The sequence below is a fragment of the Malaclemys terrapin genome, chromosome 5 (genome assembly GCF_027887155.1).
Source record: "Malaclemys terrapin pileata isolate rMalTer1 chromosome 5, rMalTer1.hap1, whole genome shotgun sequence".
Classification (NCBI taxonomy): domain Eukaryota; kingdom Metazoa; phylum Chordata; order Testudines; family Emydidae; genus Malaclemys; species Malaclemys terrapin.
Window position 1 is genome coordinate 142,609,694 of NC_071509.1, and position 72,089 is coordinate 142,681,782.

At 47.1% G+C, this 72,089-nt stretch overlaps 1 protein-coding gene and 1 long non-coding RNA gene across 3 annotated transcripts; one reads left to right on the top strand and one right to left on the bottom strand.

Annotated features, from left to right (window-relative positions):
* Positions 1 to 2,498: 2,498 nt before the first annotated feature.
* LOC128838276 (uncharacterized) lies at positions 2,499 to 9,427 on the bottom strand. 2 transcript variants are annotated; one of them, XR_008445145.1, is made up of 3 exons: positions 8,945 to 9,427; positions 5,308 to 5,434; positions 2,499 to 3,037 (listed from the first exon to the last, which is right to left on the bottom strand). It is a non-coding gene; the product is annotated as an uncharacterized LOC128838276 (long non-coding RNA). The 2 variants fall into 2 exon arrangements; XR_008445144.1 differs by having other exon boundaries at positions 8,935 to 8,983.
* Positions 9,428 to 9,580: 153 nt separating this feature from the next.
* On the top strand, positions 9,581 to 36,282 carry ERI1 (exoribonuclease 1). The gene is made up of 7 exons (XM_054030665.1): positions 9,581 to 9,694; positions 15,078 to 15,253; positions 25,301 to 25,511; positions 28,123 to 28,206; positions 29,747 to 29,856; positions 33,208 to 33,322; positions 35,328 to 36,282. The coding sequence occupies exons 1-7, from the start codon at positions 9,614 to 9,616 to the stop codon at positions 35,568 to 35,570; spliced, it is 1,020 nt and encodes a 339-aa protein (XP_053886640.1). The 5' UTR covers positions 9,581 to 9,613; the 3' UTR covers positions 35,571 to 36,282.
* The last annotated feature ends 35,807 nt before the right edge of the window (positions 36,283 to 72,089 follow it).

Here is a 72,089-nt window from a genome sequence, read left to right on the forward strand (position 1 = left end):
TTCTAGTGTCTGACATTTCCTTCAGACTCCTTTTACCAAAGAACTTCAGCTCTTTGAGGAGTGGAATTGATTGGTGTGATTCCTTGGTTTGTGTACATTGGATGAATGATTGTAGAAAGTTGAAATTTGTTTTCTATGTTTCTTTTTCATGATTAATATATATCACTATTTTGATTTGAGGACTGTGTCCTGGCACTGCATTAGTCAATGTGGACCTTCCCCCGATTCTTACAACAGGGATCTCTCTTATGGTGCTTTTCCTGATGCATTGCAACCCCGTTGATCATACTGACATTAATGAGTTACAGCTATTTGCTTCTCTTTGATCTCACAGTCCCTTTATTCAGGAGAAGGTTGAGGAGAATGTAGCCGGATTACATTAGCCTAACGCTGCTGCTGATAATTCGAGTCTCTCATCTTCCCATTAATTTCAAGAATGTTATTTTCTTGACAAAACTTCTAAAGTAAAATCTGAGGATGCATGTGGATTTTAGAACCCTTTGAAATATCAGTGCTTAAACCAGAAGTTTGTTCACAGGGCAAAACTCCCAGAAGACCTCCTGCAAAACATGGGAAAGAGCACCTACTGTGCACAAGACACACACTCTGAAAGTTACCAAGGACAGACTTGGACTCACAGCACACAGCTGCTACAGCGTGTCACCTTGAGCCTCCAGTTACTCTAGTATCAGGCTGCCTGCAAACACTCTGGGTATGTCTACACTACGGGATTACTCTGAATTTACAGAATTTGATTTTTGGCAACCGATTGTATAAAGTCGAGTGCATGTGGCCACACTAAGCACATTAATTCGGCGGTGTGTGTCCATGTACCGAGGCTAGCGTTGACTTCCGGAGTGTTGCACTGTGGGTACCTATCCCATAGTTCCCGCAGTCTCCCCCGCCCATTGGAATTCTGGGTTGAGATCACAATGCCTGATGGGGCAAAAAACATTGTCGCTGGTGGTTCTGGGTACATCCATCCCCTCCCTCCGTGAAAGCAATGGCAAACAACCGTTTTGCGCCTTTTTTCCTGGGTGAACTTTGCAGACACCATACCATGGCAAGCATGGAGCTCGCTCAGCTCAAGACAGCAGTCATGAACATTGTCAACACCTCACGCATTATCGTGCAGTTTATGCTGAACCAGGACCTGAAAAAACAGGCAAGGAGGAGGCGGCTACGGCAGCGCAGCGACGAGAGTGATGAGGACTTGGACACAGAATTCTATCAAACCACGGGCCCCAGCGCTTTCGAGATCATGCTGTTAATGGGGCAGGTTATAGCCGTGGAACGCTGATTCTCGGCCTGGGAAACAAGCACAGACTGGTGGGACCGCATAGTGTTGCACGTGTGGGACAATTCCCAGTGGCTGTGAAACTTTCGCATGCGTAAGGGCACTTTCATGGAACTTTGTGACTTGTTTTACCCTGTCCTGAAGCGCCAGAATACCAAGATGAGAGCAGCCCTCACAGTTGAGGAGTGGCGATAGCCCTGTGGAAGCTTGCAACGCCAGACAGCTACTGGTCAGTCGGGAATCAATTTGGAGTGGGCAAATCTACTGTAGGGGCTGCTGTGATGCAAGTAGCCAACACCATCACTGAGCTGCTGCTACCAAAGGTAGTGACTCTGGGAAACGTGCAGGTCATAGTGGATGGCTTTGCTGCAATGGGATTCCCTAACTGTGGTGGGGCGTTAGATGGAACCCATATCCCTATCTTGGCACCAGGGCAGCCAGTACATAAACCGCAAGGGGTACTTTTCAATGGTGCTGCAAGTACTGGTGGATCAAAAGAGACGTTTCACCAACATCAACGTGGGATGGCCAGAAAGGGTTCATGACGCTCGCGTCTTCAGGAACACTACTCTGTTTAAATGGCTGCAGCAAGGGATTTACTTCCCAGACCAGAAAATAACCGTTAGGGATGTTGAAATGCCAATAGTTATCCTTGGGGATGCAGCCTACCCCTTAATGCCATGGCTCATGAAGCCATACACAGGCAGCCTGGACAGTAGTCAAGAGCTGTTAAACTACAGGCTGAGCAAGTGCAGAATGGTGGTAGAATGTGCATTTGGACGTTTAAAGGGTCACTGCCGCACTTTACTGATTTGCTCAGACCTCAGCCAAACCAATATTTCCATTGTTATTGCTGTTTGCTGTGTGCTCCACAATCTCTGTGAGAGTAAGGGGGAGACCTTTATGGCGGGGTGGGAGATTGAGGCAAATCGCCTGGCCACTGATTACACACAGCCAGACACCAGGGCGATTAGAAGAGCACACCAGGAAGTGCTGCACATCAGAGAAGCTTTGAAAACCAGTTTCATGACTGGCCAGGCTACCGTGTAAAAGTTCTGTTTGTTTCTCCTTGATGAAAACCCGCCCCCTTGATTGACTCATTCCCTGCAAGCAACCCACCCTCCCCGCTTCGATCACAGCTTGCTTTCAAAGGAAATAAAGTCACTATCGTTTAAAAATCATGTATTCTTTATTAATTGATTATAAACATAGGGAGAGAACTGACAAGGTAGCCCAGGTGGAGTTTGGGAGGAGGGGAGGAGGGAAGGAAAAGGCCACTTCAAAAGTTCAAAATAATGACAGCCTTTTGCTTGGGCTGTCCATTGGGGTGGAGTGGCAGGGTGCCCAGAGCCTCCCCCCACCCGCTTTCTTATACATCGGGGTGAGGAGGCTATGGAACTTGGGGATGGGGGAGGGCAGTTATACAGGGGCTGCAGCGGTACTCTGTGATCCTGCTGCCATTCCTGAAGCTCCACCAGATGCCGGAGCATGTCCATTTGATCCCGCAGCAGCCCCAGCATTGCATCCCGCCACCTCTCCTCATGCTCGTCCCTCCTCTCCTCACGTTCACTGGCAGCTTTCCTGTACTGTGACACCGTGTCCTTCTACTCATTCAGGGGAGCTCTTTCATTGCAGCTCGATTCCATGATCTCAGAGAACATTTTGTCTCGCGTCCGTTTTTTTTGCCGCCTTATCTGAGATAGCCTTCGGGACGGAGGAGGGAGGCTTGAAAAATTTGCACTGCGGGAGGGAAAAAAGGGAGAGAAGTATTTAAAAAGATACATTTTACAGAACAATGCTTATACTCTATCACAGTGAACAACACTATTCACATTACATAGCACATGTGCTTTCGGTACAAGGTCGCATTTTGCATCTTAATATTGAGTGCCTGTGGCTTTGGTATCAGAGATCACAGACACAAGTCCAGGCAACAGAATTCGGCTTGCATGCGGCCATGGTAAGCCATTGTCTTTCAGCTTCTGCAACCTTCATAAAAGCAGCGCCTTCTTTTCCCACATACCAAGCAAAGCCCGTTGAGTGCTGCAGTTTACCACTAGCATGGTGTGGTAAAGTGTCCTACCATGGAGGACAGAATAAGGCTGCACTGCCCAGAAACCTTCTGCCCCATCCAACCACCCCTTCTCCCTGACTGCCCCCCCCCGCCCCATCCAACCCCGCTCTCCTTCCTGACTGCCCCCTGGGACCCTTGCACCCCCCCGTTCCCCGCCCTCTGACCACCCCTATCCACACCCCTGCCCACCACCCCGAACTCCCCTGCCCGCTATCCAACCCTCCCTGCTCCCTTACCACGCTGCCTGGAGCACTGATGGCTGGCAGCGCTATAGCTGTGCCGCCCACCTGGAGCCAGCCACGCCACCCTGCAGCACAGAGACTGGGTCAGGCTGGGCTCTGCAGCTGCCCTTTCCGGTTGCCCAGAGCATTGTGCCGGCGGCACGACGCACTGCTGTGGGGAAGGGGGAACAGCGTGGAAGGGGCCAGGGGCGAGCCTCCCAGGGCAGGAGCTCAGGGGCTGGGCAGGAGGGTCCCACAGGCCAGATGTGGCCTGCGAGCCATAGTTTGCCCACCTCTGGTCTAGAGAACATGGCTGCATTAGCACAGCCTGCCCTCTCCTTGGCCACAGCAACGGAAGATGACAGCGAGGTGCAACGTCTCCCCCAGCAGGGAGAGATTCTGAGGGGACATGGGATTGTTCTGCAGGCTCCCCTCTTGTGCTGAAAAGAGGGGGTATGTCTAACTGCAATGTAAGCCCAGGGTTAGTGGAATGAGAGTCTGCAAATCCTGGGTTTAAGACCCCAGGGTTTGAGCATCTAGACTGACTGGCAACCCTACGTTAAGGATTTTCTAAACCAGGGCTCCAGCGTTCACATTGGACTTGAAAATCTTGATGGTGTCTCCCCCCCTCCCCCATTACAGGAAGTTTGAGCAGCCTGCCAACACAGCTTGCTGAGCAGTCATTTTTGGCTATGCGTGCCCAGTAATCAGAGCCAGCAATATGGAGGAGGTGTCATTTGAAGAACTTCTCTTGCTTGAGCTTTCACTCCTGGTTCAGGAAACGGGCAGAGATTCCAGGAGATGCTGGTGGACATTCCAGCAGCATTTTCTGACCACCAAAGGCACCTGGCAGAGCAGCAGGAGAACACAGACATAGACTCAAACTGGCTGACGCTGTTCATGACACTCAGTACAGCCTCTGAGGCCCCCGAAGTAGGCTGCATCTGCCCTATGGGGCTACACCTAGCTATACAGGTATAGTCTCTGTACTATAGACATACCCTTCCTTGCAACCTCACTGCTGGAGAAACACAGGCACAACACACATTCTTAGCAGGCACTGCGAGACCTGACAAACTTGTACCTGCATTGTGTAAGGTTCTGCATTTAGCTGCCTCTCTTATCATGGGTTCACAGCAGTGTTGCAAAAGATGTTGCATATGAGGGGATGAGAGCAGGAACTCAAATCCCACATTCCAGGTGCAGTTCAGGAGCTACCTGAAGCTGGTAGAGATGTCAATGTCATCAGTTCCCTCTCTGGGCCAGGCTGACCTGGACACCTTTCAGGATCAGGATGACACAGGCCTAATGATATCATGGTGGCTTGCAGGCTCCCAAGCAGTAGTGCAAGTAGGTTGGTACCCTACAGTATGCAGTACCAAGAGATTTTTAGTGGGTACGGCGTACTGGAAAGACTTGGGGCTAGCACCCCTCTCCGAGGGGCGGGGCGGGGCTGCGCTCTGCTCCTTAAAGGAGCAGAATGCAGCGAGAGGTGGCATTCATTCTTTATATGGCCTTTGTTTAAGTTTGTTAGCATATGTATTGTGTTGTTGAGTTGGTCAGGAGCCCTCAAGAAGGGAGGGGTGTGGGGGGACAGAAGGTATTTAAACTGTGTTTTTTATTCTGTTTCTCCCCATTGGTCTGAATTATCCATGACATTCATACTGCATCACATCAAGTCCAAATCATTAGAGAAATCCTCTGCTTCCACTGACCAGAGGATATTTGGATTCCGATGTCAGGCCAGTTCTGCAGCCTTACAGGAACCAGGTGTTGTCCACAGTGTACACAGAATTCATCTTTGAAGCGAAACTAGTCTAACATGCATTTTGTTAACTGGAACTGGAGCAGCAAAACAAAGAAAACAAATGCCTCATTTTCCAGCTTTATGGATGAGAGAACTATAAGTGAAGATTATAATGCCGGACACTGACGGCCTTAAACCAGCTGCCTCAGGAATCTGCCAAGAACTTTGCTGAAAATATGTTCATCTTAGCAACAGAGCTAAGACTTATCACACATCTGCCCACCTTTATTTGAATGAAGCTCCTTCTGATCTAACAGCTCAGGCATCTCAGTGTAATCCAGAATAATTTACAAACTTGGAATCTAATCCTGTAAAACCTTAATCATTTGGTCAATCCCATTGAAGACAATGGTCCTGCTAGTGAAGGCAGGGGGCTGGACTCAATGACCTTTCGGGGTCCCTTCCAGCTCTAGGAGATAGGTATATCTCCATATATATATTAATGTTTGGGTACAATACCATAATGCAGTTTAGGATACAGTTCTACTTAAAATTTGTCTTTTAATAAGTCATACATATGCTGAAATGGCTCCTCACCCAACTCCCATATTCCACATAAACAGACAAATACTACATATTTGGGGGGAAACTGAGTAGTTAAGCATGTTGATGTTTGTATACACAAACACCCATTTATTTCATCACTGTACTGGAAAATATAGCTGAACTTAATTTTCTATGGAATCTGAAGAAAGTTTAACAGCCCCAATTGTTTTCAGTGTTAATCAGTGTGTGCCTGAAAAAATTACAGGCCTTCTAAGAGAAAAGAATCAGTTCACACTTACTGGAAAAAAAAAATACTTCCAACTGGTGTTCAAAAGAGTGCTACAAGACACATACATACCATGAGCAGGGGGTGGAGAGGAGACCCTCCCACACTATGACCAGCAAAAAATAACAACAACAACAAAATCTCAAAGAGGCAGAGGTTCACAGATTTGCAAACCTAAAAACCTGTGTTATGCTTTAAACCACCTCAGAACATAGCCGGTTTATGAATATTAAAAAGTTAACTGCAAAGGAACACTGAAGCCCATTTACCTGAATGTGTGCCAGCCAGTGCCCTCACTGACGAAAGGTGCAGACACACCTGAACAGCTATAAATTAACCTTGCCCTTTTAGGCTAAACAGAGTCATGTCACTGGCTCCATCTCTGTTGTTACATAACAGAGAACAAAACTCCAGTGGGGCACGGTGCTGGCACATAGGGTCTCAGGTACGTGGTGTGATTTTTCAGAATCTCTTTTGGGAATAGTCATGTATGTGAAATAGCTGGTCCTTATGATTATGGTATTTCTATGCATGTATATTCATCTTGGTATCTGAAGTTATAAATATTAGCTATGTGTACTACTACGTGTTTGCTCCTCTGGTAATGCCCACAAGGTATTCAGCCAGCACATGAAGGGACAAGTCAAGTTGAATGGCCCATTAAGGAACACTTAGTTCATAATGGACCCTGGAAAATGCCTGTCTACAACTGACTTTTTGTGAACGTTCTAACTCGAATATGGGTGGGGGGTGATGGACATGTAACTCCAAACACCATCTTTCACAGTGAGAACAGATTTCCCTTTACTTGGCACTTTTGGCAGAAGATAAAAGGCCCTGGCCTTGAAACATCCCCATTTTGCCTCTTTCCCCAGCCTCTGGACTATGAACATATACTAATGGGAGCATTCTAACCAAGGGACTGAGGACTGTAAGGTAATCTGGAGCCTTCATATTTCCTTGATCCTTTGTAGATGGATTTATGAGTTGGATATGGTACAGAGACTGTTCTAGCCTCATTGATTGCTGATTTCTACCTTGCCTTGCGATGGACAAAGATCAGATGTCTGCTGACTTTCTCACAAGTCAGCAGCCTTTGATACTCTTGCTTGGGTGTTTTTTTCTTTCCTCTTCAAATGTCAAAGCCTGTTCTTATTGAACTCAATAGCAAAACTCCTTTTGATTTCAATGGGAACAGGAGCTGGCCCCAAGAGATCAGAGAATGTGATTTTGATCAATTGCTTATCTGTCCAGAGACAGTTCTCATGCACATTCTGCCAGGCTGATTTTGATTGCCCCTCCTGTATGTCATGCTGAGGAAAATAAAACAATTTGGGCTGTAGTTCTATCAAGATGTACATGGCACACACAGTTCTATGCCTCTTTTCCATCAAACCCAAATGGTGCAGCATCTTTGCTTTCCTAGTGCCTTGTGGAGAACAATACGTAGATAAAGGTAAGCTGGCAGAAGCTTAGTTTGGACATAAGGGAGGCACTGATAGTGTGTTAAGGGAAAGTGGGGTGATTGTCCTTCCTATCCTTTCATTTAAGTAGTTTTCAATTTGGGGTGCTGCTGGATTCTCAATGACACCAGGGGCCCAAAGCATCATTTTACAACTGCAGCTGTTTAACATTTTAGACAGGTAAGGGGGGTGTTGGAGGGGATGGGGAGAGCATGGGGGCTCCAGGCTGGGGGCAGGGAAGAGAGGAGTCACATGGAGGGTCACGTGCCCCCCATCACTCCCATGAGTGCAGTACCAGCAAGAAATGATTTCTACTTGCACCACTGCTCCCAAGAGATGGTGAGGGTGGCAGCTATAATAGTAAAGGGCTCTTCTTCCAGTCTCCCTCTGTCCACCTGAGTGACTCCCAAATAATGTCCAAGAAGTGTGGGGGCACCCTCATTCATTAACACAAACCAAACAAACACATTTCAGTTATACACATTCCCTCCCATGTCTAAAATCATTCAGTTGATTGTCATGCCAAACCTGGACTCTACCAGGAGCTCAGAAGCGCAGCACTGTTCTTGTAACCTAAACAATTCGATATGCATCCGAAGAAGTGGGTTGTAGTCCACGAAAGCTTATGCTCTAATAAATTTGTTAGTCTCTAAGGTGCCACAAGTACTCCTGTTCTTTTTGCGGATACAGACTAACATGGCTTCTACTCTGAAAACTAAACAATTCAGTTTGTACCCATCTGTTTGTCTCCACCTTTTCCTATCTTTCATAAACAATTATTTGTAATAGACCAAGTTGGACTTTTAATAGGCAGAACAACAGTTATTCCCCCTCTTTATGAACCAAATCTGATGAGATGTTGGTTCATAAATTCCAAAGCCTTATTTTATTCTCTGTATTTAACAACAAAAAGGTAGTTATATTTTAAGGTTTACAAATATTGTGTCTCAAAATTGGGATTTCCCTTCTTTTTGTAGATATACAGAACTTAGTTCCTTCAGATGTGAAAAAAACCTAAGAATTTATAACTCACAAACCCCTCTTATTTATACTTAAGCTGTTTAGGCCTGGTCTTCTCTAGAAAATTAAGTTGGTTTAACTACATCTATCAGGGGTGTGAAAGTTTCACATCTCTGAGCAGTGACCTAACCCCTGGTGTGGACAGAATGGAAGAATTCTTCCACCAACCTACCTATCGCCTTTTGGGGGTGGATTACCTCTGCTGCCAGGAGACCCCCCATCAGGATAGGTACACTGCCGCTATGGCCTTGTAAGTGTAGACAGGCCCTTAGAAACATACCAGCTCCTACCATTTCTTTGGGTCAGTGCCAGAATGGGTAAAGATTGGGGGGGGGGGGGGGGGAACAACCCTGCCCCGCTTTTGGTGCTTTCAGGTGTCTCCAGCTTCACTCGGACACGAGCTGTGGCACTTGCTTAGTTCGGGGCCAGCTCGACCCGCGAGGCTCCCAGCTGTCAGTACAAGGCTGTTGCTCGGGGCTGTGACCCCCCCCGGCAATGCCGTTAACCCCGGCGGTGGGGTACCAATGCCCGCGGGAGCGGCTCCCCCTGGGCCGCGGGTGTCTGACAGGTCACTCTCGCTCCGCCGCCTGCCGACCCAGCGGCCCCGGGCTGATCGACCCGCCACGCGCGGCCCCGGCTGGCCCGGCCTGGCCCTAGCCTGGCTGCGGCCAGGGCCGCGGGGCGCCGGAGAAAGCCCGGGGGCGGCGGTGACAGGGCAGAGCCCCCAGCGCCCACTGCTGCCCAGGGTCCGGCGGGCCCCGGCCGGGGCGCGACCCGCGGGTGGGGGCAGTGCCCAGGGGCTCGCCAGGAACTGCCCCGCCCACCCCCCGGAGAGGCGGGGCTGCGTGGCGACGTCACCGCCGGGCTCCCCCGCCTGCCCGGGGCCGCGCGGGAGCGGTTGCTCCGCCTCTTCCTGGCGCCGAGAGAGGCGGGCCGCCGGCGTCGGGCGAGCGGAGGCGATGGAGGAGCAGAAGGAGAACCGGCCGCAGGGAGCCCACAATGAGGCGGTGGCGCGCGCGGAGCGACCCGCCCACACCCCGGTCAGTGCCTGCCCCTCCCCCGCCCGGGGAGAATGGCCCACGCGCGGGGAGCCCTCGTGACCGCCTGACCCAACGGTCCTAACCGCCGTCACGTGTGACTGGCCGCAGCAGCCATGGCTCCCGTTCAGTGTGTGGGGGGGGTCTCCCCGGTTCACACCGTGGGAGCCCTGCGGCGTCACGCCGTGTGTGTGTGTGTGTGTGTGTGTGTGGGTGTGTGTACGTACACACTTTTCTGCTCTCACGCTGTATGTGCTGTGGGTGTGCCCACGCGCCTGCCTGGGACATAAGGTCTCCTCCCGTGATGCACTGCGTGTGTCTGCTCGGGGAAAGCCCCATGGTCTTCCCGTCCTGCCAAACAGCTCTGGGGTCCGGGGCTGACTGCCTGGGGTTCCATCCAACAGCTCCTGGCAGCCGGGATCCCGGCCGCCGGCCCCGCTCAGCCTGCCGCCGGCCCCGCTCAGCCTGCCGCCGGCCTGGGGTTCCGTTCACCCAGGGTCCCGTCCACCGGCCTGGGGTTCCGTTCACCCAGGCCGGCAGGAGGCTGAACGGGGCCAGCGGCCGAGACCCCAGCTGGCAAGGGGCCAGCCGCCGGAACCCCAGACAGCAGGCTGAATGGAGCCAGCGGCCAGGACTCCTGCCAGCCGGGGTCCCAGCCGCCAGCTCCGCTCACCCTCCTTCCGGCCTGGGTGAACGGAACCCCGGGACGGCGGACGGGACCCTGGGTGAACGGAACCCCAGACCGTTCACTCAGGCCGGCAGGAAGCTGAGCGGGGCTGGGGGCCGGGACCCCGTCTGGGATTCCGTTCTCCGGCTCCTACCAGACGGGGTCCCGGCCGCCGGCCCGCTGCCAGCTGAGTGAACAGAACCCCAGGCCGGCAGCGGGCTCAGCGGCAGCTGGGACCCGCAGCCTGTCATTAAAAAAAAAAAAAAGGGCTCGTGTGCCACCGTTGGCACGTGTGCCGTAGGTTGAGGACCCTTGTTCTAGTGTATACTGTGTACTGTACTTTATGGTAATTTTCACTATACACAATTTTCCTCTTACGTGCTGACCTTAGAACCTAACCCCTGCGTAAGATGTGATTCCATTGTATCCATTTTTGAAAATTTATAATAAGCGATGCTCCAAGGGGGAGCAGAGGGGAGGGGGGGGCGCAAGGTGGAAGTTTCGCCTAGGGCGCAAATTATCCTTGCACATGCCCTGTTCTAGTTAAGTGATAATGCCAAGCTTTTGCTATGTTTTTGTGGAGCAGTTAACTATGATAATGAGCTTAGTTTAGACAATGATTACAGTGATGTAGCTATAGTGCCAGAGCTATGCCAACATAACCCTGTAGTGTGGATGCAGACTCCAGTAATGGAAGGGGTTTTTCTATCGCTGTAGAAACACCATCTCCCCAGGTGATGGTCACTACGGTAATAGAAGTGTTCTTCCATTAACCTAGCTGTGTCTGCATGGGGCTTAGGTCAGAATAGTTACGATGCTCAGGAGGCTGTGGATTTTTCATACCCCTGAGTGGTGTAGCTATGTCAACCTAAGTTTTTAAGTGTAGACTAGGCCTTAAAACCTTTCCAAAGCTAACATGGGAAAGGGCACTTATACCAGAATAAGTCAAAAGAATGAGGAGTACTTGTGACGCTCTAGAGACTAACAAATTTAGTTGGGCATAAGCTTTTGTGGGCTAAAACCCACTTCATCAGATGCATGCAGTAGAAAATACAGTAGGAAGACACACACACACACCATGAAAAAATGGGGGTTGCCATACCAACGCTAACAAGAGTAATCAATTAAAGTGGGCTATTATCAGCAGGAGAAAAAAAACTTTTGTAGTGATAATCAGGATGGCCCATTTCAAACAGTTGACAAGAAGGTGTGAGTAACAGGAGAGGGAAAATTAGCATGGGGAAATAGTTTTTAGTTTGTGTAATGACCCACCCACTCCCAAACTGGACAGTCTCTATGCAAAAGAATAAATGGACACAAATCAGTCGTCAAGAATTATAAGATTCAAAAACCAGTCGGAGAACACTTCAACCTCCCTGGACACTCAATTACAGACCTAAAAGTCGCAATTCTTCAACAAAAAAACCTTCAAAAACAGACCCCAACGAGAAACTGCAGAACTGGAATTAATTTGCAAACTGACACCATTAAATTAGGCTTGAATAAAGACTGGGAGTGGATGCAATATGCCGCTTTATAGCTGGAAAGAGGGACCTCTCAGCCTCTGGTCTGGTGGGAGGGCTGCTCTGTTAAATGGTGTTGGTGGGGGTGGGAGGGAGTGTCAGCAGGCTGTGAGCTGACAAGCAAAGCTGTAACTTGGTGCCCAGAGAGAATGAGGAGGGGCCACTGAGGCTAAATCATGTCTACCTAGGGGCTTATGGGGAAAGCCATAAGTAATACAATGTCCTTGTAGGTATGGTAGGTTAAAAATAACAAATTATCTAAGCTCTGTGTACTGTTTGAGCAAAATGTATCATATTTTGTTTTGCAGAAAATGCTCCTGTGTCACTGCATTTTGTTACTGACTACAGGCCCCTGAAGGAGAACTTTTGTCAGGGTCCAAGTATAGTTGGACCTGCTATGTGACACGGTTGGCAATATGGGAGGTTTATCCCAAGAGACCTATTGCAGAGTGGTTGGATTAAGGGGTGTACTTGGGGAACTGGAAAAGTGTCTCAGAAGGCACAGTCTGCACATAGATCAACGTCCATTCTCTCTGATACTTGTTAAATTAGGCTAGTCTTGCTTTTTGAAGGAACTTGATGACAAGGGAATGTATTTAAATTAAAAAAAAATTCTGTACATAAGTGCCGTGTTATTAGCGACAGTCTTGGCTAAGGCAGAGACCTGCATGTATATTAAAAAAAACGCAAGAAAATATGTCAAGTATCAGAGGGGTAGCCGTGTTAGTCTGAATCTGTAAAAAGCAACAGAGGGTCCTGTGGCACCTTTGAGACTAACAGAAGTACTGGGAGCATAAGCTTTCGTGGGTCAGAACCTCACTTCTTCAGATGCAAGAGGCAAGAAAATATGGATATTGTTCCACAACAGTGGTCCCAAATCCTGCAGTTTACCTGATAGAGTTGTTATTAATGTGTTTTGGGCTGAGTCTTCTGCAGTAAATATTTTTATTTTTTTATCCAACCCCCCTGTTTTTTCAACAGGCCCTAAGCCTGGCACATTCTTTCAGCTAAAACGTTTTATGCTTTCATTTCTGTATACGATTGATTTACCTTTTGTATAATGCAACAGAGAGTCCTGTGGCACCTTCAAGACTAATAAATGTATTGGAGCATAAGCTTTCGTGGGTGAATGCACCAACGAAGTGGGCATTCACCCACGAAAGCTTATGCTCCAATACATCTGTTAGTCTTAAAGGTGACACAGGACTCTCTGTTGCTTTTTACAGATCCAGACTAACACGGCTACCCCTCTGATACTTTTCTATAATGTATTCAAACTTTGGTTCTATGGTTGTTTAAAATGTCTTCTCTGTTAATCCCAATACTTGGCAGGCCACTGGCTTTCATTGAAGAGCAGTCACCTTGCTATTTAGAAACAATTTCATATTTTACATAAAGAAATCAATCAGTGAATGTCATTTTTATAATTGTGTATTTTTTAAGTGCTATCCATACTGTCCCAGGGCTTTGGGTTGTGAACGGACCTAAGTGAATTCCCCAGCCTATTCCTGAAGTGTCTGTTATCCAAGGAGATGATGGAGTTGGAGTGAAGTGGATGCCTTTGAAAACATGTTCTGTTTTAGACAATGTCTCAATAGGAAAGCACAGCTGCAGGGTATATGGAGATGCAATTGAGATGGGGCTGATGAACTGTTCTTGGCCAAGTTTGCAGTGATCTTAGCCATTTTTTACTAGAGCAGTAATATTATATGCATGAATGCTAACCGTCCAAAGTAAAATCAGAGAGTTGTCTCATGGTTTTACCTGAAACTCAAGGATAGTTTTGAGCATGGTCTGGAATCTGCCCTTTGGGAGATAGCTTTAGAAGATTTGTAATCCAGGACTGCTCCATAAACTCCACTGCTTACGCAGTGATGAAAGTGAACTTTTCAAGTTTGTCTTATGCCCAATGATGGGAAAGTCCTGATGCTGTCCTGAAAGCATATTGCATCTTTTGGGATGAATAATCTCTGATTAACTCTGTATATCCAGATATGGATATACACACACAAATAAATACCAGGTTTTCTCAGGTGGGCTGACACTACTGCCAGACGCTTGGTGAACACTTTGGAGTGCGGTGAGTTCAAATGGTAGAATCCATTGCTGTTGGTGTTAGTCTCTTGCACAATGTGATGTATTTCTGATAAGATGGGTGGATTATAATATGGAAGGACACATCCTTCACATCAAAACTCTGCAAAGCCTCAAAGAGAAATGTGATCTGAGATAATGCACCAAGGTGTATACTTCACCTGCAGAGGGAATCAAAACATTCAGTTACATGAATTAAGTGCCAATGGAAGATGCTGGTCTTTCTGACAGCTCTGATGACTGATATCCTCTCTAGAATAGCATCGAAAATAGAATGGCAAGCTTACATATTACTCTGTCCTTGTGCTTGAGCTGGAAGAACCCTTTGTAGAAATGAGGAGTGATGACCACCTAGATACAGTGATTTAAAGTGAGATGTGGTAGAATTAAATGTGAATTTGCAGCTCCTTTCCTGAAGAACCAAGGACTATAAAGCTTAGTTGTCATATTGACTTTATACACTATTACATATTTGCCATCAAAAATCTTGGTCAAAATTGGTATAGAAACTCTTATATTTTCCCTTATCCAGCTAAGCCTTTGACAGCTCATGTTTCTAGGAAGAGTGGCACTTTCATTCCGCTTAAGTGTGACAAATGTCTGCTCCCACTTTCTTTCCTCATTGGTATGTCGTACTAGGGATGTAAATATTGTTTAAAAAGTTAACCGTTTAAACGATTAACATTATATTGTTTAACTGGTTAATTAAAGGGAGAGGGGCTGGGGCTGCTCCGGCCCGCCCGCCCGCCTGGGGCTGAAGGTTAATGGTTAGGGTGGGTTAATGGTAAGACTAATGCTTACTGTTTAATGTTTACTATTTTACATCCCTGTGTCATACCAAAAACAATTTAAAATCCCAGTCTCTTCTTTTTTCTACCATCTATGTATTGTAAAGATATATGATGGAAAGGAGACAGAATGGCCTTTCAAAACGGATAGTTGGCATATTGATGTATTTTTAGCTATATAAACCAATACATACTATGCGTGACGAAAATTGTATGATGCTACATTGAGGTTTGGTGATGGAGGTATGTGTCAGTTGTAATTCCTTAACTTCCATTTTAGCTTTTTTAAACTAATTGCAGACTTTTTCTTCTAGGGCAAGCAACGTTGTAGACTTGATGGCGAAGAAAATAATGGACAACATTGCACTTCCAGTTCAAGTGATTACAGTGACCCAGTTTACAAAGAAATTGCTGTGACCAATGGTTACATTAATAGAATGAGTAGAGATGAGCTCAGAGCTAAACTTGCAGAATTCAAACTTGAAACCAGGTAAGATTTAGTTATAAGTCTGTTAATCATTTCTGAGGACTGCCATGGCATTTTTTTGGTTCTTGTAAAGAGGAGGCTGTTATATGATTGCCTTTAAAATTGCTGTAGTAAAGTAGGGGAAGTCTTCAGTAATCTGAATATTAATTTTAAAAATATTTATCTTAAGGTTTTCTATAATCCCATCTCCATAGTGGTAAATTTAGCCTCTATTATCAGACAACATTTAAAAAAAATAGACTCTTGGTGAGACCTACACATAGTTGTGTATAGCACAATTTACCTAATAACCCTTGTTCCCATAACACTGCTGTCCTAATCAGTGATGTTTATTCATAAACTAGGTAGAAAGATCATGTAAATTATACGGTTCTTAAGAAATGTTTTCTGTCATCTTTTCAAAGAAAAAGAACTGTACGAATTTTAAGGGTTTTAAAATAGTCTTTCAAAACATTCATTAGTTCTCCAGCCGCTGTAGAGTCTTCTGGCTAAGATAAGATCTGAATTCCTAACTTGAAAAGAAAAAAGCAGGGGGAATAAACCCTTTATATTTTTTACATACATTGTAAACAATCAAAAAAAAAGGGGGGGGGGGAGAAAACACAAGCCTAATTATTTTCTTTTGCACGTTATCTTTAAATCTCTGTTTAAATAGTGGTGGCTTATGTTATGTGGAACCAGTGATGCATGTCTGACATAACTGGCAGCAGGGTGTGTCAGCATTTCCAATATATACTTTCAATTTCAGGAGTCTTTTAAATTGGCTGCAAAATTTTTGACACTTTAAGATCTGTATTGAAGTAACTACACTGAAAAGTGATTTTCTGAAAATGGTGTCATTGGGTCTCAGTGGCTTCTAGCACAAAACTGTAGTCTTTTATTTCTTTCCTAACTGCCGGCCCTGCAAAACTAACGTGAAATTTAAAAGTCAAGCTGGGTTTTTTTCTATCTTATGCATCACCAACAAAGATTCTACAGTCAGAACAATCTGATGATGGTACACCAGCCCTTTCTGTTAGCTGGGTTGGCTCTACAGTGTGAGCAGGACTAATGCGAAGTAAATACCTAAGTGTAATAATGTGGGAACACAGGTGACCCTACATACTGTTGTGGTTCAGGGAGTGGAAGGAAACTTAGTGAATCTGAAGAGAAAATATTCCCTTCATGCCCCCCTCAAAGAAGGCTATACCGCAGTAATCTGGAAAAGCATTAGGCTACGACACCCGAAATGTTACTGTGGCTCCACCACTGTAGTATAGACACTTACTACAACAACGAAAGGAGTTCTTCCCTCACTGTAGTAAATCCACCTCTCTAAGAGGTGATAGGTCAGCGGAAATCTAGATGTGTTTACACTAGGGGTTAGACTGGCTTAACTATGTGTTTCAGGGGTGTGCATTTTTCACACCCCTGAGCGGCATAGCTAGGTTGGCCTCAGTTTTAGGTGTAGACCAGCCCTGAGTCTTGCTACATTTCTTACACTTAGAAATTTTAATATGATATTTAATTACAATGTATATGCTTTGCATACAGTTTTGAACGGTTGACTATGTAATGGTTATATGTGCCACGTGACCAAGTAGCATAAACTTTTAAGTAACACAGACAAGATAACTGAAATGTTAAAAGGGGAAAAAGTTGGAAAGTTAGGAGTAGGGAGTCTTACCAAAAGGGAAGACAATGTTAAACTTTAAGGAACGTTTTAAAACCAAACAAATGAAAAACCACAACTGCATACTAAATACAAAGAATAGTTGAATTGAGCAGAAAGGACACCTGAAGAGGTATATGGGAAATACTCAAAATTAAGTTTTGGGAACAAAACAATTTTTTTTTTTTTTTAATTTTGAGAAATACACTGGAGGTATTTGTCAGTGACAGTGGCTTCCCTTACCCCCTCAGTGTGGATGACCAGGGAAATACACAGAACAATAAACAGAAAAATATATACAACTTTAAAAATCAATAAGGTCTTTGGTATAAAGAGAAGGACATATGAGTCTAAAGTAAAAAGACTGGCTAACCTAGGGAGCAGGGCTTTAAACTAGGTTAGAAGGGGACAGGTGACTGAAGCCCACAGGTAAGTCAAGACCTGGGAGAAGGTTTGGAATTTGCAGGGGGAGCACGGGCTGTTACAGCAGGGATAAAGGAGAGACAAGACAGAACTAGGGGGGAATCAAATCAGTATCTTAGATGTCTGTACACTAATGCTAGAAATATGGGGAATAAGCAGGAAGAACTCAAAATGCTAGTAAATAAGCACAGCTATGACATAGTTGGCATCACAGAGACTGGTGGGATAATATGCATGACTGGAATATTGGTATAGAAGGGTTCAGTTTGGTCAGGAAGGACAGGCAGGGAAGAAAAGGGAGGAGGTGTTGCCTTATATACTTAGACCGAGGTTGAGATGGAAATAGGAGACAGACTTGTTGAAAGGCTCTGGGTAAGGATAAAAGGGGTAAATAAACAAGGGTGATGTCATGGTAAGGATCTACTATAGACGGCCTAACCACCTACGACACTTGTTTCGCCCTTACCAGGAAAGCCGACAGGGACAACAGCACATATCACATGCTGAGCCTCATCCAATCACTGATTTTTACTGTTCAAGCTTTCTGATTGGCTCCCGGCCCTAGGCTCAGCCAATCAAAAACAAGTGGCAAGGCTACCCAGCAACAAACTACCCTGGCCATGGAAGCCAATCAGACAAGAGACTGCAAGAGACCCCCTTCCAGCTCCATTAATTATAATGCAATCACAAAGTTATTTACAAGCAACTCGGTAAAAAGCAAGCCCAATTCTGCGTAGTATGTTGCTGGCATTCTGAGCAGTTGCCTGCCTCCCTGGCTGTCTGCCCAGCCTGTCTCCCAACATTGAACGCATTGCATCTGTGAATAGGGGCATATCCAACACATAAAGCTGCTACAGAGAAATTTACAAGAAGAAGAGGAGACCATCTGTCCAAACTTCCTTGGACACTTTTTTTAAGACTGCAAGAAGACTCCAGAAAAACCTGCAGCCCAGGCTTCAGAGAAGCCCCCAGCCAAAGAGTTCTGGAATGTCAAAGCATATGTGATTAGTCATCTATAATTCATTTAGTACAAAAATCTGGGTTATTGTGGTGAAAATAGTGTATCAAGCCTTGATTCAGGACCCAATCCCCCCTTTATACCGTTGATTCCTATGGGAAAAGCAGTTTTGACTTAAGTTTCGACATACAACGCAATTCTGAGGAACGAATTGTGTCGTAAGTCCGAGATTCCCTATACTACATCCCCACCAGAGGGGTAGACTTCCTCTTCTCCCACCTGCCTCCTAATTCCTTGGTGGTCGACGCCACTAATCATCGCGGAAAAGAACAACAGTTTAGATCAGTGGTCTCCAACCTTTTTATGCCCAAGATCACTTTTTGAATCTAAGGGCAACCCAGGATCTAACCCTCCCCTTCCCCAAAACCCCACCCCCTCCATTCCCCCCTCTTGGTCGCTCACTCTCCCCCACCCTCACTCACTTTCACTGGGCTGGGGCAGGGGGTTGGAGTTCAGGAGGAGGTGCAGGCTCTTGGCTGGGGCCAAGGGGTTCACAGTGTGGGAGGGGGCTCTGGGCTGAGCTTGGGACAGGGGGTTGGGGTGCAAATGGGGGTGAGGAGTGCAAGCTCTAGGAGGGAGTTTGGGTGCAGGAAGGTGCTCCAGGCTGGGGCATAGTGTTGGGGTGCAGGAGGGGGTACAGGGTGCTGGCTCTGGGAAGAGGGGCAGGGTGTTGGTGCAGGAGCGGGTATGGGGTGCTGGCTCTGGAAGGGGGCTGGGGCAGGGTGTTGGGGTGCAGGAGGGGGTACAGGGTGCTGGCTTTGGGAGGGGCTTCAAGGCAGGGGCTTGGGGTTCAAGAGGGGGTTTAGGGTGCAGTAGGGGGGTTGGGATGCTGATTCTGGGAGGGGCTTGGGGTGCAGGAGGGGGTTCGGGGTGAAGAAGGGGGTATGAGGTGCTGGCTCCGGGAGAAGGCTCAGGGATGGAGATTGGGGTGTGGCCTCCTGCTGGGCAGCACTTGCCTCTGGCAGCTCCTGGTCGGCGGCGGACACAGTGAGGCCAAGGCAGGCTCCCTGCCTACCCCGGCCCCACACCACTCCCGGAAGGGGTCAACACGCCCTGATGGGGAAGGGTGGAGGGAGGGCACGTGGCTCCGTGCGCTGCCCCTCTCTGCAAGCACAATGGGAGCTGCGGGGGCGGTGCTTGCAGGCAGGAGCAGGCCACTTTTGGGAGCAGCGTGTGGCCGGGGTAGGCAGGGAGTCTGCCTTAGCAGCAGCCACACTACACCGCCGGAGATCACAATCAGCTGGGAGATCCTTTAGGACGGGGTTGGCAACCTTTCAGAAGTGATGTGCCGAGTCTTCATTTATTCACTCTGATTTAAGGTTTTGAGTGCCAGTCATACATTTTAACATTTTTAGAAGGTCTCTTTCTATAAGTCTATAATATATAACTAAACTATTGTTGTATGTAAAGTAAATAAGGTTTTTAAAATATTTAAGAAGCTTCATTTAAAATTAAATTAAAATGCAGAACTCCCCGGACCGGTGGCTAGGACCCAGGCAGTGAGAGTGCCACTGAAAATCAGCTCACGTGCTGCCTTCGACACACGTGCCATAGATTGCCTACCCCTGCTCTAGGATCTACCAGTCGATCGTGATCGACTGGTTGGTGATCACGGGTTTAGATCGACCCCACAAGACAAGGAACGCAAAACGCTCAACCTTTTTGGACGAAGTTTACTCCTTGGTGATGCTACAATTCAGAGTTGCCAACTATTCTGCTTTATTAGCTAAATATGGTTATGATAATTATGGTGAGCTCTTTCACTGAGGAGCTTCCAGAGGAGAAACAAACACATTTCAAGGCTATTCTAAATGAGGGGCAGCTCGTCACTTGAACAGCCCTCCAAGTGTCCTTGGACATAACGGACACGACAGCAATGACCATGGCCAAAGCCTTGGTATTGCATCGAGCATCCTGCTTACAATCCTTTGGCATACCTGAAGAATTCCAAACCAAAGCCGAGGACCTACTTTTCGACCGAGAGAAACTATTTTCAACCAAGACAGATGAGGTGCTCCACTCGATGAAAGATTCTAGAGCCACTCTTCACACTTTGAGGATCTACACTTCACCTGCGAAGAGAAGACAATACCAGCCTTATGAGAGGAACAGAGATTCCTCATCCAGCCGAAAGCAACAGAGGCAGTACGAGAGCCAAAGATGATAACGTTTGCAGCGATGGAGAGCACCTCAATCTCAACCCTTGACATCTCAAACAGCTGCACCCAAACAACAGTTTTGAAGTTTTAGTCGAGGGTCTGAACCAAGGGTCTCAAACTCAAATGACCACGAGGGCCACATGAGGACTAGTGCATTGACCCGAGAGCCGCATCACTGACAGCCCCCCTCACTGCCTCTGGCCCCGCCCCACTCCACCCCTTCCATTAGGCCCCGCCCCATCTCTTCCCACCCCTTCCCTGCCCCATTTGAACCCCTTCCCCGAAGTCCTCACCCCAATGCTGCCCCCAGGGGGTGTAGAAAGGGTACAGGTTGCAGCAGGGGCTCAGGGCAGAGAGTTGGGGTGTGGGATGTGGCAGGGGACTCAGGGCAGGGAGTTGGGGTGCAGAAGGGGTTCAGGGTGCGAGCTCCAGCCCGGTGCCGCTTACCTAGAGCGGCTCTGAGGTGGCAGCGGCACGCACCGGGGCTGGGGCAGGCTCCCTGCCTGCCTTGGCCCCTGGCCCCGCGCCGCTCCATTCCAGGAAGCAGCTGGAACCGTGTCCCTGCAGCCCCTGGGGGAGGGGGAAAGGCTCAGGATTCCCTGCATGTGTTGCTCTTGCCGCTCCTCTAGGTACCTCCCACGAAGCTCCCATTGGCTGCGGTTCCCTGTTCCCGGCCAATGGGAGCGGCGGGGGGCGGTGCCTGGAAGGAGGCAATGCAGGAGCCCTCTGCCTCCTTCCCCCTCCCCCCCGGCCCGAAGGGGCGTGCTGCCAGCTGCTCCAGAGAGCGGCGCGGGGCCCGCAGCGCCACAGGGGGCAATCCCGTGGGTAGGAGGGGGCGGGGAGCTTGGCAGGCCACATGCAAGAGCCCTGCGGGCCGCGTGTGTGAGACCCCTGGTCTGAACAATCTCCTTCACCCAATCTGTCCCCATGCTTTGTCAAGGGTGTTAGAGATTGTATGATCGGGCTATGCCAACCCTGTTACCTCCCACCCACCTAACCTACCCCCATCCCTGTCCCTCTTCAGGGACCCTTCTTACAAGCACCTGTTACGACAAGAAGTCGATCATCTTCTACTACTAGGTGCCGTAGAACGGGTGCCTTCGCAATACAGGGGGAAGGGGTTTTATTCCCACTACTTCTTGACCCAGAAGAAGAATGGGGAATGGAGACCTATCTTGGACCTCAGGAAACTCAACAAGTTTGTACGAACTCAAAAGTTCAAGATAGACATACTGGGTACGATACATCCAGCACTGCAAAAGGGGGACTGGTTTTCAGCCCTCGACCTCCAATATGCTTATTTTCAAATTCTATACACCTCTCTCACAGAGAATACCTGCAGTTCACAGTACGACAAGAACACTTCCAGTACAGAGTACTACCATTCAGCCTATCCACTGCACCAAGAGTTTTCTCCAAAACCTTAGTGGTAGTAGCAGCACATCTACGCAAACAAGGGATATTGATCTTCCCATACCTGGATGATTGACTTCTCAAAGGCCCAACTCGGCAAAGAACTGGACACAGTCCAGACGACGATCACGCTATTCAGGGATCTAAGGCTACAGCTAAATAAAAGAAAATTTACCCTAATCCCTGTTCAACAACTGGACTTCATTGGGGCACATCTCAACGCCATAGAGGCCAAAGCATCCCTATCACGGAACAGATTCACAACACTGACAAACCTTATCTCAGAGGTCAGAGTCAGCCCCCAAATACTGGCCCGTATAGGTCTGCAACTGCTAGGACACATAGCAGCCACAGCGTTTGTGGTACAACACGCAAGACTACTACATATGCATTGCCTAGAGGGCTGGTTGAGCTCGATATACATACCCAGCAAGCACAGCCTACACAAATGATTTACAGTCCAACCTTCGGTCTTGGACTCTCTACACTGGTGGACAAGACCAGAAAATGTATGCATGGGCATCCCATTCCAACAAAAACTCCCCAAAATAGTCATCACCACAGACGCCTCGCTGATAGGCTGGGGCGCCCACATGCATCAGCACACAGTTCAAGGCAAATGGGCTCCTGCGGAGGCCCACTTACACATTAACCTACTAGAGTTACACATGGTACTCAGTGCCTGCAGATATTTCCTGTCACACATAAGGAACGAATCAATTCGCATAATAACCAACAACAGGTTTACATCAATCACCAAGGGGAGCGGAGGCTCGATCTCTCTCACTATGCACCAAAGCCATGAAACTCTGGAATTGGTGCATACACCACCTCATAAACATTTGGCCTCCTACCTTTCCGGCTGTCAGAACTCAACGGTGGACACGCTAAGCAGATACTTCTCTTGAGACCACGAATGGGAAGTGAACGAGGGAGTCCTGCAATCTATTTTCCACTGTTGGGGCTCTCCCCTCATCGACTTATTTGCATTCCCAATGAACCACAAATGCCCAATGTTCTGCTTGACAGTGGGGATGGGACCGCGATCACTGGGGGCACCTCCCTCATCACATGGGGGACACATCTCATGTACGTGTTCCCACAGATCCCCTTGATATCTTGAGTAATACACAAGATACGAATAGACAAGGTCATCCTGAGAGTCCCGATGTGACCCAGGCAAGCCTGGTACCCTTACTGATGCGCATGGCGATATGTGCTCCTCGAGCTCTCCCTCACTATCTGGACCTGTTGTCAGAGAACAACAATTGCACTCTTCACCCAAATCCGGATAAACTCCACCTACGAGTGTGGCTCCTGCATGGTTCCATCATGACGATCTAACCTGTTCAGAACAAGGCTAAACAGCAGGAAATTGACATGCATAATACATAATTTAAAAAGTGGAAAAGATTCTCCTCATGGTGTCAAGAGAAATAATTGACGGCCTCCACAATGCCACTACCGATAGACTGGAATACCTGTTGGAGCTAAAATGCTCGGGTTTAGCAACGAGCTCGATCAAAGTACATCTTGCATTCCATCATGATATCAGAGGGACCTCTATCTTTGCGCACTCTATTACTAAACACTCCCACACAGGCCTCCAGAACATTTACCCAGAGGTTCGCCAACCTACTCCCGCCTGATATCTCAATCTGGTATTGAAATGCCTCACTAGACCACCATTTGAACCCTTAGCCATTTGTTCCCTACTGCATTTGTCCATGAAAGTGGCATTTCTGGTTGTTATTATTTCCGCCGGATGTGTGAATGAGATATGGGCCTCATGGCCGATCCTCCCTACACAGTATTCTTCAAAGACAAGGTCACACTACAACCACACCCAGAATTTCTACCGAAGATAGCATCATCATTTCATATAAACCAACCAATTCATCTTCCCACATTCCATCCAGAACCACAGGGGACTCCCAACAGAAACCGTCTTGCATACATTTAGATGTTAGATGTGCATTAGCTTTCTATTTGAAAAGGATTGAGCCTTTCCGAAAGTCCCCTAGACTTTTCATGTCTACTACTGAGCGTTTGAAAGGATGCACAGTATCCATTCAGTGATTATCTAAATGGATCTCCACATGCATTCAACAATGCTATCGAATTCAGAACATGGACCCTCCTACACACATCAGAGTAGGGTGACCAGATGTCCTGATTTTATAGGGATAGTCCTGATTTTTGGATCTTTTTCTTATACAGGCTCCTATTACTCCCCACCCCCGTCCCGATTTTTCCCACTTGCTGTCTGGTCACGCTACATCAGAGCTTATTCCACATGCTCATTATTGATCTCGATAGCGTTCCTGAACAATTCACCTATAATTGAAATTTGTAGAGCATCCATTTGGGCCTCTGTCCACACATTCACTGATCAGTATGCAATCACTCAAGGCTCTGGATCCGATGCCATGGTTGGTCTAACCGTACTTACCTCTACAACACAAATGAACCTGAAGTCCCTCCGCCCTCTATGGGGCACTGCTCTTCAGTCACCTGAAGTGGAGCACTCACATGGACAGCACTCAAAGAAGAAGAGAAGGTTACTCACCTTGTACAGTAACTGAGGTTCTTCAAGATGTGTGTCCCTTGGGTGCTCCGCTACCTACCTCCTTCCCTCTACTTCGGAGTTTGCAGTAAGGACTCCATGATAGAGAAGGAACTGGAGGGATCGAGTCGTGCGTGTGCTAGATGCAGCACCAATGGCACCGCGAGATACCTTTGGCACACATGTGGCCCGCGCGGACACTGCTACCGTAAATCTCCGATTGGTTCTGGGACGCACCGACATCTGAAGTGGAGCACCCACAGGGGGACACATCTCGAACTTCAACCATTCCATCATGTTGACTGTGATAACACAATCTGATATGGATGACTTTTTACCCTAAGTTGATTGTAATCATGGCCAAATGCCTTAATTGTACAGTTCATTTCCGCTCAAAGCAGTTTTTCCTTATATCTAGGAATCATTCATCTACCTCTTGATTTGTAACATGGCAGTTCTCAGCTAGCAACTCTCTGCACAATGGTTTTAAAAATAATTTTATTAGAAAATAAAATCTCTCTCCAGTTTTTAACCTTCTGCCATTGTAATCATTATCCAAATTGCCACCGACTTCAAGGGTGCAGGATCACAGCGTTAAGGTTTTTCAAAATACTGAAAAGTAAATCGTTCTACTTTAGGATCATTTAGCTGTTTTGAAGATAAAACTAGATTGCATAGTGACTTTGTGCATCATTTATGACTCTGTTTTAAATAAGCTGAAGCAGTAGATTTGGATTCCTTTCTGGAGTGATGAAGCAGTTAATATGAACAGAATTGGATTGGAATATGAGTTCTAATACCTTGTCTCGTTCCTATACAGGGGAGTGAAAGATGTACTGAAAAAGAGGTTGAAGAACTACTATAAGAAGCAGAAACTGATGCAGAAGGAGCCCACTAATGGAGACAGTTACTATGATTACATCTGTGTTATTGACTTTGAAGCAACCTGTGAAGAGGACAATCGGCCTGAATTTACACATGAAATAATTGAATTTCCTATTGTTTTATTAAATACTCATACCCTAGAAATAGTAAGTGACCTACTTGCTTTGCCTCTTGTGCTCTTTGCTTCAAAAAGTAGGGACTGATCAGTTTTTAAATAGTTACAGAACTTGGAGTTTAAAGGGACACAGCTAACATACAGCCAGTTTTTCTTTATTTAAAAGAGAGTGCAGCAGGAATGATATTTGCTTCTGCATTTTTTTTATTTTTATTTTTGTTTTTAAAGACCAGATTTGAAGTTCACCATGTCCCTTAAACAATTTTACTTTGCATTTTTATATCTGGGTAATATACTCACTCCTGGGTTCTTCTGCCCTTGTTTGGTTTCCCATTTTTTAAATGTCTGTTTTTCTCCAAGAGCCACGGAAACAGGAGAAACAAGTGCTCTCAAATGCATAAAATAATTTTTTCCCTTAATCTTTTTTTTTTTTTTTCTTCAGTTATGGTAATCTTAGAGCTAGTCTATATTAGAAAACTTGCACTATTGTAATTAAGTCAATTTAATATCAATCTAGTTGCACCAGTGCACAATTTCTAAAATGGATAAGGTCTTAATTGTATATTGTAAATAATCAGGTAGAAATGTGACTTAAGTAGATGTTGCTGTATCTTTGTGTATACCTCTGTCCAGTTCAACCAACAGTCATTTAGAGTAGAGTCCTCAAAATCTTCCCTATGTTGACAACATCCCTTAAGATCCTCTCCATTTTCAGAGAGACAAAACTAGAATAATACCTGGTGGTATCAGGGCCGGCTCCAGGGTTTTGGCCGCCCCAAGCAGCCAAAACCAAAAAAAAAAAAAAAAAAGCCGCGGCCGCGATCACAATATGCGGCGGCAATTCAGCGGGAGGTCCTTCACCCCGAGCCGGAATGAGGGACCGTCCGCCGAATTGCCGCCGAATACCTGGACCTGCCGCCCCTCTCTCAAGCGGCCGCCCCAAGCACCTGCTTGAGAAGCTGGTGCCTGGAGCCAGCCCTGAGTGGTATACATGGTGGTCTAGATCCTCAGAGTGATGTTCACTTGGCTACCGGATAGGATTGTTTGTGGTTTAGTTAATAGTTCCTCATGTATAAAATGGGGATACTTAAAACAGATTAAGGGACTTGCTGAAGGCCTCACTGCCAATCAGAGCTAGGTTTAGGAGCCAGGAATTCTTGGCTTCCAGCTCTGAGCTCAGTTCATTACAGCAACTCCAGGATAAGGCAGCATGTTCCTAAACATGGAGTTTTCTCCAGTTTGGCTTTCTTATAGTGCTGGTCGGAGATTAATCAGTAGTGTTATGTCTTCACTGCAGAGTTAACTCAGATAATCAGCACCCAGGTTAGCTTAGCCTGAGTATGAGCAGCAACACTGCAAAGCCACACTTTCATTCAAAGTTGTACCTTCATTAGTGCTGCACTAACTGGGGTCCCATTTTTCTTTATGCTGTAGTAAATTGAGCTGCTCCGATTCTTTCCCAGTGAATTATGGGAGAATTTTTTTCCTTCTGGACACACAAGTGGGCTTTGGGGAAGGCATTGGAGTATTAACCGCATTTTAGTGGGTTAGCCTGCATTCTCACTGCAAAGTGGGTGGGTTATGAGCCCAAGTGAAAGCCTCACTCCATCTTTAGCATGTTGAGCCAACCAGTTCAGGTTGAAAACGCCGTTAATCTTGGGTCAGAGGTCTTTGTGTGTGGATGGAAGCTGGATGAGGAGCAACACCTGAATAAGAGCCCCGGGTTCACTCTGCAGCGAAGGCAAATGTTCGTTACCCTGTTGGGACCTCAGTGCATAATCTCTAAAGCCTGGTCTGCACTTAAAACCTTTGCTGCTGTAGCTACCTTGGTTACAGGTATGATTTTATTTATTTATACAACATAGCTACCAGTAAAACTAATATATATTCAATTGTACTGGTATGAGCTCTCTTATGCTGAGAGAATTATATCCACACTGGAGAGTATTTTGGTATAGCTAACTGGTATAACTACAGTAGCAAAACTGTCTAGGCTTGGTAAGGTCTACTTCATATGGCCCTACAGAAGTTAGTAGTAGCCAAAGATTAACTCTTGGGCTTTCCATTTGATGGAGTGCAAAAGAGAGAGAGGATCATGCAGTTAGCAACATGATGAAACCCAGCATATATAAGCACCTCAGCTGATAGATATATCAGGAAGCTTTAGGAACAGATTTGTTAGTCTCTAAGGTGCCACAAGTACTCCTGTTCTTTTTTCTTTAGGAACAGAGGTCATCCAACAATCAAATCATATCACATCAGAGTGCAGCCCATGGCTTCCCTGTAACTTCAGCTGATGAGGGAAAACAAGCAATTCCTAGTCATCTATCAAAGATGACCCATGGAAGCAAATATATTTATGTAGATTTCATTTTTGGTAAATGATTTTTACCTTGGAACCGTATATCACAAAATTTTTGTAGTCATTTATTAATTACATTATTGCAGTCCCGTTTATTTGGTAAACTTCAAATGATGGACAATGGCTAATAAAGAGGGCTCAAATGTGAATATTATCTGGCTGTTTGATAGTTAACCATTCTTTTCACACACAATGCTAAAAATCCTATGAAACCTGACTTGTGATTGTACGTTTCGCCATGTCGCTGTAAAATATTTGACTTTTTTATCCTCTCTTGTAGGAGGATACCTTTCAACAGTATGTGAAACCAGAGATTAATCCCCAGCTTTCAAACTTCTGCATCAATCTGACAGGAATCACTCAGGTAACATCTTCCATATCTGAGAGTCCAGACACAAGTATGAATGAAAAGGTTACGTTTTGTCAAGGTTTTTAGATTTAAGTTTCAGTGTATGGTTTTAGGGCTTACTTTCCTGATTTTATCCCTCCCTTCTCCTTCTCACCACTTAATTTGTTTCTGAATCAGTCCTTCAAGCAGCAAAGTTGGGAGCTCAGAGGAGAAGCACAGATTTATTCCAAGTCCAAATATATGCAAACCTGTGCAGATAGCCCAAGGATTACATGACTGTTAAGAATTAAATCTTTGCTCTTTTTGCTTGAAGATGGGTTTTTAAAAGAGTTATATTTAGGGGAATTGGAAATGTAGACTTATAACAATAATACATCTTTTAAAGTAAGTACAGTTTAAGGCCTAAAACCCTTGAAGTCCTTATTAGTTTTCTTAGGCCTTGTCTACACTGCCACTTTACAGCGCTGAAACTTTCTCGCTCAATGGTGTGAAAAAACGCCCCCCTGAGCGATGCAAGTTTCAGCACTGTAAAGTGGTAGTGTAGACAGTGTACCGGCTGTTCCCCTTGTGGGGGTGGTTTTTTTTTTACAGTGCTGGGAGAGCTCTCTCATATTGTATGCAGGGCAGGGGGTTGGGGTGCGGGAGGGAGTGCGGTGTGCAGGAAGGGGCTCAGGGCAAGGGATTGGGGCAGAGGAGGGGTTTGCCCACCCTTAGTGTAGATGTTCAATCTGTCTTTGGTGCATAGGCTGAGGTATTGTTTCTGATTTCTGTGTTCAGACCTCATGTGTGTACAGTAAATGTCTGATAAACATCAAAACTTGCTGCTTTCGTGGTTGTGTTTTGGTTTTTGAGAGAAGGGAGTTTTCTGGTTTCTGTTTTTACTTCCACCAACAATAAAGATTGTGCATTAGTGATAATTCCTCTTTAATGGCTGGACATGGATCCTCTATAGCTGCCAGTTTCCTGCCTGCCCAAAGAATCTTAAATGGTTGCAAGATGACTGGTAGTGGTTTTAGTTTAGTTCTGGATTTTAATCTAAGTTCTGTCACTAGCTGACTACTTGATTTACTGCAGGTCACTTAGATCCTGATTTTTAGAAGTATTGAGATGTTGTTTTCAGTGTTGCAGTGCCTAACTGATTTAGGAGCCTAAATTGACTGTCAGTGGGATTTAGGCTCCTACATGTCTAAATCCTTTTAAAAAGATTTAGGCTGCTAAATCAACTAGCCATTTTAACAGTGAGTGCAGCAGTGCCTCAGTATCTTTAAAAATCTGGGCTCTTAAGGTCTGATTTTCATTCCCACCCTCCCATAGGTTGTGTTAATTGGATCTTTGAATACTTCCCACCTATGAAAATCAGGCTCTTAAGCTCTCTTTGTCTCTGAAACTGGGATAATGCGTAGCCACCTCAGAGGGGTTTTGTGATTCCCCTCTTGTTTAAATGTTTTTAGTTCATTGGAAGTATGTAGTGTTAGTTCCTGTTTAACTGTAATGTCTTACACTGCACATTTTCTTTTAGAAAAAGTACCTGACTTTTGTTTTTATGTATTCTCAGGACCACGTAGACAAAGCTGATGCATTTCCTCAGGTTCTACAAAATGTTGTAGAGTGGATGAGACAGAGAGAGCTGGGAACCAAATATAGCTATACCATATTGACTGATGGGTATGTCTCGGAAAGCAGGGTGCAAATTTTATATAGTAATCGTTTAAATGCATTTTAAAACTGCAAAGCAATTCTTAGATTATTCTACTTTTTGTAACCGGTATTGCCAAAATTAGAATGTAACATTGGCCCTAAGAGCACACGAGAGTACTTTCTTTTTCATTTGGGCTATAGAGCTGAAAATTTTCAGAGCTGAAAATGAAATTGAGTAGGGCTTGAATCCACTAGGTGGCACCAATTATTTTCCAGCATTCTCCTGAGTCCAAAATGAAAGCTTTACACACTTTTCATATCCTTAATAAAATTAACAAATATGAGTGCAAAATATAACATGCAGTATTGAGGTTGTGTAATTAGATTAAAAGTCATGAAAATATGAAAGTTGACTTTCTAGAAGCAGTGTTAATGTTGGCTACATATTTCAGAGTTGTAGCTGTGTTAGTCTGTGTCAGCTAAAAGAACGAGGAGTACTTGTGGCACCTTAGACACTAACATTTATTTGAGCAGAAGCTTTTGTGGGTTAGTCTTTAAGGTGCCACAAGTACTCCTCGTTCTTTCTGTTGGCTACATAATACATCTTATGCTTTACATTACCACTACCTGTAATATGTGCTAATATTTAACCAGAAAACAGGAAAAGAAAATGCTGTATACGACAAGTTAGGAACGGTGGCCTCGTGAACACTGGAGCTGGGCTCAGGAGACCATCGTTCAGTTCCTGGCTCTGCACGGAATGTTCTTATGCGAGTCAGTCTACCCCGTGCCTGAGCTTCCTAACCGTGATAGTTCCTTATTTCACAAGGATTTTGTGAGAATAAAAGACATTAATAATTGTGAGGTGCTCAGATACAATGCTGATGAGGACTATGTAAGTATCTAGATAGATGTGCAGTGTAGACAACATAACATTGGTCTTGGATTCTTCACTCTTGCATCTCATGGATTCACATATTTTAAGAACAGCAGGAACAATCTTGTCTGACCCAAATAGTGCAGGCCAGAGCATTACATCCCGTCAATTGTGTGTCTCTTTTTAACTGTGAAATTTTAACATTCTGTTAACTGCCTTTGCAATTCCCCCCCCCCCCCCTTTTTTAAAAAAATGAGATATAAGCAGGACAGGCAATTTTAAATGTTAAACTTTACATGATCTCACTGAGGCTTCATAGTGCACACCTGTGTGAAGTGAATGGTGTCTGTCATGGGGTTCACTCACTGCTGGAGGCGCCTCCTCCTGGCCATCCTTGGGATTAGCTCCAGTCGGGCATTGCACCTTCCTCCGGCGGGGGGGGTCTCATGTCCTCCTCTTATCCTGTGGCTCTCTCTTGCTCCAGGAATCGCAGCCGCCTCTTCGTGACTCAGCCTTCTGGCCATGTCACTATGTGGTTTCCCCTTCCAGGGAGGAGTGTAACAAAGTCTTTCCTGGACCAAATTGTCCCAGGCAGTCCACTGTCCTCTTCCTGGTACTTGCCACATCCCCAGTGGCTGGTAGGGGAACCTGTGCTATCCAGTCAGCAGCCAAGTCTGCACTCCTATTCCTTGCTGCTATTCCCCTGAGCCTTCACCTACCTTCTTGGCTTTTCCCGTCTCTGGATTTGCCAACCTCCCAACTCCCTCCACTCAGGGAGTGACTCCAGTCTATTTCCCTGCAGCTTCCTTTCTGCTGCCCGCTCCCTGGCTTTATAATGGCCCTACCTGATCCTGTTCAGCTGAGCTTTCTTCCAATTAGTTCCCTGCTCCTTGGCTCCTCCTCCAGGTGCAGCCTGTGGAGTTAATTGGCCTGTCTGGCCATCTTAACCCCTTTCAGTCCTGTGTGGGATGGACATGCCGTTGCAGTGTCCAAGACGAGCATGTTCTTATATTTGATGCTGCTGTTGTTTGCCTGGTAAACGTTTTCTGCTAGGCTGGAAGGCAACGGTATATCTTATGTCAGTGTTCAGCAACCTTTCAGAAGTGGTGTGCCGAGTCTTCATTTATTCACTCTAACTTAAGGTTTTGCCTGCCAGTAATACATTTTAACGTTTTTAGAAGGTCTCTTTCTATAAGTCTATAATATATAACTAAACTATTGTATGTAAAGTAAATATGGTTTTTAAAATGTTTAAGAAGCTTCATTTAAAATTAAATTAAAATGCAGAACTCCCCGGACCGGTGGTCAGGACCTGGGCAGTGTGAGTGCCACTGAAAATCAGCTTGTGTGCTGCCTTTGGCACGCATGCCATAGGTTGCCTACCCCTGTCTTACGTTGAGATCGCTGTATCATTGTGCCGGAAGAAGATAAAAAAATGTATTATATGAAAGCATGTAGTTTAGAGAAAAGTGTAAAGAACCCTTTCTCATGGGGTCAGCAAAGCAATTTTCTCTGCCAGTGTCTTTTTCCTGTTCTGGATATAAAGGCAGCCTTAAAATATATTTAAGAATGCTAAGTTTCAGCGGGACACAATCTTTCTTTCCAAGTAAATTGTCCCAGTAGCAGCCTCTTCCCCTTCTAGGCCCCCCTGTGTTATCTTGGAAGAATATGCAGTTATGTCACAGAGAGGGCTGAGCTTATTTTGGCTCTAAGATTTTAGTAAGTGCCAGTGTCTTGCTCAGCAGTTGACTTCTTTTCAGTCACTTAACATTATTTTTATCTCCAAACCAAGAACAGAAATGGAAACATAATGGAATTTTTTTCACTAACTTTAAATGTAGTGTTTGCTGAGGAGGCTCCTACAACAGAATGTTTACTTTTCATCCACAAATCTGACAGATTTAGAACTTACTTGGGGCACTGGGCCCTATTCTTGATTTAAAAAAATACTATGGGATCTTGAATGGTCAACTGTCATCAAATCAGTTGGATTACTTGATTCAGGAAAGTAACCTTTACAGAGTAAGCGTCAAATGTGTTCCTGAAGTGACTTTCACTCAAGGGGAGAAGATACAACAGGATTCCTTACCAGTCAGCTGTATAGGTAGAAAAACTCACCTTTTGGGTTGGATGTGCATGAGGTTGGAAGGGTGACTGGCTTCAGAATGCAAAGTTGGAAATGCCTGGGGCCATGTCTACATCCTCCATGAGTGAGGATAAGGTCCTAAAAATAAGAGTGCTTGCTTTAATGTCTGGAGTTGACTGGAGACAGTAGCCAGTAAGTCCCTCTCTTTTGCTGATATTTTTTATTGTGAGTGATAAAGTTTTTCTTATGCAATATGTTTTCCCTCCTGTCCATCGTCCCAAAGGAAAGACAAAGAACACTTGTGCTACAAGTTTGCTATGTTGAAAATGTTTCAAATGTCTCTTTTGCTCCCATTTAAGATTTCCTGTTAAAGTTTTGTCTTTACCTTTTCTCTCTCCTGCTTTTTCCCCCCAAGGTCTTGGGATATGAGTAAATTTCTGAATATCCAGTGCCGTATCAGCCGTATCAAATATCCCTCTTTTGCCAAAAAGTGGATCAACATTCGCAAATCCTATGGAAACTTCTACAAGGTTTGAATTGATTGCAGATTCTCTGGGGAAAATTCAGTCTAAAGTTGGAATAAGTAAAGTCTTGCACACATTTTTATGTCTATTATTTTTTATACTCTGCTGGGTCAAGCTGTAAGACCTTCCAGTTTGTATAATTTCAGTAGCATTTATTTAGGTTGCAGGGCCTTAACAAAATGCTAATTTTGAGCACCCACAGCCTCTGTTGAATTATTGAAAATCAGACCACTGCTTAGGTGCTTAAATAAAGATTTAAGACTTTAACTTTAGTGTCCTATCTTTGAAAATCTTAGCTCATGTTTTCACTGTTGTAACTTGAAGCAATCTTTTGTACAGTACTGGTGCTCCTGGAGCTGTGTAGCTCTACCACGCTGGAACTAGTTCACCCAGATGTGATCATGTTTAGCATTACTGTACCAATTACTGCTTTACGTCTTCAAAAACTGTACACTACAAAGAGCTACTCTCACAATTCCTATGTGAATTATAGTAGGTAAACAGCATTATCCCCATTTTCTGAGACACAGTATCACAGGGGACATGGGGAGAAAAGAGAGATTGCAAGACTTGCCTAAAGTCGCAACAGATCATGCGGAGCTAGGATTAAAATCAGGAATACTTAACTCATTTACTACTAGACCATGCTGCTGCTTTTTATCCGGATGGGGCTTAAGCTGCTATACTTGATTCTTTGAGGCTCTAATGAGCTCTGAGTTTAGCAGCCTGGTTAGGCTGTTCAAATCAGAATAGGGCCTGGCTTACCATCTGATTCCATCATGGCAGTGAAACTACTGGATTACGTAAAAGCCACTGTAAATCAATTTTGGAATTAATTCATCATTTCCTCTACATTTCCACACAGTTTCTTATCCAAAGAGTACTGCAGAGTTGAAGATCATTTCAAACTTTTTGATAACCTCTTCCAAACTCCTCTTGAATATATCTAAAATAGTAGAAGGTAGTAGAGATGTTATAATTAATGTTATGTTAAAAGTGTAATGCGTGACTTACTTTAATTTTCTGGGAGACAATTGGATCTCAAATTTTACCTTTTTAATTGAACTGTGCATAGTAATACATCATTGTGAAATATCCCACAACTTGCATGTATGATTTTTTTTCCCCTTCCAGGCACTTATCTATGTAATTGTCACTATCAGAGTTGTTTGTTGTCAGGTTTTGGCAAATACACAGAACACTGATAATGCTGGTGCTAAGTGGAAGGGCATCTATCTTCCAGTGCCCTATACTTTGCAGGATTTTTTTTAAAGACCAAATTTCACATTTTAAAGAAAATTAAGAATATTATCAGAGAGTCCTGTGGCATATATTATGTATTTGCACTGCAGCAGTGTCATCTTGTAATTAGACAAGTGAAGGACTCGGAATCAGGACTCAGGGTCATTTGGGTTCTGGTGCTGGTGTGCCCTGTGCCTTGGACAAGTCACTTAAGCTTTAACTAAACCAGGGAAATCTTTGCAAAAATTTCTCATCATTGCTAACACTGGTCACTAACATTACTGATCACCCAAGTGTAGATGAGTCACCAGTGTTTTGAAAATCTTCCCTCATGGTGCTTCTAACTCCCTTGGGCATTTTTGAGAATGCTCCATGTCAGTAAACTGCTGCTCTGAGCAGTGTCAGATAATACTGGTGGCAGTCTGTCTGCTCATGGCTCCTACTGTTGCCAGCACTGGCAAAACTGAACTAGAGTTGGCAGTGGTGGGAAACTTTTGCAAAAATTTTCTCTAAATCTAGACAAGACTCTTATCTCTGTGTGTCTGTATCCTCATCCGTAAAAGGTGGATAGTCCTTTGCTACTTCACAGAGATATTCTGAGGTTTGATTGTGTGCAGAGTGCTTTGAGATATGAACCAAAAGTGGCACAGCAATGCTAGGTAGTCCTAGATCCACAGCAGTATGAGAACTTATGCAGGATAATGTAGAATGTTTTATGCTGAGATTTTTTTTGTCTGATTTCTTTAACGTGGTTCATTTTCTTTGTCAGGTTCCCAGAAACCAGACCAAGCTAACAATCATGCTTGAAAAGCTGGGAATGAACTATGATGGGCGTCCTCATAGCGGACTTGATGACTCTAAGAACATTGCACGGATAGCTATACGTATGCTTCAGGATGGATGCGAGCTGCGTGTGAATGAGAGAATGCATGGTGGGCAGCTAATGAGTGTATCATCTTCTGCCCCAGTAGAGGGAGCCCCTGGTCCGCAGATGCCCCGTTTTAGAAACTAGGTGTCGAAACATGTTGCATTATGGACCAATATTGAAGACTTAAATTAGGAATTGTTAATACATCTTATCACGTGGCCATTTCAATGAACCAGTTCTGCAATGCAAAATCTAAAAGCACCTTAAACAACTATCTCTGTTAAAATAAATGGGGGAGCATATGAACTCTGTTAATTAAAACTTGTGCTACAGCACTTTTCATGCTGATAATATTTTTGTAAGTCATCTTGGCACCTTTTCATACAAGGTCAATGTATAGTATGCTGGCAGGATGTTGAGATTTCTGTGTGTGTGTGTGTGTGTGTGTGTAGAATTGTTAATTGAAAAATACGAAGTGTGGTTAGCCAGTGTGCCCTCTCCCTCCCCCAGCTCATAAGAAAGAGGATGGTTGTAGAAATGTTTAAAAAACAAATGTACTGCAATAGCTTTTAGCATCTTGATTACCCTTTGCATACATACAATGCACTTCCAAAAGAACTGTACAGTACCCTGACCAGACTGGCTTTACCTACTGTGCACATTGATAGCCGCAGACAGCCTCCTCTTTTTATGTAAGATAGGAAAGGTGGGGGCATTCTTTACTGTTTTAATTGCTTTAAAAGCATTGGAGAGGGGAGAGTCTTTTAAGGAATACAGTAGTCAGTTTCTGTCTCTTAAATAATTGAGTAGCATTGGGTGGCAAAAAACTGTATTGAATAAAAAGTTTTCATCCAGCTATTGGGATTAATTGATTTTTTTTAATGTACATATAATCTGTCTGTAAAAAGGTTTTAGTATTCAGAATTTCATGTTCTTCTAGGTAATGGGTTGGTCTGCTTATTCCTTCTCTTCTCATTCCAAATCAAATTAAGTGTAACTGTTTAATCCATACCAGTCACCAGGACTCTAAAGAAAGGGTGAAGTAAAAATACTTACAATATTGAACATAATGTAGAGTATGGCTTGGTATACTTGTAGTGTCACTTGGATATTCTGTAAAAACTGTATGGCCAAAGAAATACCAACTGCATTTATGTAATGAACCATACCAAACAGTCGTGAAAATGTCAACCTTGATGTATTTTAAGAAAGAATAGCAAATATGGCAGGCGACCAGCTTGGCTTAACAATGAAATCTTCGGTGAGCTTAAATTCAAAAAGGAAGCTTACAAGAAGTGGAAATTTGGACAGATGACTAGGGAGGAGTATAAAAATATTGCTAGAGCGTGAAGGGGTGTAATCAGGAAGGCCAAAGCACAATTGGAGTTGTAGCTAGCAAGGGATGTGAAGGGTAATAAGGGTTTCTACAGGTATGTTAGCAACAAGAAGAAGGTCAAGGAAAGTGTGGGACCCTTACTGAATGGGGGAGGCAACATAGTGACAGATGATGTGGAAAAAGTTGAAGTACTCAATGCTTTTTTTGCCTCGGTCTTCACAGACTAGGTCAGCTCCCAGACAGCTGCACTGGGCAACACAGTATGGGGAGGAGGTGAGCAGCCTTCAGTGGTGAAAGAACAGATTAAGGACTATTTAGAAAAGCTGGACATGCACAAGTCCACGGGTCCAGATCTAATGCATCCAAGGGTGCTGAGGGAGTTGGCTGATGTGATTGCCGAGCCATTGGCCATTATCTTTGAAAATTTGTGGCGATCGTGGGAGTCCCACAGTATTCTTGCAAGCAAGTTAAAGAAGAATGGATTGGCTGAATGGACTATAAGGTGGATAGAAGGCTGGCTAGATTGTTGGGCTCAATGGGTAGTGATCAATGGCTCCATGTCTAGTTGGCAGCTGGTATCAAGCCAGGTGCCCCAGAGGTTGGTCCTGGGGCTGCTTTGTTCAACATCTTTATTAATGATCTGGATGATGGGATGAATTGCACCCTCAGCAAGTTCACAGATGACACTAAGCTGGGGAGAGAGGTAGATATGGTGGAGGGTAGGAATAGGGTCCAGAGTGACCTAGACAAATTGGAGGATTGGGCCAAAAGAAATCTGATGGGGTTCAACAAGGACAAATGCAGAGTCCTGCACTTAGGACGGAAGAATCCCATGCACTGCTACAGGCTGGGGACCGACTGGCTAAGCAGCAGTTCTGCAGACAAGGACCTGGGGATTACAGTGGACGAGAAGCTGGATCTGAGTCAGAAGCTTGCCCTTGTTGCCAAGAAGGCCAACATCATGTTGGGCTGCATTAGTAGGAGCATTGCCAGCAGATAGAGGGAAGTGATTATTCCCTTCTATTTGGCACTGGTGAGGCCACACCTGGAGTCTTGTGTCCAGTTTTGGTCCCCCCACTACAGAGGGGTTGTGGACAAATTGGAGAGAGTCCAGCGGAGGGTAACAAAAATGATTAGGGGGCTGGGACACATGACTTATGAGGAGAGGTGGAGGGAACTGGGGTTATTTAGTCTGCAGAAGAGACGAGTGAGGGGGGGGGTTTGATAGCAGCCTTCAACTACTTGAAGGGGGTTTCCAAAGAGGATGGAGCTAGCCTGTTCTCAGTGGTGGCAGATGATAGAACAAGAAGCAATGGTCTCAAATTGCAGTGGGGGAGGTCTATGTTGGATATTAGGAAACACTATTCACTAGGAGGATGGTGAAGCACTGGAATGGGTTACCTAGGGAGGTGGTGAAATCTCCATCCTTAGAGGTTTTTAAGGCCCAGCTTGACAAAGCCCTGGCTGGGATGATTCAGTTGGGGATTGGTCCTGATTTGAGCAGGGGGTTGGACTAGATGACCTCCTGAGGTCTCTTCCAACCCTAATATTCTATGATGTCAAAATCTGTTAGTGTAAAATTAAACTTCATTCCATTTGGGGCCTTGCTGATAATACAACTCCATTTTCCACTGATACTTAAATGTATGTTTTAATTAGGTCTTTCTTCTGTTTGTTTGGCTCGGTAGTGGCTCTGCACTTGAGTATTAATTGACTTGAAATTATAATTTTTTGTCCTGAAAATCAAAACAATTCAGTTTTTGTCATTCCAGAGTCAAAAAAGTCAGAGAAAGGAGCATTCAGGTAGTTCGTTCTCCCTCTGGCAAAAATACTTATCTGCCATCTATGTTCATAGTGTGACAAAGTTCTGTCCTTGACTCCGTGGGTCCAGCGTTTCCTGACAGATTTTGCTAGCCTCAGAGGCTCACTGTGACCCTCCATGTAGCCCGCCTCTCTCTAGAGGCAAGGGTCACAGTCTACTGAGCCATTTTCATCATAAGCTAGCAAGGGAGGTGAGGAGAAACAACCCTCCCTCACAAAGTCTCTGTTGTCTCCCAGTATCAGTGATTAATCAGGGAGGGGAGGGAGGAACCCGGACCCGCCCTCTACTCTGGGCTCCAGCCCAGGGACCCTAAAATTAGCAGCTATGGAAGCTGACTTTTTGGAAATAGTATGAGTACAATTCCCTGGGCTACTTCCCCACAACAGCCCCCCCAACTCAATATCTTCTTCACAATTACCTCAGGGCCTCCTTCCTTGCACCTGATATGGATTCATAGTACTTCGTTCCTCCAACAGCACAGCTCCCTCCTATAGCTCCTGACACCCACACCACACTGACTAACTGAGAGGCTTTTAATTAGTTCCAGCCAGTCCTTGATTGGCTTCAGGTGTCCCAATCAATCTAGCTATCTCCACTACCTTCTAGAAGGATCTTAATTGGCCCCAAGTGTCTTGATTAACCTGGAGCAACTGACATTTGGTTACCATGGTACCAGGGATTTGTTTAGCCTGGGGCTAACATACCTGTTCCTCACTACTTTATTGTAGCCATCTGGCCTTGCCCCATCACGTATCCTCCCCCTCAACACCGTAGAGTTGGGCAACTTGGGATGCCAGGCAGTGTGCCCATGACAGACCATCAGCGTTGCCATGGTGGCATCCAACCCTGTGCCGTATGCGGAACTGGAACGGTTGGAGGGATAAGAACCACCTGGTGACCCTTGCTTTCTTTTCCTTATTCCACTGCATCCACTGGAGGGGTGCATGGTCTGTCACAAGAGTACATCGCCAGTCTAAGAGGTAATAACGCAGTGTCTCCATAGCCCATTTGACAGTAAGACATTCTTTCTCAACTACTGCGTATTTCTATTCTCTTGGGAGAAGCTTTCTGTTTAGGTAGAGGATCGGGTGTTCCTCTTCTCCCACCATTTGTGACAGAACTGCCCCCAACCCCACCTCGGAAGTATCTGTTTGTAAGATAAATTCCTTGTTAAAGTCTGGGGCTATGAGTATGGGGTCATTACAGAGGGCCGTCCGAAGGTCTATGAATGCCCCCTCTGCTGCATCGGTCCACTTCACCATGTCTGGACCTCGGGCCTTCACCAGGTCTGTTAGGGGACTTGCCATAGTGGTGAAATGGGGAATAAAACATAGGCTACTACCAATCATGCCTAGGAACACACGGACCTGCTTTCGGGTCAGCCGGAGCCAGTTTTCATTCGCCTCTAGCTTATTCATTTGGGGCTTCACTATGTCCCTCCCTACAATATATCCGAGGTACCTAGCCTCTGCTAGCCCTATGGCGCATTTAGCAGGATTAGCAGGGAGGCCAGCCCACCTTAAGGTGCGCAGGACTGCCTCAGCTTTCTCCAAGGGGATCCCCCACTCTGGCGTATGGATGATGAAATCATCTAAGTATGCGGCTGCATAACTAGTATGGGGGCGCAGCAGCTTATCCATGAGGCGCTGGAATGTAGCTGGGGCCCCATGTAGCCCAAAAGGGAGGCCGGTGCACTGGAATAGCCCGTCCGGGGGTGGAGAACGCTGTCTTTTCTTTAGCTTCTTTGGTCAGGGGAATCTGCCAATACCTTTTTGTTAGATCCAGTGTAGTCAGGAATCGAGCACTACCCAGTCGGTCAACCAGTTCGTCAGTGCGTGGTATGGGGTATGCGTCGAATTGGGATACTGCATTCAGTCGGCGAAAGTCATTACAGAATCTCGTGGTACCGTCAGGTTTAGGCACTAGAACAATTGGACTGAACCACTGACTGTAAGATTCTTCAATAACCCCTAATTCTAACATTTTCTTTACTTCGGCCTTGATTTCTTCTCTTTTGGCTGCTGGGATTCGGTAGGGTCTCAATGTTACCTTGGCTCCGGGGATCGTGCGGATATGGTGATAGGTCTCAGTCGTCCACCCCAGTTTTGTAGAGAACACATCTCAGTTGCGATTAATCATGTCAGCTGCCTCAATCTTTTGGATCGGCATCAAGTCGGGTGATCTCCTCACTTGCTCATGTAAGTTCTCCTCCTGGGGAAGGGTCTCCTGGGTGACTAAGCACGCCTCTTGATCATGCCAAGGTTTTAGAAGATTGATGTGGTAAATTTGCTCCGGTTTCCTGTGGTCTGGCTGCCGCACCTTATAGTTTACCTCTCTCATGGCTTTGATCACTTCGTAGGGTCCCTGCCACTGGGCCAACAGCTTACTTTCTGCTGTAGGCACCAGGACCATCACTTGATCCCCTGGTTGGAACCGACGAAGCTTTGCTTGGTGGTTATAATGGGTTCGTTGGGTCTCCTGTGCTTTCTCCAAGTGTTCCCGTACAATGGGCGTAACTCGGGCTATCCAATCCCTCATCTGCAGTACATGCTCCACTATGTTCCTTCCGGGATTTGGCTCCTCTTCCCAGGCTTCTCTGGCTATATCCAATATGCCCCGGGGGTGGCGCCCGTAGAGTAGTTCGAACGGAGAGAAACCTGTGGAGGCTTGCGGGACTTCCCGGATGGCGAACATGAGGTAAGGCAATAGGGTATCCCAATCTTTCCCATCCCAGCTCACCACTTTTCTGATCATGGCCTTGAGGGTCCAATTGACCTTTCCGCAAGGCCGTCTGTTTGTGGGTGGTATACAGAGGTCTGTAGGGCTTGTACATGGAGCAGTGCACAGAGATCTTTCATCAACTTGGACACGAAAAGTGTCCCTTGATCCGTCAGTATCTTCTTGGGTAGCCCAACCCGGGAAAAGATCTGTACTAGCTCCTTAGCTATTGTCTTGGAAGCCATGTTGCGTAGGAGGACGGCTTCTGGGTATCGGGTTGCATAGTCTAGTACAACCAGCACATGTTAGTGGCCCCGAGCTGTCTTCTCTAGGGGCCCAATCAGATCCATGGCTATGCGTTCAAATGGTACCTCTATTATTGGAAGAGGTATCAAAGGGGCCCGCAAGTGCGGGCGAGGGCTATGTAGCGGACACTCTGGACAAGAGATGCAGTATCACCGGACATCTTCATGTACTCCTGGCCAGAAGAACCTCCGCAGGATCCGTGCCTGGGTTTTCTCTACCCCTAGGTGTCCTCCAAACAGGTGACTGTGGGCGAGGCTCAATATGGCTTTTTGATGTTTTTGTGGCACCAGAAGTTGATGCATCTCCTGCTCCTGCATTTGCACCACACGGTACAGGAGATCTTTTTTCACTATAAAGTAAGGTCCTGGACCCCGGATCTTCCCCTCCACTGGTACCCATCTATCTCAGCCACCTCTTTCCTGACGTTGTCATATCTAGGGTCCTCTGCCTGGTCCCACCCGAAAGTCTCTCTCCCGGGACTAACCTGCCTGAGCTCCAGGGGCCAGCTTCTGCTTCTTCCAACAGCTCACCGCTGTCATGGCTGGGGCCAGCCTCTTGTTCACCTACCGTGGTGGTAGTTTCTCTGATGGCAGCTCGTGTCCCTCTGCCTACTAGGGCGGTCTTCTGGCCCTGGGTCAGGATCCGGGTTCTCAAGGCCTTCGCAGCCTTCCTCTTTTTTGGTCTTCCGGGCCTTTTGGGGGGCTGAGAATAGATCCTGAGAAATCTCAGCGAACATCGGGGGTTGACATTCCCCCAATGATGAGTCGCTGCCATCAGGGTCCCCACTTCCCTCCAGCCTCTCCGGGGGGAGTAAATTATCAAACCCTGGATAGTCCCTCCCAATGACTACAGGATATGGGAGTTTAGGAACTACTCCCACTGTCACCTCAATGGGGTTCCCTTGAACCTCTATCTCCACTGGGATGGTGGGGTAATGGCTCACGGCCCCATGCACACACATCACTGCTACACGTTTGACTTGTAGCAGCTGGCTACTTTTTACCAGCTTACCCAGTATAAGGGTGATAGCACTCCCTGAGTCCACAAGCGCTGTAGTCTCTGCTCCATTTATCTTCACCGGCCTGGTGTAGTTATGCGGGGCTAATGTGATGCCTGCAAGGGGGATAAGGGAGCATGGGATCTCCCAATTCCCCAAGTTGCATTGCATAGGCTCCTCAGTGCTGGGACACTGTGCTGCTATGTGTCCCCACTCCCCACATGCATAACATCTATAATTGTTTCTAATCACTCCCCTATCACGGAGGTTAGGGGGTTTAGTCCCAGGGTTCCCCCCACTCAGGCCAATCCCTTCCTTCTGGGGTCCCCGCTGGTTTTCAGCCCCCCCCCCTTCCTCCACCTAGGACTCCCCAGGGGTTTGGCTGTCCCACCTTCCAGGGTTGGGGTCGGGTACTTGCTTAGAAAGGGGCCTTCCTTGGGTAGTTGGGTCAATTCCCTGGCTGTCATACGTCTTTCTACCAGCGTGATCATATCATAGGTGGATGGATCGTTCTGGCCTACCCATTTGCGGAGATCTGGTGGCAGTCCTCGCATGTAATGATCCATGACCAGGGTTTCCAAAATCTCCGGGCTGCACGCTTCGGGCTGTAACCATTTCTGCGCGAGGTGTATGAGGTCGAATAGCTGAGACCTCGGGGGTTTGTTCTCCTGGTACTTCCACTCCATGAATCTCTGGGCCTGTACTGCGGCCGTCACCCCTGATCGTGCTAGGATCTCTGCCTTCAGTCGGGTATAGTCAGTGGTGTCCGTGGCAGGCAAGTCAAAGTGGGCCTTCTGGGCCTCTCCGCACAAAAAAGGGGCGAGAATGCTGGCCCACTGCTCCTGGGGCCATGTATCATTCTGAGAAGTCCTTTCGAATGAGAGGAGATATGCCACTACGTCAGGGGTTGGCAACGTTTGGCACGCGGCTCGCCAAGGTAAGCACCCTAGCGGGCCGGGCCAGTTTATTTACCTGCTGACACCGCAGGTTCAGCTGATCGTTGCCCCCACTCGCCGCAGTTCGCCGTCCCAGGCCAATGGGGATGGCGACAAGTGGCGCGGGACGAGGGATGTGCTGGCCGTGGCTTCCCGCCGCCCCCATTGGCCCGGGACGGCAAACCACGGCCAGTGGGGGCTGCGATCAGCCGAACCTGCGGCATCAGCAGGTAAATAAACTGGCCTGGCCTGCTAGAGTGCTTACCCTGGCGAGCCGTGTGCCAAACGTTGCCGACCCCTGCTCTACGTCATCTTCTGACTTTATATTTGGCAGACAACCAGTGGCCCTCAAGGTTCGTGTCCCATCTGACCCCTGGGCCTGAGTGGTGAGGATCTTCAGCTGGTCCACTATCTCTCATGAGAGGGCACGATCTTGGGTTGCCTGGCCCATTAATAATTGATTGGTTTCTTGCTGTAGCCGCATGGACTCCTGTTGCGCCATTGCCTGAACCCGGGTGGCCTCCTGCTCGGCTGCAGTGGCTTGTGCCAGAGTTCTTACCACCTCCTCCATTGTGATACAAAGCAAACCAAAAAAAGAACCAAAAACAAATCCAAAACCCCAGTACTCTTGTTTTTTAACCTCTTTCTTCCGCCACGCTGTGAGTGATGATCCCACTCCTGACACCAGTTGTGACAAAGTTCTGTCTTTGACTCCATGGGTCCTGCGTTTTCTGACAGATTTTGCTAGCCTCAGAGGCTCACTGTGACTCTCCAAGTAGGCCTTCTCTCTCTAGAGGCAAGGGTTACAGTCTACTGAGCCATTTTCATCATAAGCCAGCAAGGGAGGTAAGGAGAAACAACCCTCCCTCGCACAGTCTCTGTTGTCTCCCAGTATCAGTGATTAATCAGGGAGGGGGGAAGGAGCCCGGATCCGCCCTCTACTCTGGGCTCTAGCCCAGGGACCCTAAAATTAGCAGCTATGGAAGCTGACTTTTTGGAAATAGGACGTGTACAATTCCCTGGGCTACTTCCCCACAGCAGCCCCCATTCAATATCTTCTTCACAATTACCTCAGGGCCTCCTTCCTTGCACCTGATATGGATTCGTACTACTTCATTCCTCCAACACACAGCTCCCTCCTATAGCTCCTAATACCCACACCGCACAGACTAACTGGGAGGCTTTTAACTAGTTCCAGCCAGTCCTTGATTGGCTTCAGGTGTCCCAATCAATCTAGCTATCTCCACTACCTTCTAGAAGGATCTTAATTGGCCCCAGGTGTCTTGATTAACCTGGAGCAACTGCCATTTGGTTACCATGGTACCAGGGATTTGTTTAGCCTGGGGCTAACGTACCTGTTCCTCACTACTTTACTGTAACCATCTGACCTTGCCCCATCACAATAGCTTATTCACCTTAATCAAGACTTGCAGAAAACAAGCTGTTGGTGCCTAATTGAAGGGTTGAGGGTGGTGAAGCACTGGAATGGGTTACCTAGGGAGGTGGTGGAATCTCGTTCCTTAGATGTTTTTTAGGTCAGGCTTGACAAAGCCCTGGCTGGGATGATTTAGTTGGGAATTGGTCCTGCTTTGAGCAGGGGGTTGGACTAGATGACCTCCTGAGGTCCCTTCCAACCCTGATAGTCTATGATATTCTATAGTCTCTGAATTCATAATTAGCCTTTCTTTGTAAGAGATGATCACTGTCTAGCTGATGCGGAATTTTTTTCCATTCTTGATGAATTATCTTCATACTAAGCCAATATAAACCTGAAAATAAATACAGATTTTTTTAAAAATGTATGTAATAGAGATAAGAATCAATCTGATATCAGGGCTTTTCCTTTTTAGTGTGCAGGAGTAGAGCATCTTTGTTTTAAAGATCATGTGTGTGTGTCATTATGGCTACTTTAGACATTAAACCGTAAGATGATTTTTATCAGTTTCGGTAAGTAATCATTTATTTTTACCTTATATAATTTCATTGGTCCTTTTGTCAATTTACATTATTTTTTATGAAGCTTTTCAGTTTTACCATTCTAAAAATATCTGATTACAGCGAATGTACTTACCTCTTAAATAACTTACGTAGCTAGTAAAAATAATGAACACATCGTGTTCATATATGACTTCATGTTCTGCCAGACTTTTGTACAAAATGTTAATTATATATTTGATTTTTCAGGTACTAAACAAAGTGTCCTCTCTTTTTGGAAACATTTTGGTAAATAACTTTTTTTTTTTTACATGATGGATCATTGTGGTAAAGGTTTTTATGATGAAATCAAGCTGAGCCCAGCAAACATTTTCATCAAACATTGGCATCTCCCTAGATCTAGTTGCAATCCCTTTATTTACCTATTTATTGTGTGGCAACCAGTCCAATGAGGCCCAGCCTAGTTACAGATTATACTATAGGTTTAATAAGTAAAGGACAATTGCAACTTGATATCACTTATTTTAAGCACAGACCTGACGTTTTTGGCAAATACATTTTTGGCAAAGACATTTTGAAACGAGGGACAAACATTAATGACCAGATTCTACTCTTGTGTACATTATTGGAAATCTGAAGTGGCTCTTTTTATATTCAGTTAATTAGTGAAATGAAAGGAGCCATGGTGTAATTTATATTAGAAGCAGACCCTAAATTTTTGTTACTTTTCAATCATTTTGAAACAAGTGGTAATGTTTGTCAATTTACCCCTCAAGTGTATCAACTTTTAATAAAGCAGTTTGGAAACTCATAAAATAAGTTACTTAACTCACTCTTTAAAAACAAGCAATATCGGCATTCACTTCTTCGGTATTTCTAGTATTTTAACTATGTCACTTCATCAATTACGGGGCTGGAGCACATGATTTATGAGGAGAGGCTGAGGGAACTGGGATTGTTTAGTCCAGTGCTTCTCAAAGCCGGTCTGCCGTTTGTTCAGGGGAAAGCCCCTGGCGGTCCGGGCCAGTTTGTTTACCTGCCGCGTCCGCAGGTTCGGCTGATCCCGGCTCCCAGGAAGTGGCTGCCAGCACATCCCTTGGCCCACACCGCTTCCCACAGCCCCCATTGGCCTGGAGCAGCGAACCACAGCCAGTGGGAGCCGCGATCGGCCAAACCTGCGGATGCAGCAGGTAAACAAACTGGCCCGGACCGCCAGGGGCTTTCCCTTAACAATCGGCGGCCTGACTTTGAGAAGCACTGGTTTAGTCTGCAGAAGAGGAGAGTGAGGGGGGATTTGATAGCTGCTTTCAACTACCTGAAAGGGGGTTCCAAAGAGGATGGATCTAGACTGTTCTCAGTGGTACCAGGTGACAGAACAAGGAGTAATGGTCTCAAGTTGCAGTGGGGGAGGTTTAGGTTGGATATTAGGAAAAACTTTTTCACTAGGAGGGTGGTGAAGCACTGGAATGGGTTACCTAGGGAGGTGATGGAATCTCCTTCCTTAGAGGTTTTTAAGGTCAGGCTTGACAAAGTCCTGGCTAGGATGATTTAGTTGGGGATTGGTCCTGATTTGAGCAGGGGGTTGGACTAGATGATCTCCTATGGTCCCTTCCAACCCTGATATTCTATGAATTGAAACAGGGTCTGCATTATGGCTAGTGAAACACTAATGTTCTGTATTTGTTAGGATTTTTGCCTTTATATGAATAATCTTTTAAAATTCAGCTGATATTGTCAGTTTGCTCTTTTCTGATGTATTACTGGCTCCTGGAAGATTGCTCTTCTGATAAAATTAAGTGACCATACTCTACAACTACTATGTTTCAAACAGAAACAAAAAAAAGTTACCAGCTTAATAGTGTTTTTTTTTTGTAATTATGGACTGAGATTTGTAGTCCAATAAAATTTTAGATTGGTAACAAATGTTCAACGATTGACAAATATTATTACACTTGAAAGGGGGAAAACAAATTAAAAGGACATTAGTACATTGACCTAGCTACGCACAGGAATGTACTTTATTGCCTGACTTTGTTATCTCGTGCATGCCAACATCTGGGCATCTCTTTAGTTTATATTACTGTAATCTTCTGTGATGGGGAAGGGTTATTGGGAAGGTGGGAAGCTCCAGTCCTGCTTTGGTTGTATTACAGCTCTGTCTGGATTCAGGCAGTCTCGTGTCATGCAGGAATTTCTGACCAGCCTGTTGCCTGATGATCCTCTCTTGAGAAAGCATGGCAGGAATCTGTCATTCTGCAGAATATCAACCTTATCCTATGCCTGTTGATGGGGGAATCTTCTATGCTTTTGTGTCAGGCACACCGTGGGTAGTTAGTAACTGTGAAACAGTTCTGGTTATTAATTGTCTAGGATGTTCTAATGTTTATGCAAGGGTTATGCGTTGGGTGAGGGCTGTGGTTCTAGAGCTGTGTCACAAGTGCAGCTGCTAACATCCCAGTACTGACTAACTTGGGCTCCTCACCAGTTTGGATTCTCTTACCACCTTCAGTCTTTTTCTGAGTGGGATGCACTGTCAAGGCTACTATATAAGCCTCTGCATGCTTTTTTGTTGCTTGATTCTGCACCCCATACCCACTCCTCTGGTCCTGGCTTGGAACTGTCTCAAAGCATCTTCAAAGCATCCCTTTGGAGATGAACTTGGAGGATCGGCTGACTTGACCTCAGGTGCTTCCCTCACCTCAAATCCAGATGTTTTGGAAGGATATAATTCAGGGCCCTCTTCAGCTGCGCAGGTGGCCCTACATATTACATGAAAGCCCAGTTGGGGGCTGGAAACCCAGCTCTGACCTTGGCGCCAGCACCTTTCCTTTCCTCAGCTCTGTTTACCATTCCCAGCACCTATGACTCATCTGGTGCCAACACAACATTCTTTACCAGTGCCAATGCACTGCTTAAGTGACTTGGTTTAAGGCTCACCTTTAGTCAAACTGGGGAAGTTTTTTTGTAGACAAGGCCTGAAACACGTGAATTAATTCATCCACACAGATATGCAGCTATCTCTGGGTGAAAAGTAGCAACTGATGTGATGCTATACAGCTGCAGTGGACAGGCTGCGACTCTGCACATATCTTAGGGCAAAATGTTATCAATAACTCTTCCAGTGGACCCCTCAGAGGGAATGCTCTGGGCTGGCCATGCAGGTGAACACATCTGCTCCTCTGAAGAGTGCTGTGGAAGCCTCATGAGGTCAGAACTTCTGTTTTGTTTCTCATTTGAAACAGCAACACAGTGCCCCATAATGTCATCCCCAGGCATTTTTAGCTTTTAGCTCTGCCTTGCTAACGTGGCTTCCTGCAGCAGTTAGGTGTCAGTTAGAAATCTCCCTATATCACTGTGGCTATTTCTATGTGTTGAATACATGCCTCAGTGAAAAGCAGGCTCTGTCTAGACTGGTCACTGCAGTGTGTAGCTATGTGCCGCAGTGAAAGGCAGAGACACCAGGAAAAGGCCCTGGCAGTAGAGAAGCAGTGGGACACCATGTTGCTAAAATTAGCCATGTAAACGTTGGAGACGCTGCTTGGGCACGTAGAGAGCCTGTGAAGGATATATACTCTGGGGGTTCAGGTGTGTAGGCCACTCTTCCCATCTAAGCCATGCCTCACTGTTTATAACATTCAAAAACCAGTAGGAGAACACTTCAGTCTCCCTGAACACTCAATAACAGACTTAAAAGTGGCAATTCTTCAACAAAATCCTTCAAAAACAGACTCCAACGAAAAGCTGCGGAACTGGAATTAATTTGCAAACTGGACACCATCAAATTAAGCCTGAATAAAGACTGGGAGTGCATGGATCACTACAAAAACTAATTTCCCTGTGCTGATACTCACCTTCTTGTCAACTGTTTGAAATGGGTCACCTTGATTACATTGGCCTCATTAGCACTACAAAAGTGATTTTTTCATCCCTTAGTATTCACCCCTTCTTATCAACTGTTGAGAATAGACCACTTCCACCTTAATTGAATTGGCTCGTTAGCACTGACCCCCAACTTGGTAAGGCAACTCCCATCTTTTCATGTGCTGTGTATTTATACCTGCCTACTGTATTTTCCACTCCATGCATCCGATGAAGTGGGTTTTAGCCCACGAAAGCTTATGCCCAGATAAATTTGTTAGTCTCTAAGATGCCAGAAGGACTCCTCGTTGTTTTTACTGTTTACACTGTTATTTATACCCATGCTGGCTGGGCATAATGTGTCTGTATTCTACATGCTGCTGGAAGTGTAGATGTACTCTATAAGCAATTAATAATTTAATTTTCTTTTTTCTCTTAACCTCACCTGTACTCTTGTTTTGAATTGTTAAACAGCAGTCATGTCATTAGGTGTCTGTACTCTGACAGTAATTAAAGTGCTTTATATATGTTTTAGAGATGGATAAAGGGATCCTTCGTCCAGGCTTTCACATAATATCCTGTATCCTAAGAACTTGTTTTCAGACACCTGAAATGTACCATCTTTTTTATTTTCTCAATCATTTTTAAATAATTATGAAATGTCTGTTCGAGGTATATTTAAGTTCTTACAATTTATTGAGGGGGATGATAGGAGAAACCAGAAGTAGTGATATTTAGTTAGCTGTACCAGGCAAGATAGGTAAGACTAGAAATTGTAATGGTTCATCTGTCCTTAAAATCTATGAATAGTCTTCGTGAATGTTGAGATAGCAACCTGGTAATACCTACAAACCTTTCGTACACAAAGAGAATGTTTGTCATTGAGTCACCATACCCCACAGCCTGGGACATGTGTTTGTTTTAGCTTTTATTTCAGAGTGAGTTTGGGTGAAGCATGATCAAGTAATTTTGTATCCTAAAAAAAGATGTTAATACGATTGAAGAAAATAACTTAAATTGTGTATTTAGCATGCCCTACTCTGGTGCTAGGAGCCCTCCAAACTACCTAAATATGAACAGAAAATTAGACTAACAGTCTTTTGAAAGTGCTGCTTCATTCTTTGGCAATGCTACATTTTCCCCTCATTATTTATATTGGCAACTGTTGACTCTTTTAGTAACAATGTGTTGCCAAGCATCAGTTTGGAGAGTGAGGCCCTGCTGTGAGAATAAGGTCTCTCGAGAATAGGTCAGCACAGGGTTATCAGGCCTCACTAAACAGACAGACCCAAGGCATTTTCTTGCTGTGTGAGTATCAGGTGGATGAGGGCTAGCAGAAGAATTGCTCATTCTTATCCTGCATCTTCAGATCTCAGAGTAGTAAATTATTGTGACTATTCTGGTATCTGTAAAATCCTTCTGCTCTAGAATTTTCAACTTCCTTTGAGCTATTTGTCTCAATTCTACTTCTAATCCACTTCTTCCCTGTGGATTTTCGTTACTGTCAATTGCCTTTTTCTTTTTCATACTTTTCACTCAACGTTTCAAATCTGATACAATTTTGACCCAACTGTATTATAACCAGGTTTTAAGGAAACCTCATTGGGACAGGCACTGTCTTATGTGTTTGTATAGCACCTAGCACAGTGGGGCCCTGCTCTTTGGTAGGGTTACCATATGTCCGGATTTTCCCGGACATGTCCGGCTTTTTGGGACTCAAATCCCCGTCCGGGGGGAAATCCCAAAAAGCCAAACATGTCCGGGAAAATCCGGCGCCGCTGGGCCGGGGGCTGGCCCGGGGCCGGCGGGTGCACCGGGCCGGCGGTGCTGGGCGGCCGGGGGATGCGCCGGGCCGGCGGTGCTGGGCGGCCGGGGGGTGCACCGGGCCGCCGGGGACCGGTGGTGTTGGATGGCCGGGGGGTGCGCGAGACCGGCGCTGGGGGCGGGGCCGGGGCCCCATAGAGTGTCCTCCTTTTGGAGGCACAAAATATGGTAACCCTATCTTTGGGCATGTCTACACAGGGATGTTACAGTGATGTAGCCTGTTTGTTCTAAAGTGCAACGACCTAACTGTAGCAAATTGAAGTGTGTCCGCATTACTTCGTTATGGTATTTTCATGGTTGATCATGTGCACTCAGTTCTGTGTTAGTTCAAATTAACTGCTCAGCATTCTAGGTCAGACTAACAATCCAATGATTCTTTTCTTGGCATCCATTCATTTTGCCAGCATTATTTTCGAACTGATGTCAGGCAGCATAGTTGACCCCGGTGTTGAATGTTGTGCTCATGGCAGTCACTCATGAACAGGATGATGCTCATGCATTTTGAGTCATACAGGCAGATGGTGTTGGCTGCAGTTTCATAAGACTTATGAGACCATGATGACACAGCTATTGGAGGAGTAGGAGCAGGAAGATGAAACTGAGCAGTTACTTCTGTAGAGCACATAACTGGAGCAAATTTACTTAGTGGAGTGCCACTTCTGGCTCAGTCAACTAGCACTAATAGGTGGGACAGGGTAGTGATGTGGAACTTCAGGATGACAAGGGTAACTTTGCTATAAATCTACTCAGAGCTCACCCCGGAGATGCACCAGCAGAACACCACCATGAGTCCTCCTTGCCATAATGAGGCATCACCATTGTTATCAGTTTGGTGTTAGTAGATTTACTGTTGGGGCTCTTGTGGAAGGTGCCTGCTATGCCCTGTCATAAAGCTAGGCAACGCACCAGAGCACACAGTTTGGGGTTCCCAAAAAGATGACTAAGGGGGGATATGATAAAGGTCTATAAAATCATTACCGGTGTTGAGAAAATAAATAAGGAAGTGTTATTTACTCCTTCTCATAACACAAGAACTAGGGGTCACCAAATTAAATTAATAGGCAGCAGGTTTAAAACAAACAAAAGGAAGGATTTCATCACACAACGCACAGTCAACCTGTGGAACTCCTTGCCAGAGGATGTTGTGAAGGCCAAGACTATAACAGGTTTCAAAAAAGAACTAGATAAATTCATGGAGAATAGGTCCATCAATGGCTGTTAGCCAGAAGCTGGGAATGGGCGACGGGATGGATCACTTGATGATTACCTGTTCTGTTCATTCCCTTTGGGGCACCTGTCATTGGCCACTGTCAGAAGACAGTATACTGGGCTAGATGGACCTCTGATCTGACCCAGTATGGCCGTTCTTATGTAGTTTGTTTATCAGAATGTCATACGAGACAATGTCAAAAGCTTTACTAAAATCAAGATATATCATGTCTACTGTTTCCCACTTATCCACTAGGCCAGCAACCCTGTCAAAGAAGTAAATTCGGTTGGTTTGGCATGGTTTGTTTTTTGACAAATACATGCTGGCTATTCCTTATAACCCTATGCTTTAGGTGCTTAGGCATTGATTGTTGAATAATTTGTTCTAGTAATTTTCCAGATATCAAAGTTAGGTTGATTGGACTATAATTCCCCAGGTCCTGTTTGTTCCTGTTTTAAAGATACACACAATGTTTGTCCTTTTCCAGTGTTCTGGGACCTCACCTGTCCTCCATGAGTTCTCAAAGATGATTGCTAATGGTTTCGAGATTGCTTCAACTAGTTTAAGTATCCTAGGATGAATTTCATCATCTGCTGCTGACTTGAATACATATCATTTACCCAAATATTTTAACTGTTCTTTCCCTAGTTTAGCTTGTTTTCCTTCCCTCTTGTTAATATTTATTGAGTTGAGTGTCTGACCACCATAAGTTTCAGAGTAACAGCCGTGTTAGTCTGTATCCGCAAAAAGAAGAACAGGAGTACTTGTGGCACCTTAGAGACTGTGGGCTGTAGTCCACGAAAGCTTATGCTCTAATAAATTTGTTAGTCTCTAAGGTGCCACAAGTACTCCTGTTCTTCTTTTTGACCACCATAAAACATTTTAGTGACTAGTGAAGCAAATAGGCATTGAACGCCTCCGCCTTCTTAATGTCATCCATTATTAGATCTCCTTCCCCACTAAGTAGAGGCTGTACACTTTCCTGTGTTTCTCGTTCCTCGTGTAATTTATTTATTATCGCCTTTTATGTCCTTTGCTATGTGTAATTCATTTTGTGCCTTAGCCTTTTTGATTTTGTCCCTACAAGTTGAGTGGAGTAGCCTGGCCCACTCCGAGCTGACCTTCCTGGACGCCAGTGGCCACATTCAGGTGCTCTCCACGCCGGAGGCCCTGCTGGCAGCTCAAGATGTTATGTCTCCACCAGTACCGGTAGCACCGCCATCGTCAGCTCCTCAGTCCAGAGGCAAGCCACCACTCAGACCCCCACAGTCACCGCCTGGACAGTGCCACTCATGATCGAGGGAAGGTTCCCGACACTGTTCTGCGCTCAGTGACTACCCCGTGTGCAGTCCGCGCCAGTCCCCGTCGACCCCCACCAGGTTGTCTGGCTGGGTACTGACCAGCAGGGGTTCCAGGCACCGCTCCACCTTGAGGAAACATAGACCTCGCGAAGAGAGCATGCCCCGCCGAGACCGGAACAAACGGCACCGGAGGTCATTATCTCCGAGGAGCTACCGTAGCCCTTCACGGTATGGATGTTGATGCCGTTCCCTTCTTCGTCTCGCTTTGCGGTACCGATCAACTTCGTCTCATCAACGTGTCTTGGTGCAGACCCACTTGGCACCACTGTGGCCATTGTGTTCGCCTCTCACTCATCAGGGTCTGAGGCAGGATCACACTTCTCAGACCACCACCACTTGGATCACGGCTGCCTGGGCTCAGGGGCAGATCAGTGGCAGGCGCAGGAACAGGCTCCCGCTCAAGGGTCCACCAAGTGGCCCTTTTGGACACCCTGGGCATACCACCAGGCCCAAGGTGCTCCCTCTGGGGCTTCTCTCTCGGCACAGTCTGAGCCACGAGTGCCTGAGGCCTCTGCCAGTCTCCTGCTCCCAGAGGCATGGAGATGGTGGTGTCGTTCTTACAGGTGCCAGCTCTTCTTCCTCCAACTCCAGCTCTCGGCTCGGACACTGAGGTCGTGGGACCGGAGCAGAGGGGGACAGCTCAGCAAGAGGCCCCATATGATCCTCTACCTCCTGTGGCATCCTCCTCATCTTCGCCCGATGAGGTTGTGTCAGGGACCGCTATATCGGGTCCCCCCATGATAGACCTCTGCGCCCACCAGGAACTCTTGCGAAGAATGGCGCGGAATATGAAGTATTCCGCTGGGGGAGGGATAGCTTAGTGGTTGAGCATTGGCCTGCTAAACCCAGGGTTGTGAGTTCAATTCTTGAAGGGGTCATTTAGGGATCTGGGGCAAAAATCTGTCTGGGGATTGGTCCTCCTTTGAGCAGGGGGTTGGACTAGATGATCTCCTGAGGTCCCTTCCAACCTTCATATTCTATGAACCTGCAAGCAGAGGAGGTAGTCGAGGTGGAGGACCCTGTGGTTGACATTTTGTACGCCAAGGTGGCCTTACCACTTATCCGGACCATTCAAACCATGGCCAGTACAATCTGTCAAACACCCACTTCCATTCCCCCAACTGCTAAGGGGGTGGGGCCATAGGCGGCGAGTTCCATACCCACGTGGTGCTCGGGCACCAGCAATATTCAGAACCCAGGAGCTGAGCTGCACCAATATTTGGGGCCAGGTCTCCCCCCTGGCCCCACCTGCCGCTCCCCCGAGCCTCCCCCAAGTGTCCTGTGGCCCCAACTTGCTGCCCCCCCCGCCTCCTGGCCCCAGAGCAGAGCGTTGTCTCTGTCTTTGTCCCCTCCATGCTGCTTCCCTGCAGCAACTGCTGCCGCAGGGTCCTAGTACCCCCCTTCTCCACTGCCCTTCCCCCTCAGACCCTTCCCTTTTCCAGCAGGACCCTCCAGCAGTACAGCCCCCCCCCACACACACACACAGTCACTGCTCCTGCCCCATGCTGGGCAAGAAGGCAGCCCCATCCCTCACCCCCAGTGAGGCTACAGTCAGGGGCAACAGCAGGGAAGGAGGCGCACGCAGCACCCCCTGGCACCCACCACGGGGGAGGCGAGGGAGAATCCTGGACCTGAGAGGGGCCCTAGAAGCACATGCAGTGACAGTGTGCTGCTGGGGGGGCAGGAAAGGGGGGCTCCTCCTCCAGAACTTGCTGCTGCTGGCAGGGAAAGGGCTGTGGGGAGTCCTCTCTGGTTCCTGTCCTGGAGCAGCCTGCCTGCACCCCAAACTCATCCCCTGCCCCACCCCAGAGCCCACACCCCCGTCAGAGCTTTCACCCCCCACTGCACCCTCAACCCTCTACCCTAGCCCTCACTCCTTCAGCACCCCAAACACCTTATCCCCAGTCCCAGCCAGAGCCCTCATCCTCCCACACTCCTACTCTCACCCTGAGCCCCTCCCACACCCCAACCCCCCCATTGCTAGCCCCAGACAGAGCCCTCACCCCCTACTCTCGCCCTGAGCCCCTCCCACACTCCAAACCCCTCATCTGCAGCCATACCCCACAGCCCTCACTCCTGCACCCCATCCCTCTGCACCCCTCCCATCCCCAAACTCCCTCCCAGAGCCTGCACCCCAATCCCCTGCCCCAGCCTAGGGCCTGCACCCCAGACCTCCCCCCCCACCCAAACTCCCTCCCAGAGCCTTGGGCAGGTGGGGGGCGGAGTTTGGGCAGGGGCGGGTTCTGGGCACCACCAAAATTTCTACAAAAATGCCATCCCTGGGTGGGGCGGAAATATTTCGTCCCCTCCAAGGGATATGACTATCTGTACACTCACCCACAGCCGTGTTCACTGGTGGTGGCCTCAGTGAATGAGAAGGAATGTCGTGGTCAGCAAGCCCCGGCACCCAAATTGAAAGAGACCAAGCGCCTCAATTTATTTGGGTGCAAAGTCTACTCCTCAGGGGGGCTCCAACTTTGGATTGCAAACCAGCAGGCTCTCCTGAGCCGATACAATTTTAACTCTTGGAACTCCATGATGAAGTTCAAGGAACTGGTTCCTCCAGAGTCCAGAGAAGAGTTTGGGGCTCTGGTAGAAGAGGGCAAAACGGTCGCACAAAATGCTTTGCAGGCCTCATTGGACACCGCGGACTCTGCTGCTCGGACCCTTTCCTCAGGGATAGCAGAGGTGCATTTCTTGGCTGCAAGCTTCTAGTCTACCACCAGAGCTGCAGCAAACTTTGCAGGATATCCCCTCTGATGGAGAGGGCCTGTTCTCAAACAAGACAGACTCGAGGCTTCAAAGCCTCAAAGAATCTAGGGCCATAATGCGTTCGCTGGGGATGCACACACCATCTATCCTGCGGAAACCATTTAAACTGCAGCCTCAACACTCCTACCCTCCTCCTCGGCTGAGACAGGACTTCTATAGGAGACGGGGGCGTGGTGGCAGGAGAAAACCCTCCAACCACCAATCTGGCCAGGCCCAAGGTCCTTCCAAGCCCTCGGCGGGTCCCAAACTAAACTTTTGAAGGGATGCCCGAGGACTGTGTACTGGACCTCACTCAGGATCATACCCCCTTCTTAAATCGTTTATCCCGTTTCCTCATAACCACGCACCGTTGGGTTCTTCTCATGGTGGAAAGGGGATACTCTCTCCAATTTTCATCCTAACCACCCTCCCTCCCCGTCCCTCTTCAGGGACCCCTCTCACGAGCAACTCGTTATCCAGGAGGTGCAGTCGCTCCTTGCCATGGGGGCGATCGAGGAGGTTCCAAGGGAGCTAAGGGGCAGGGGGGTTTACTCCTGTTACTTCCTAATCCCCAGGGCAAAAGGCGGGCTTCGGCCTGGACCTATGCGGACTCAACAAATTCATGGTAAAGTTGAAGTTCTGCATAGTCTCCTTGGGCACCATTATATCTTCCCTGGATCCTGGTACGCCACCCTCGACATGAAGGACATGTATTTCCACATAGCGATCCATCCAGCGCACAGACGCTTCCTCCGCTTTGTGGTCAACCGCAAACACTATCAGACGCATGCGTCTGACAAAGTGGGTATTCACCTACGAAAGCTTATGCTCCAATACGTCTGTTGGTCTATAAGGTGCCACAGGACTCTTTGTCGCTTTTACAGATCCAGACTAACACGGCTCCCCCTCTGATACTAAACACTATCAGTTTACAGTCCTTCCGTTCGGCCTCTTTACAGCCCCCCAGGTGTACACCAAATGTCTGGCAGTAGTGGCAGCCTTCCTCTGTCATCGTCGAATTCAGGTATACCCGTATTTCAATGACTGGCTCATCGGAGAGCGCACCAAAGAGCAGGTGCAGTCCCACATTCAGTTGGTCATGGATACGTTTGGTCAATTAGGCCTCCTTCTCAATGTGGTGAAGTTGATGCTAGAACCGACCCAGAGGATAGAATTAATCGGGGCGGTCCTAGACTCCATGCTCGCTCACGCCATCCTGCCAGACGCTCGTTCCAAACTTTGTCGGGCCTCATCTGGAGTCTTCAAAACTTCCCAACCTCAACGGCAAGAACATGCTTGAGTCTTCTAGGACACATGGCTTCCTGCACACACATCACCAGGCATGCCAGACTAAGGTTCTGCCCACTTCAAGCCTGGCTGGCATCGGTCTATCGCCAAGGTCGAGACAGCCTGAACCTGGTGGTCACTGTCCAGGAGAGGGTCCTGACCCCACCCTCCACTGGTGGGAGTTCTGCATAACCCACTCCATTCACGTGGTGGCGTCATTTCTCCCAGGGGTCCAGAACACGTTGGCAGACCGTCTCAGCAGGTCCTTCCATGCTCACGAGTGGTCGTTCTGTCCGGATGTCATCCCCTCCATCTTCCTAAAGTGGGGGTTTCCCCAGGTCGACCTGTTTGCCTCACGCACCAATTGGAAATGCCAGGCGTTTTGCTCCCTCCAAGGTCACTCCTCGGGCTCTCTCACAGACGCCTTCCTACTCCCATGGACGAGCCGATTGTTCTACGCCTTCCTGCCGTTTCTCCTCATACACAAGGTCCTGCTCAAGGCGCGCAGGGACAGATCATGACTGATTCTGGTTGCCCCGGCATGGCCCAGGCAGCATTGGTACACCACGCTGTTGGAGATCTCAGGGGATGCTCCGATTCCACTGCCTCTCTTTCTGGACCTAATCACGCAGGATAGCCTCCCCCTCTATCACCCCAACCTGTGGTCCCTCCACCTCATGGCATGGATGTTGCATGGCTGAGCCACTCTGAATTCCTCTGTTCCCGTTTGGTGAAACAGGTCCTGTTGGGCAGCAGGAAACCTTCCACTCGGGCTACGTATATGGCTAAATGGAAGCGATTCTCATGCTGGTGCTTTCACCACGACAGACTTCCCCTCCAAGCGTCCGTGCCTCTCATTCTGGACTATCTCCTGAACCTGAAACAGCAGGGCCTGGTAATATCATCCATCAAAGTTCACCTGGAGGCCATCTCAGCCTTCCACCTGGGAGTGAATGGCCGATCTGTCTTCGCCAACCCCATGGTTGGTGGGTTCCTCAAGGGCCTGGACCATCTATATCTGCAGGTACGACAGCCTGTACCCACACGGGACCTTAACCTGGTCCTCTCCAGATTTATGAGACCCCCATTTGAGCCCTTGGCCACATGTTCTCTTTTGTACCTCTCTCGGAAAACAGCTTTCCTCGTGGCTCTCACGTCGGCGAGGCGAGTCTCTGAGCTCAAGGCTCTTACATTGGAACCATGAGGATAAGGTGCAGCTACGACCTCACCCTGCCTTTCTTCCCAAGGTGGTATCGACTTTTCATATCAACCAGGACATCTTCCTCCCAGTTTTCTACCCAAAACCTCACACCAATAGTCAGGAACAGTGGCTTCACTCCCCCAATGTTCGTAGGGCTCTTGCCTTCTATATTGAACGTACAAAGCCATTCTGGAAAACGACGCAGCTCTTCGTCGCGGTAGCAGACTGGATGAAGGGTCTTCCAGTCTTCTCCCAGTGGATCTCTTCTTGGATCACGTCATGTATTCGTGCTTGCTATGATCTGGCCAGAGTCCCGAACCCCATCTCACCGCTCACTCCACGAGGACTCAGGCCTCGTCAGCAGCCTTCCTGGCCCAGGTGCTAATCCAGGAGATCTGCAGAGCTGCTACTTGGTTTTCAGTGCATATGTTTGCCTCACACTGTGCCATCGTTAGACAGGCCAGAGACGATGTGGCATTTGGTAGGGCGATCCTACAATCCACGGTACTTCACTCCAACTCCACTGCCTAAGTAAGGCTTGGGAGTCACCTAATTGGAATCGATATTAGCAAGCACTTGAAGAAGAAAAGACGGTTACTCACCTTTGTAACTGTTGTTCTTCGAGATGTGTTGTTCACGTTCATTCCAAACCTGCCCCCCTTCCCGAGTAGCTGACAAGAAGGAACTGAGGGGGCACTGGGCTGGCTGGGGTATATATCCAGCGCCATGAAAGCACCACTCCAGGGCGCTCCACAGCCAATTTACTGGGTGTTGCTAGTGTAAAAATTCTCCAATGGCCGTGCACGCGGCGCTCACACACCTAATTGGAATGGATATGAGCAACACATCTCGAAGAACAACAGTTACAAAGGTGAGTAACTGTCTTTTCACTATCATCCCGTTTGGCCTATCCACAGCTCCCAGGGTCTTCACAAAGTGTATGTCTGTGCTAGCAGCCTACCTCAGATGTCAGGGGGTCCAGATCTTCCCCTACTCGATAACTGGCTGGTCAAGGGCGGCTCCAGGTCACAGGTACAGGATCATGTAACACACCTCCTGCTGGGGCTGTTGCTAAATAACACCAAGTCCACATAGTTCCGTTGTAGCGCATAGAGTTCATCGGGGCAATTCTGGATGCAGTGTTGGCCAGAGCCTCCCTCCCACTGGACAGATGCAAAACCCGAAGGGAGCTCATCAGCTGTCACGAGGTTCCACGTGATGACAGCCAGAGCGTGCCTCCAACTCCTGGGTCATATGTCGGTGTGCATGTACGTGGTTCGCCACGCCAGACTCAGGATGCGGCCTCTCCAGCTCTGGTTGGCCTCAGTATTCTCCCAGTCCAGAGACAGGATGGACAAAGTCCTCACTGTGCCCAAACTGGTGATAGCCTCCCTACGCTGGTGGTCCTCCCCGGGGAACATCAACAGACAAGGGGGGGCCTGTTCCTCAGCCCTCTGCCAGGAAGCCCTTAGGCTGTGGGACTTCTGCATAGCCCATGATATTTGCCTGGAAGCCCGCCACTTAATGGGTGTCAGGAACCCTCGAGCAGATCAGCTGAGCCGGGACTTCTCCTCTCAGCATGAGTGGTCGCTGCACCCAGAGGTGGGGCACAGGATTTTCCAAATGTGGGGCACTCCCCAAGTGGATCTGTTCATGGCCTGGCAGAACCGCCGGTGTCCCCGCTTCTGCTCCAGGGGAGGATTGGGCATGGATGCGATCTCCAACACCTTCCTTCTGTCCTGGTCGGGCCAGCTGTTCTATGCCTTTCCCCTGATTCCACTGATCGGCAAGGTCTTGGAAAAGATAAAAACGGACAGGGCCTGGGTCCTCCTGATCACCCCGGCATGGTCCACACAACATTGGTACGGAACTCTCACAAGCCTGGCAGTCACCCCGCTGTGGCCGTTGTCAGCCCATCCGGACCTGCTCTCCCAGGACCAAGGTCGCCTCCTCCACCCCAATCTAGCGGCACTCTACCTCATCGCGTGGCTGCTCAATGGTTAGGCCGGGAGGAGAGAACTTGCTTGGAAGGGGTTCAGCAGGTCCTTCTGGAGAGCAGGCGGCCCTCCACGCATCAGGTCTACCTGGCGAAATGGTCTCGGTTTTCCTGGTGGGCCGCTGTGGCTGCTTCGATCCAGCTTATACTAGACTACCTCCTTCATCTTAGAGCCCAGGGCCTAGCGCCCTCGTCCATCAAGGTGCACTTGGCAGCCATATCGGCCTTCCACCCACCAGTACAGGGTCACACGGTATTCTCTCATGCCATGACTGGCCGATTCCTTAAGGGTTTCGATCGCCCTTTCCCATATGTTAGGCCCCCAGTCCCCCAGTGGGACCTTAACTTGGTGCTGGTCAGGTTATCGGGTCCTTTGTTTGAATCGCTAGCTACATGCTCCTGGTCACACCTCTCATGGAAGGTAGCCTTCCTGGTGGCGATCACATCTGCTAGACGGGTCTCGGAGCTCCGGGCCCTGACCTCTGAACCCCCATACACGGTGTTCCATAAGGATAAGGTCCAGCTCCGACCACATCCTTTGTTCCTCCCTAAGGTGGTCTCTGCCTACCATATGGGGCAAGACATTTTTCTGCTGATGCTCTGTCCCAAACCCCATGTGTCCAGTGAGGAGCGCCGCCTCTACATGCTAGATGTGAGACGGGCTCTGGCCTTTTACCTGGAACGTACAAAACCATTCAGGAAGTCTTCGCAACTGTTCATCGCCTCGACTGAACGCATGAGGGGCCGGCTGATCGCCACTCAACGACTCTCCAACTGGATCACTTTGCGTATCCTGTGACGGGTTGGATCACAGAAACCCCCTTGGGGCTGCCAACTGATGTGCCAAGACTACTTCTGCCCCTGCTTTCCCTGACAGCTTGGGACTCCAGCACCCTGTCTTGTTGAGCCAGACACGCTAGTCTGCTCCACCACAGACCCAGGGTCTGAACCACGTGCCCCAAAGCTGCAGACTTAACTGAAAGCAGCTTACAGAAGTGTTCCTGTCTTTAACATTCAGATGCCCAACTCCCAATGGGGTCTAAACCCCAAATAAATGCGTTTTACCTTGTATTAAGCTTATACCAGGTAAACTCATAAATTGTTCGCCCTCTATAACATTGATAGAGAGAGAGATGCACAGCTGTCCCCTCCCCCCCAGGTATTAATACATACTCTGGCTTAATTAATAAGTAAAAAGTGATTTTATTAAATACAGAAAGTAGGATTTAAGTGGTTCCAAGTAATAGCAGACAGAATAAAGTGAATTACCAAGCAAACTAAAATAGAACACACAAGTCTATGTCTAAGAAAACTGAACACAGATAAAAACCTCACCCAGCAAGCTTCCTTTTACAGACTAGTCTCCTTCTAGTCTGGGTCCAGCGATCACTCACACCCCCTGTAGTTACTATTCTTTGTTCCAGTTTCTTTCAGGTATCCTTGGGAGTGGAGAGGGGGTGGAGAGACTATCTCTTGAGCCAGCTGAAGACCAAAATGTAGGGGTCTCCCACAGGCTTAAATAGACGTTATTTTGTGGGTGGAGACCCCCTCCTCTCTCCTATGCAAAGTCCAGCTCCAAGATGGATTTTTGGAGTCACATGGGAAAGTCACGTGTCCATGCATGGCTCAGTTTTTACAGGCAGCAGCCATTGCTTACCTGCTACCTTGAATGTCCTCATGTACACTTCTTATGTGGATTGGAGCCTCCCGAGATCCGTTGTCCCGTAAGTGCTTCTTGATTGGGCACTTAATTTGCACATTCCTTTCTCAAGAACCTGACCAAATGCTTTACAAAGGTTACATAAAAATCAAGCCAGTACACAGCCAATATTCATAACTTTGAATACAAAAATGATGGATGCATACAAATAGGATGAATAGATTCAGTAGATCATAACCTTTACAGAGATATGTCACATGGCATATGTAGCATAAAACATTCCAGTTATGTCATATATATACATTCCTAAGCATATTTCCATAAAGCCTTATGGAGTGCACCATCACATATCCATGCTTGTTACGACCTGGCGGAAGTTCCCTCGCCGCCGATTGTGAGGGTGCACTTGATTAGGGCGCAAGCCTCGTTGGATGCCTTTCTGGCCCATGTCCCTATTCAGGACATCTGTAGGGCTGCCACATGGTCATCGGTTCACACGTTCACCTCGCATTATGCAATCATTTCCCATACCAGGGAGAACGCCAGGTTCAGCAGGGCAGTGCTCTGTCCCAAGTGTCTGTGACCTCCTACCCACCTCCAGCAGAAATAGCTTGGAATCACCTATTGTGGAATGCACATGAGCAATCACTCGAAGAAGAAAAGACAGTTACCTTTCCGTAATTGGTGTTCTTCAAGATCAAAGACGTTAAGGTCAGAAGGGACCATTATGATCATCTAGTCTGACGTCCTGCACAATGCAGGCCACAGAATCTCACCCACCCACTCCTGTATCAAACCTGTGTCTGAGCCATTTGAAGTCTTCAAATCATGGTTTAAAGACTTCAAGGTGCAGAGAATCTTCCAGCAAGTAACCTGTGCCCCACGCTGCAGAGGAAGGCGAAAAAAACCCCAGGGCTTCTGCCAATCTGCCCTGGAGGAAAATTCCTTCCCGACCTCAAATATGGTGATCAGCTAAACCCTGAGCATGTGGGCAAGACTCACCAACCAGACACCCAGGAAAGAATTCTCTGTAGTAACTCACATCCCACCCCATCTAACATCCCATCACAAGCCATTGGGCATATTTACCGCTAGTAGTCAAAGACGAATTAATTGCCAAAATTAGGCTCTCCCATTATACCATCCCCTTCATAAGCTTATCAAGCTTAGAACAGTTACGGAAAGATAACTGCCTTTTTTGACACTTTTCCTGAAACTAATTTGCTCTCATTCTAATTGACTTCATCTGGTAATTCTTTCTCCTCCTTTTTATGTCCTGGATTATGATCAAAGTCTTTTTAAACCTGCTCTATTTCTCAGCAAGTTAGCTACAAATATCACACACTTTGGTATCTCCTTTTCTGGGGCTATAGAACAAAATCTATGTTCTGAGAAATCTCCTTTCCCTAGTATCTACAGTGTATGTTCTCTTCCTGCACCACAGTCCAGCACAGTTCACTTACCTTTGACTGGGCAGACAGATGCAATGCTCTGTTTGCTTGTGAGGATTTTGGCAGAACTGTTTGTCCACAATATATCTTAAAATGTCATTAACCACTTTTCTCTCGCCCTACCTCCTTATGTAAATACATTTCCGTGCCCTCCAATACCAAACAGGCATTGTATGTTTTCACTAGGGTTTTCCTTTCCCCCCGTTATCTATTCCCTTCATTCTGCAGTTCTCTGCCATCCAAGTGCAGCTACTGTTCAGTCTCTGAACATTATTTTTGGTCTTCTCAATTCAGAGTACTACAATACCTGCAAAAAGCACTCTCAGTATATCCACACAACCAAGCAGCTAGCCATCCATCAGCTTTAAAGGAAGGGTTTAACTCCTAATACTTAACATTTTCAAATTACTGTACAAAGAGTGACTAAATGTCACACCCATGTTTTACTATCCCTGTGTTACAGAAGATAATATTCAGGACAGAGAGATTAAATCACATATCCAAGTCTATACAGCGAGTCAGTGAGACTTGGAAATGGATCTCAGGCCTCTTAGCACCTTCCCCAGCCTTTTCAGCGGAAAGTACAGAGATCTTTCCTACAGGCCTCCAAGGATCAACTCCTGGTTCTACCTCAAAATTGATGGGTAGGTTTGGGCAACCTAATGAACTGCTCTGTACAACAGCATATGTGAACCTCACAAAACCATGTGAGCTAAGTAACCTTAGACCCATTTTATAGTTGTTGAAACAATAAATGACATGTTCGATACAGTAGTACTGGCTGTGGTTGGGCCTCATTTAGGGTAAGACAAGTACTAAATATAGCCCCAGGCCTCTCCGCCCTCCCACACCCCCCTCTCCAATACTGCCCCAGCCCTCTCCGCTCCCACACACACGCACCCCTCCCCGCTACCACCCCAGCCCTCTCTGCTTGCGCACACACAACCCCTCCCCGCTACTGCCCCACCTCTCCACACACACACACACACACACACACACACACACACACACACACACACACACACACACACACACACACACACACACACATCCCTCCCTGCTACAGCCTGTCCTCTCTGCCCTCACACACACCCCTCCCCTCTACTGCCCCAGCCCTCTCTGCCATCACACACATCCCTCCCTGCTACAGCCCCAGACCTCTCCGCCCTCACACGTCCCCGCTACTGTCCCAGCCCTCTCCACCAACACACACACTCCTCTCTGCTACCGCCCCAGCCGTCTCTACTCTCACACCCCCCCTTCCCCACAACCACCCCAACCAGCTTCATTTCCACACACACACACTCCTCCCCACTACTGCCCCAGCCCTCTCTGCCATCACACACATCCCTCCCAGCTACAGCCCCAGCCCACTGCACCCCCCCACACACACCTGTCCTCGCTACAGCCCGTCCTCTCCGCCCTCACACACACCCCTCTCCAATACTGCCCCAGCCCTCTCCGCCCACACACACACGCACCCCTCCCCGCTACCACCCCAGCCCTCTCTGCTTGCACACACACAACCCCTCCCCGCTACTGCCCCACCTCTCCACTCACACACACACACACACACATCCCTCCCTGCTACCGCCCCAGCTCTCACACACCCCCTTCCCCACAACCACCCCAACCCGCTTCATTTCCACACACACACACACACACACACACACACACACTCCTCCCCGCTACCGCCCCTGCCTTCTCTGCCCTCATTCACACCCCTCCCTGCTACTGCCCCAGCCCTCTCTGCTCCACACACCCCTCCCTGCTACCACCCCAGCTTTCCCCTCCCTCAGACACCCCTCTCCGCTAAAACCCCAACCCTCTCCTCCCTCACACACACACACACACACACTCCTTCCTGCTACCGCCCCAGCCCTCTCAGCCATCATACACCCCTTCCAGCTACCGCCCCAACCTGCTCCACTCCCACACACACACACATACACACCCCTCCCCGCTACCACACCAGCCTACTCTGCCCTCACACACACCCATCCCCGCTACCTCCCCAGCCCTCTCCAGTCCTACGCACACCCAGCCCCCCAGCCTTTTCCGCTCCCCCACACACCCTTCCCCTTTTCCGCCCTCACACACATCCCTCCCCACCAAAGCCCTAGCCCTCTCAGCTACCACCCCAGGCCCTCTCCGCTCTCACACAATCCCCTCCCCGCTACAGCCGCGACCTGCTCCGCTGCCCCCAACACCTCTCCCTGCTACCGCCCCAATCCTCTCCGCTACCCCTCACACACACCCCTCTCCGCTACCGACCAAGCCCTCTTTGCCCTTTCACAGACCCCTACTCGTTACTGCCCCAGCCCTCTCCACTATCAAACACACCCCCTCCTCGTTACTGCCCCAGCCCTCTCTGCTCTCTTACACACCCCTCCCTGCTACCGCCCAAACCTGCTCTGCCCTCACACACCCTGCTCCCAGGTACCGCCCCAGCTCTCTCCGCCCTTACACGTCTCCGCCTCACACACATCCCTCCCCACTACCGCCCCAACCCACTTCGCTCTCACACACACACACACATCCCTCCCTGCTACTGCCCCAGCCCCCTTATCCCTCACACACCCCTCCCCTCTACCGTGCCAGTCCAATCCGCTCCCACACACCCCCCTCCCTGCTAGCGCTCCAACCCGCTCTGCCCTCACATACCCTCCATGCTTCCACGCCGGCCTTCTCTGCCCTCACACACCCCTCCCTGCCACCCCCACCCTCTCCGCCCTCACATCTCTCCCCGCTTCCGCCCAAGCCCTCTCAGCCCTCATACATACACGCCTCCCCACTACCGCTCCAGCCCTCTCCGTTCCCACACACCCCTCCCCACTACTGCCCCAGCCCTCTCCACCATCACACAAACCCCTCCCTGCTACCACCCTAGCCCTCTGTGCTCTCACACACACCCTTCCCTGCTACCACCCCAGGCCTCTCTGCCCTCACACACACCCCTCTGGGCTACCGCCCCAGCCCTCTCCGCTCCCACACACACACCCCTCCCCAATACTGCCCCAGCCCTCTCCACCATCACACAAACCCCTCCCTGCTACCACCCTAGCCCTCTGTGCCCTCACACACACCCCTCTGGGCTACCGCTCCAGCCCTCTCTGCTCTCCCACACCCCTCTCTGCTCTCACACACTTCTCTCCTGGCTACCGCCCCAGTCCTCTCTGCCAGGATCGGCCCACAACATTTTGGTACCTGAGGCAGGGAGCTCAAATGATGCCCTCATACTCCCTCACTTGGGCCAAAACTTGGAAAGGTCTCAATTCTGCCTTCTTTCTGTTCTACTCCTCTCACGGGTGCTGCTCTGCTACCTACCCCAATAAAGGAGAATGAACAACTTAAAATGCCTTGTTCAAAAAATTTTAAGTATCACTTAACTTTCAAACGGCTGAACAGCAAATGTAACTTTTCTTGTCTGCATAGTAAACACTGGCAGTGTGAATAACCAAAGTGGTGCTTTCCGTGCCTTCTTGGTTGCAAAAATTTGAACTGCTTCCTGCTGAAGGTCCACAGTCTGGGCCAGCTCATACTCTATTGAGATGGTTGCAAGGCCAACCAGCCTCTCCTGTGTCATTGTAAACTAGGTTCGACGGGGACAGGTGAGGAAAGCCCACAGGTAAGTGGGGAACATGGAGACCGGGGAGATGGGTCGGAAACAAGAGGGAGTGTGGGCTATATTGGCAGAGAGAAAGGAGGGTCAGGACAAAACTGGGAGGAAAGATCAAACCAGTATCTTAGATGCCTATATACAAATGCGAGAAGTATGGGGAATAAGCAGGAAGAACTGGAAGTGCTAATAAATAAATACAACTATGACATTGTTGGCATCACTGAAACTTGGTGGGATAATACACATGATTGGAATGTTGGTGTGGATGGGTGCAGCTTGCTCAGGAAGGATAGACAGGGGAAAAAGGGAGGAGGTGTTGCCTTATATATTAAAAATGTACACACTTGGACTGAGGTAGAAATGGACATAGGAGACGGAAGAGTTGAGAGTTTCTGGGTTAGGCTAAAAGGGGTAAAAAACAAGGGAGATGTCATGCTAGGAGTCTACTACAGGCCACCTAACCAGGTGGAAGAGGTGGATGAGGCTTTTTTTAAGCAACTAACAAAATCATCCAAAGCCCAAGATTTGGTGGTGATGGGGGACTTCAACTATCCGGATATATGTTGGGAAAATAACACAGCGGGGCACAGACTATCCAACAAATTCTTGGACTGCATTGGAGACAACTTTTTATTTCAGAAGGTTGAAAAAGCTACTAGGGGGGAAGCTGTTCTAGACTTGATTTTAACAAATAGGGAGGAACTCGTTGAGAATTTGAAAGTAGAAGGCAGCCTGGGTGAAAGTGATCATGAAATCATAGAGTTTGCAATTCTAAGGAAGGGTAGAAGGGAGAACAGCAAAATAGAGACAATGGATTTCAGGAAGGCAGATTTTGGTAAGCTCAGAGAGCTGATAGGTAAGGTCCCATGGGAATCAAGACTGAGGGGGAAAAACAACTGAGGAGAGTTGGCAGTTTTTCAAAGGGACACTATTAAGGGTCCAAAAGCAAGCTATTCCGCTGGTTAGGAAAGATAGAAAATGTGGCAAAAGACCACCTTGGCTTAACCACGAGATCTTGCATGATCTAAAAAATAAAAAGGAGTCATATAAAAAATGGAAACTAGGACAGATTACAAAGGATGAATATAGGCAAACAACACAGGAATGCAGGGGCAAGATTAGAAAGGCAAAGGCACAAAATGAGCTCAAACTAGCTACGGGAATAAAGGGAAACAAGAAGACTTTTTATCAATACATTAGAAGCAAGAGGAAGGCCAAAGACAGGGTAGGCCCACTGCTTAGTGAAGAGGGAGAAACAGTAACAGGAAACTTGGAAATGGCAGAGATGCTTAATGACTTATTTGTTTCGGTCTTCACTGAGAAGTCTGAAGGAATGCCTAACATAGTGAATGCTAATGGGAAGGGGGTAGGTTTAGCAGATAAAATAAAAAAAGAACAAGTTAAAAATCACTTAGAAAAGTTAGATGCCTGCAAGTCACCAGGGTCTGATGAAATGCATCCTAGAATACTCAAGGAGCTAATAGAGGAGGTATCTGAGCCTCTAGCTATTATCTTTGGAAAATCATGGGAGACGGGAGAGATTCCAGAAGACTGGAAAAGGGCAAATATAGTGCCCATCTATAAAAAGGGAAATAAAAACAACCCAGGAAACTACAGACCAGTTAGTTTAACTTCTGTGCCAGGGAAGATAATGGAGCAAGTAATTAAGGAAATCATCTGCAAACACTTGGAAGGTGGTAAGGTGATAGGGAACAGCCAGCATGGATTTGTGAAGAACAAATCATGTCAAACCAATCTGATAGCTTTCTTTGATAGGATAACGAGCCTTGTGGATAAGGGTGAAGCTGGGGATGTGGTATACCTAGACTTTAGTAAGGCATTTGATACAGTCTCGCATGACATTCTTATCGATAAACTAGGCAAATACAATTTAGATGGGGCTACTATAAGGTGGGTGCATAACTGGCTGGATAACCGTACTCAGAGAGTTGTTATTAATGGTTCCCAATCCTGCTGGAAAGGCATAACGAGTGGGGTACCGCAGGGGTCTGTTTTGGGACCGGCTCTGTTCAATATCTTCATCAACGACTTAGATATTGGCATAGAAAGTACGCTTATTAAGTTTGCGGATGATACCAAACTGGGAGGGATTGCAACTGCTTTGGAGGACAGGGTCATAATTCAAAATGATCTGGACAAATTGGAGAAATGGGATGAGGTAAACAGGATGAAGTTTAACAAAGACAAATGCAAAGTGCTCCACCTAGGAAGGAAAAATCAGTTTCACACATACAGAATGGGAAGAGACTGTCTAGGAAGGAGTACGGCAGAAAGGGATCTAGGGGTTATAGTGGACCACAAGCTAAATATGAGTCAACAGTGTGATGCTGTTGCAAAAAAAGCAAACATGATTCTGGGATGTATTAACAGGTGTGTTGTGAGCAAGACACGAGAAGTCATTCTTCCGCTCTACTCTGCTCTGGTTAGGCCTCAGCTGGAGTATTGTATCCAGTTCTGGGCACCGCATTTTAAAAAAGATGTGGAGAAATTGGAGTGGGTCCAGAGAAGAGCAACAAGAATGATTAAACGTCTTGAGAACATGACCTATGAAGGAAGGCTGAAAGAATTGGGTTTGTTTAGTTTGGAAAAGAGAAGACTGAGAGGGGACATGATAGCAGTTTTCAGGTATTTAAAAGGGTGTCATAAGGAGGAGGGAGAAAACTTGTTCACCTTAGCCTCTAAGGATAGAACCAGAAGCAATGGGTTTAAACTGCAGCAAGGGAGGTCTAGGTTGGACATTAGGAAAAAGTTCCTAACTGTCAGGGTGGTTAAACACTGGAATAAATTGCCTAGGGAGGTTGTGGAATCTCCATCTCTGGGGATATTTAAGAGTAGGTTAGATAAATGTCTATCAGGGATGGTCTAGACAGTATTTGGTCCTGCCATGCGGGCAGGGGACTGGACTCGATGACCTCTCGAGGTCCCTTCCAGTCCTAGAATCTAGAATTGTGGACCGTAAATGTGTTTTTATTAACTTCAGCTTGGAGAAGCTGCGCTCTTCACTGGCAACTGTTACAGGGAGTGTTAGAAGTATGCGCAGAGCAACAAAAGCATTTGGAAAGAGGGTGGTCATCTTATTTGTGCACATATATTCCAGAACAGCCTTTGGAGTTGATCTTGCTGAAATGTATCTTGAAAGGTCTTTCAGTTTATCACCTAAATCACTCGCATCAATATCGCACATGTCATCATGTGTCAACACTGTCTCTAGTGCCCTGCATTGCTGGTGTAGGTCTTCTTCAGGTATAGTGAGGAGTTTTGGAATATCATACAACACCCCAAATATACTGCTGTGTTCCTTGAGCTGCATGAAACATTCTTCAACTGACTGTATTGCACAAGCTAGCACCTGGTTAAAGAATTGAACTTTGAATTGCTGTTTGGGGTCTCTTATGGGATTATCCCATGCCTCGTAATCAAAATGTCGTCTTCTTCGGTGATTCTTGTATTCTTGAGTGGGTGGGAAAATAACTTCAGTGTGAAGTTTTCTGTTTTGAAAGCCCTCATCTGACCGGTAAGACTGTAGGTATGACTCTGCTTTGTCCAGTTTTTTCCATTGCTCCAGATATATCAAGGTCAACACCTTGAAGTCTCTTGCTTACAACATTTATTTCAAACAGTATGTCATGCCACAACACTAAGCCACACAGAAATTTGAAGTTATGTTTGTTTCTGGTGATTCCATTTCCCTCTGCCTCTGAACAGTTCCTGTCATAGCATTATCCTCCATAATGGCAACTATGGCATCATCTATCTTCCCAGTTTGGTATTTGATAGGCTTTATCGCCTCCACTTGACTTTCCCATTGTGTGGCACTCAGTGGTTTCAGTGTCAGAGAGGATGTTCCCAGATGTTGCTTCAAAATTTGCCATACATAGATACTTTGAATTACATCACAAAATTCAGCAGCCTCACTAGAAGCTAATGCGGTATCACTGACCACCAAGTTCAATGAATAAGAACTGCATGGGACAAAAAAACCTCGAGGGTTTAACTCTCAGATCCGTGTCTGCACTCCTCTGTTCTTTCCTCTCATGTTGGCACCATTATCGTAGCCCTGACCTCTCATGTCAGCTATCGCAATTCCCGTATCTTCCAGCTTTTTAAGAAGCACATTTGTCATACCAGCTCCTGTAGTATCATCAATGTCAATAAATTCTAGAAAATGCTCTCTGACAGTCACCATTGCAGGGACATTTTCACTAGGTTCTGTTGTTGTTACAAAACGCACCATTAAAGTCATTTGTTCCGTATGGCTGATGTCAGGTGTGCAGTCCAGAATAACAGGAAATATCTTGCTGACTTCAGATCTGCGACAATCTTTTGTTTGACTTTTGTTGCCAGTAACTGTATTTTGAATTGTTTTTCCAAG

Coding starts and splice junctions, on each gene's coding strand:
- ERI1 (XM_054030665.1), top strand. CDS start 9,614: ATGGAGGAGCAGAAGGAGAACCGGCCGCAGGGAGCCCACAATGAGGCG. Junction 9,695..15,077: donor AGCGACCCGCCCACACCCCG/GTCAGTGCCTGC, acceptor TTTTTCTTCTAG/GGCAAGCAACGTTGTAGACT. Junction 15,254..25,300: donor GAATTCAAACTTGAAACCAG/GTAAGATTTAGT, acceptor GTTCCTATACAG/GGGAGTGAAAGATGTACTGA.